The 72,089-nt window shown below is 42.6% G+C and overlaps 1 protein-coding gene, 1 long non-coding RNA gene and 2 pseudogenes across 2 annotated transcripts; 3 read left to right on the top strand and 1 right to left on the bottom strand.

The window, feature by feature from the left end:
- The first annotated feature begins 1,509 nt into the window (after positions 1-1,509).
- LOC143442546 (uncharacterized) lies at positions 1,510-2,642 on the top strand. Its single transcript, XR_013110795.1, has 3 exons — positions 1,510-1,607; positions 2,323-2,374; positions 2,463-2,642. It is a non-coding gene; the product is annotated as an uncharacterized LOC143442546 (long non-coding RNA).
- A 684-nt stretch (positions 2,643-3,326) lies between these two features.
- Positions 3,327-5,891, bottom strand: LOC117710376 (DNA repair and recombination protein RAD54B pseudogene; annotated as a pseudogene).
- Positions 5,892-30,158: 24,267 nt separating this feature from the next.
- On the top strand, positions 30,159-38,349 carry LOC117710375 (glucokinase regulatory protein-like; annotated as a pseudogene).
- A 16,924-nt stretch (positions 38,350-55,273) lies between these two features.
- On the top strand, positions 55,274-67,441 carry LOC143442879 (uncharacterized). Its single transcript, XM_076937333.1, has 6 exons — positions 55,274-55,400; positions 64,263-64,308; positions 64,903-64,954; positions 65,529-65,624; positions 66,669-66,706; positions 67,299-67,441. The coding sequence occupies exons 1-6, from the start codon at positions 55,281-55,283 to the stop codon at positions 67,325-67,327; spliced, it is 381 nt and encodes a 126-aa protein (XP_076793448.1). The 5' UTR covers positions 55,274-55,280; the 3' UTR covers positions 67,328-67,441.
- Positions 67,442-72,089: the final 4,648 nt, after the last annotated feature.

Here is a 72,089-nt window from a genome sequence, read left to right as displayed (position 1 = left end):
TGGGTCCTCTTAACCACTGAGCTGGTTCTCTGGACCTAGGACTTGAGTTTCTGTTCCCAGAGTCCATGTCAGAGCTGTGCTCAGAGTGAGAGCCTGCAAATCCGGCAGTGGAGGGAGGGGCAGGTAGACTCCTGGAGGAACCTGGAAAGTCAGCCTAGCTGAATCTATGAGTTCCAGCCTCTGTGAGAGGCACTGTTCCCAATAAGGTGGAGAGCAACTGAGGAGGACAGTTAGTGTGGACCACTGGCCTTCACAAGCACATGCACACATACAGATAGATTTGCACACACATGAACAAATATTCATTCATATTCACATGGTGGCTCACAACCATCTGTAATGGGATCTGATGCCTTCTTCTGGTGTATGTCTGAAGACAGCTACAGTGTACTCATATAAGTAAAATAAATAAATATAAAAAATTAAAAATTAAAAATAAATACATAAACATAATTTCAAAAACAAACAAACAAACAAAAAACCAAAACAAAGCCAGTCATGGTGGCAGACACTTTTAATCCCAGTTCTTGGGAGGTAGAGGTAGGAAGATCTCTGTAGGTTCAAGTCCAGCCTAGTCTATATAGCAAGTTAAAGAACAACCAGGGCCCCAGCAAGACCCTGTCTCAAGCAAAATATTTTTTAATTACAATAATACATTTAAAAGATCTATATATTTTAGGTTTATGACAAAGCTGGTGAGATGGCTCAGTGGATAAATGTGTTTGCCAAGCTAGATGACCCGAGCTCCACCCTCAGGAGATAACCAGCCCAAATCGTCCTGTGACAATGTTTCATGGCTTGCAGGTACCACACACATACATGGGTGCACACATACACACAAATGGATACATGTAATTAATTTTTAAAGTAACCTCTTACTTATGGGAGTTTTTTGTTGTTATGTGGTTTGTTTGTTTTTGAGCCATGATCTATCTTCATAACCCTGGCTGTCTTGGAACTCACAATGTAGACCAGGCTGGCCTCAAACTCATGGAGATCTTCCTGCCTCTGTCTCCCCAATGCTGTGCCCAATGCAATGCATGCACCACCATGACCTGGGTCCAAAACTGTGTTATCCATGTGGGAGTTGCTAGCACCACCATATGTGTGGGCTATACTGCCAACACTTAACCAACCTTGTGGGCACTTCACCATGAGCTAAACAGCCCACGTCAGCACCATTTATGCATCTGTTTAATAGAAGGAGTGAGGGTACTATGAACTCCAGCTGGTGTTTTGGGACTTCCTAGGGTTTTAAAAATATGATTTATTTACTTTTATTTTATGTGTATTAGTGTTTTACCTTCATGTATTTCCGTGTGAGGATGTTGGATCCTCTGAGACTGAAACTTCAGTCAGTTGTACGCTGCCATGTAGGTGCTGAGAATTGAACTCAGGTCCTCTGGAAGATCAGACAGTACTCTTGACTACTGAGCCATCTCTCCAGCCTGGGACTTCCTAGTTTTATGTGCCCATCTCCTGCCTCAGATTCTCTTTTTCTCTCTTTTAGGAACAGATCCCTTTTGCTGTGGTTGGGGCTGACCGAGAACACATAGTGAATGGGAGATGTGTCCTGGGCCGGAAGACCAAATGGGGCATCATCGAAGGCAAGTTTGGGAAGATAGCAGGCATGCAATGAGTAGGAGGTTGGAAATCAGGGCATACCCTACATTCGTGGCATCCTTCACATGCCTCCTCTGGCATCTGCCCAAACCTGGAAGGCAACCATGACTTGCCAAAACTTAACATAGCCCCACGAAGTGCCTGAAAATAGGATTTCCTTCTGCCTCAGCCTCTCAAGTGCCGAGTTTACAAACCTGGACCACCTCAGCCAGCTCCCTGATTTATTATTACCGTATTATCACCATTATTAAAAACATATGGAGCCAAGCATGGTAGCACATCCATACTCCTAGCGTAGGAGAGGTGGAGGCAGGAGAATCAGAAGTCCAAGGTCATCCTCAGCTACTGATCAAGTTTGAGGCCAACCTCAGCTTCATGAGACCTGGGCTCAAAAAAAAAAAAAAAAAGAAAAAGAAAAAGAGTCATGAATTTTGTCTCTGGTGTAACGGTCCTAGTGTTATCTGTAACGAAGGATAGATTCACTAGTTTAGCAACTAGTTGTAGGAACCTAGCCCCAAGGATACAATAATGAATGAATGAGTATGTCAATGAATGAATTAATGAGTGACTGAATGAACCAAGAAAGAGGAAGTGGGGGAAGACAGGAGACTCATGGCAATAGTGGGTCCCAGAAGGTACCATAGCGCAGCAGCTGTGTACTCTGAGAGTACAGAGCTGTGCTAGGTCCATGTCTTGCAGTGGAAAACATGGCGCACTGTGAGTTTCTTCTCCTGAGAGATCTGCTCATCCGGTGAGGTGTGGGGCCCCCTGTGATCGGGTGGCTGCAAAGGGGTCCTGGGACCACTGTGGCCCAGACTGACTTGCCTCCCCTCATTCAGCTCCCATCTCCAAGACCTGAAGGACATCACCCACAATGTACACTACGAGAACTACCGGGTCATCAGACTCAATGAGAGCCACCTGCTGCCCCAGGGGCCAGGCTGGGTGAACCTGGCTCCAGCCTCCCCTGGACAGCTGATGGCCCCTGGACCAGGAAAGGTCCGAAAGCGAGCGAACAAGGAGTCCAAGGACGATGCGTGCTGAGGGACCATGGCCCAAAGCCTGCTAGGCTCCTCCCTTCCTCAGCTGCCAGCCCCCAAAACACATCCTAGAGTGTCTGTGTGAACCTGGAGTTGCTTTGTACAAAGTGCTGTGCTTAGACAACTAAAGGGTTTGTAAACGAGTTTGCCGAGCCAGTCTGATACAAGAATATTGTTCTAGGGGCTGGGGATTTGGCTCAGTTGGTAGAACTCTTTGTCTAAGGTGCCCAAAGCCCCAAGTTTGATCTTCATCACCACATGAGGCCAGGTATAGAATGCACATCTGTAATCTAAGCATTCAAAAGGAAAGAACAGGAGGGTAAGAAAATTCAAGGTTTTCCTCAACTGCATAGCCAATCTGGGCTGTAGTACAGAGTTTATTGTTCTCTCTCTCTCTCTCTCTCTCTCTCTCTCTCTCTCTCTCTCTCTCTGTGTGTGTGTGTGTGTATGTGTGTGTATTCTTGGGCTGAGGAAGTAGTTCAATAGAACAGTACTTATCTTAGAATATGATATATATACATTTTTTGCAAACAAATCAGCTTTTATTGTATTTAAAAAGGCAAAGTTCACTATCATAATTTAAATAATTTTGTTCATTTTCAAAATTACATTTAATTCCTATATTAATTTTTAAGGGGAACATAGGAATTTTAGGAAGTAGTCCTTCATTAGATTGCAGGAGCTCGGTTGGTTATATTCTGGAAAAAGAACGACACATTTTCCCTTATTCTTTCAAGAAATGGGTCTGGAAGATTTAAATGGTCTCCAGAAAAATGTTTCCACTGCTTCAGCTGTGACATGGACAGAGGTCTCAAGGAGTTAGACTTCTGAGAGCCGAACTGACACTGTCTAGAGGCGACGGGGGCCTTCCGACACATCTTCAGTGTGATCTTCTCCCCCTGTGCACTCACAGTCAGGCAGGTCATGGGTAACACACTGTGAATTTTCATGTAATGTGAACAAGTTTTCAAGCTCTTCCACTGAAAACTGGATATGCTCAGAAGATCTGGTTAGGTCTACAACGGCCCCAGGAAGGCCTTGCTTACTGACCTGCCTTTGATACATCTTTTCCTCTATTGTCCCTGTAGTCAGGAGTCTGTAAATATGTACAGGATGTTTCTGACCATCTTTCCATACTCTAGACACAGCCTGGATGTCAGTAGCTGGGTTCCAATCCATATCATAGAGAACTAAGTGAGATCCTCCAATAAGATTAAGTCCCACACCACCAGCTTTTGAACTTAATAGAAAAACAAAATCAGTACAGTATTTACTATTGAAACTATCAACAATTTGCTTCCTTTGAGAGACTGGTGTTTGGCCATCAAGTCTCACACAAGCATATCCATGATGCTTGCAAACTTCTAAAATATTCAAGGTTTGTCTGTAGCTGGATACCAACATCACTTTTCAGTGGGACGAAGTTCAGGGAGCACTGGTAGGAGTCTTCCTAACGCCTGTAGTTTTCCTGACTTGTTCTCAGAGAACTGCAGAGGTTTGCAGCCAGCAGGGAACAGTCAGCAAGCCTTGACACAGATTCCTTTCTTCATTTTCATCACAACTTGAGCTAAACTCTTTACCCTTCACAGAGCTGAACAAGAGGCAAGGGTGACTGCACTGCTCTTTAGGGCTCCTCTGCAGACGAGGTGAGCGCTATTTTCCAGTAGTCCTTTCAGACAGAACCTGACAGACCGAGAACTCAGGAGCTTTCAGTAAAGTTCAATCTGCAATGCTCCTGGTTGGCAAAAGACTACGTTCTCTATCTTAGGGGGGAGATATTTATTGATGACTTCCTGAGTTCTTCTAAGGATAAAACGTCCACTGAAGCACGTGAGCTCAGTTGCTCTTCTCTCCCCTAACTTTCTTCCGCAGAAGAAGGAGGCTCTCTTGACATAATGATGGGTTCTTCATGTATTTTTCTATAAGAGGACAGAGACCCTAATATTCCTGGATTAATAAAATCAACTAATGCAAAAAAATTTTGCAAATCATTCTGAACTGGGGTATCAGTGAGAATTACTCCCTTCTCACAAGAGAGGCTAGAAAGGGCTGCCGTTGTCTTGATACTACTGTTCTTCAAACGGTACCCCTCATCACAGATCAGAAGGCCAAATGTTATGGTCTTAATTTGATCTAGGGAATGAAGTAACATTTCATAGCTGATGATAAGGACAGAATGAAATGTAGAGCTGACAAACCCCTCAACTTTATGGCCCTGATCAAAAGTGAATATCTTGATCCTTCCACTTCCCAGCCATTTTTGAAATTCTTTTCTCCAATTATTCACCAAGCTTCCAGGGTAACAATAAATGTCTTCTTTATTACTGGCTTGCCCCCATAGGGTTCCTGACACTGTAGGGTCCAGATGAGCGAAATACACTGCAACGGTTTTCCTAAACCCATTTTATCAGCAAGAAGAGCACCACATTGGCCAATTGCTCTCATTCTCATCATACACTCTAGAGGAAGATGATTCTGTCTTTCTGATGTGGTCGGAGGTGATGGACTAGAGGAGGGCCTATCACCACATCCACAATAGGAGAGCAGTTCCTATTAAACACCCACTGGTGACTCTTGTCTGGTCGCGGCATACCCAGGGCATTTGGTGTGTTCGGGTCATGGCACGGTTTGCAGTTTTGCCAGTCGTTCCATCTATTTCCCTTTGCTTGGCTTGATGGTCACACACTTTTGAAAGGGTTAGAAAAGCACTTCCCGGCAGCCTGAGCACTGGGGACAGCAGGACTTTCTACTTCCATACTGAAAACACTTGCCACTGTTGAAGTGCTCAGAAGAGACTGTGCCCAGGATTTCTATCTCTTTCCCATCAGTCATCAGTGTTTGGCCTTCTACATGTTCAAGCTCTTCGAATTTATATCCAATGCCCCTTCCAATATATTCTCCTTCCAAATCTTTCAATGTGAAGGACCTTCCTCTGACAATAAGAATAGCATCGCCTTCCCTTTTTTTGTTTTTCTTGGAAGCTTTACACCAAACAACACTGAAATATTTATGCAAGCTGCTAGCTTTCTTTTTGCGTGCCTTGGGCTCTATGATTTCTTTAGAGGCCGAATGAACTGGAGGAAGTGGATCTACTCTAGTCCCGTCACCCATTTCCCTAGGGCTTCCCTCAGCTGGGCAAGGATTTGAACTGCCTGCATCCGGATCATTTTGTGACTGCTCAGCACCTTGCAACAGTTTTGTATCTGGACTCATCTTTGTAATCTCGATACTCACACGTTTATTCCTTCTTCCTGGAGGTATGGATCTTGTTTTTTAAAAGGGATTTCCCTGTACCTGTGCTGCAGATCGTCTCAGCTTCAGCAATACTAACCCGGCACACTGACCTAAACCACAGCAGGTTCAGACACCTGCTGCCGACCACCTCAAACTTCCTGCCTTCATACAGCCAAGCACCAGCTGAGCGCACCCTACATTTTTAATAAATTTATCTATTGTTGCTAGGAGGATGAGACATATGTCCTCCCACATATATTCTAAATATGTATTTAAATTTTTTATATTTAACTTTTAATTAAAATTAGATTTTATTAATTTAATTACATTTAATTAAAATATTCAAGTATATTTTTAAATTTTATATGTATTATATATAATATCCTTTTTTTTTTCATGACTGTTTCTCTGTGTAGCCCTGACTACCGTGGAACTTCCTTTTTAGACCAGGCTGGCCTGGAACTCACAGAGATCCACCTGCTTCTTCCTCCTGAGTGCTAGGATTAAAGGTGTATGCCACCATGCCCAGCATTTACTATATTTGAATGACTTGTCCTCCTGCCAGTCTCCCTGTTGCTGAGATTTCAGGCCCATGTCTCTACACCTGCTTCTCTTTGAACAATAAGAAGCCAAAGATCCAAGGTAGGAAGAAGAGTTGCCCCTTCATCCTGCACCTCCTTCTCTCCCCACCCCAACCCTCCTAGTTTCTCAGACTGAAGCCTATCTGCCAATCAGGCTCTTTCTGCTGTCAAGAGCTCTCATTCTCACTCCTGGCCCAGGGTAAATCACAAAACTTATTGCTGCCCTGCCCAAACATCGCTGGCCGGCTGACCTTAGATGCCCCCTGGATCTGAACCACCAGTGTGGCTGGTGGGAAATCCCCAGGAGACCGGACACTTTTTCCTCCTTGGCCTTAGTCTCCAAAGCTGCACAAAGTGAGCCCTAAAGCATGCCTGCCACAGTCTGTAGACGTGAACAGAGTGTGGAGCTGAGGGGGAGAGCCTACACTCTCACAGAACTCTCTGGAACTCTAATGGATGGGCTGTGAGAGGTAGGGGGCTCAGTAGGACAGGTATTTGTTGAACAAGCATGAGGATTTGAGGTTGGATCCCCAGCACCCATGTAAAAACATCTGCTACCCCAGCATTGGGACAGTGGTGCAGGGACAGCTAGGTCCATGGGGCTCACTGCCAGCCACTCTAGCCCAATCAGTGAGCTCCAGGTTCAGTGAGACCCTGTCTTAAAAAACAAGGTGGAAAGTGACTAAGGAAGACACGTGACATGTACATCTGACCTCCACACACACATGCAGGCACACACACACACACACACACACACACACACACACACACACAGAGCAAACAAGCACAAAACAGATGTGCACAGACCTCTGCCTGCAGCTCATGGCAGAGCACTTGTCTAACATGCACAAAGCCATGAGTTTGATCTGTAGCACTGAAGGCAAAAAGGCAGAGAAACGTGCTGAGGTACATAGATCCCCACAGTAGGGCTACTCCTAGAACCCAAGAACATGAGATGACACTCTACATCTACAGGGAGTCAGGGAGTACCCAGTGGCCATAGTTTGCAGTAGTATTATCCCAGCTACAAAAGCCACACCTCCAACGAGCACTTGTTATTCTTATAGAGGACCCAGGTTTGTTTCCCAGCACCCACTTATTGGTTAAAAACTGTGTGTAACTCCAGTTCCAGGGGATCTGATGCTCACTTCTGTCTTCTGTCTTCTCAGGGCCCTGTACATATGTGCATATACATACATGCAAGCAAACATTCACATACATCAAATAAAAATGAATCTTTTAAAAGTAATATCTTCCATGAAGCCCTCTGTGCTGTTTTATGTTAACTTGACACAAACTAAAGTCATCTGAGCAGACAGAACATTAATTTAAAAAATGTCTCCATAAGACTGGACTGTAGGCAGGTTTGTAGGACTCTATAGACCAGGCTGACCTCAAATTCCAAGATATCCACCTGCCTTTGCCTTCAGAGTGCTAGGATTAAAGTCATGGGCCACCACCCCAGTAGAAAATTTCCTTGATTGGTGATTGTTGGGGAGGGCACAGTCCATTGTAGGTGGGGTCATTCCTGCACTGATGTCCTGGGTGCTGTGAGAAAGCAGAGTGAGCAAGCTAGAAGGACAAGCCAGAAAGCAGCACCCTCCATAGCCTCTGCATCAGCTCCTGCCTCCAGGTTCCTGCACTGCTTGAGTTTCTGCTTTGACTTCCTTCAATGGACTGTAATTCAGGATGTGTAAGCCAAATAATTCTTGTAGGGATAATCTCCTGTGCACTGTGTAAAAGCATTCTCCTGTTAATAAAGATCTGAATGGCCAATAGTGAAGCAGGAGAGAATGGGCAGGACATCAGGCAGAGAGAGAAGGAGAGGAGGAGGAAAGGGAGGTGTCTGTGGTGCACACATTCGTGTGAGAACAACAAACATATAAATAAGTCTAAAGGGGTTAAGTGAGTACTCCCAGCAACTCTAATCCTGGTTAAGAGACAGACCCATTTGCTTTCATACTGTTTAACAGTTTTCTCGAGGTACACGCTCACACATACCGCTTTTACTGTAATTCCTAGAAGAGCTTATGAATGCATTCATCTTGTGGGGGAAACAATAACATGTTCCCAATTATTTTTCACAGAAGGTAATTCTTAAGTCTGCACTTCAGATCAGCTCTTCATTTAAGTGCAAACCCATTCATTTTGTTGGTAATGTTACATTTCGTTTCAAAAATTCCCAGTTTAGGCCGGGCAGTGGTGGCGCACACCTTTAATCCCAGCACTTGGGAGGCAGAGGCGGGCTGATTTCTGAGTTTGAGGCCAGCCTGGTCTACAGAGTGAGTTTCAGGACAGCCAGTGATACACAGAGAAACCCTGTCTCAAAAAAAAAAATTTCCCAGTTTGGTTTATGAATCCAAAATCCAACTGTTGCCAAAGACAGAAACCTGTTGACACCCTGTTTCCCCCCTTAACTCTTACCTCCTCTCATCACATGCATCTGTGACATAGTTATAATTACATGCCATGTTTCACATACAGTTACAATCACACACCATATTTCATTTTCTTCCTTGGGTTTGAGTAAAATGGTCTTGGTACCAGTTTTCACACTTCTTTCACTCCATCTCTTCACAAAGGTGACCTTTCCCCTCCAGGATCATTACAATCGCAGCACCTTAGCATGCCCTAATGGACCTTGCTCCTGCTACCTCCTCTTAACGACGCCCCATAATACCCTCTACCTCCTATCATCCCCCATGCCAATGATACAGAACTAGTTATTATAAGCTTCTTTTATCAGTTCAAATGCTGTTCTCTTGGGACAGGAGGTTGGGACTCCTCACTAGCTAACTGCATTATTCTCTGACCTTTAAGCCTCTGTCTATGAATAGACTGTTCTGGTAATACTGAAATCGTCACTCCACTTCCCAAAAGTGGTATTAAATTCCATTATAAAAATATTTACTAGCAGTGCACAGATTAAAAACACAGCACATGCCTGTGATCTCGGCACTGGAAGGCTGAGGGCAGAGACTGCAAAAGTTAAAGGCCAGCCTGGGCTACATAGTAAGCTCCTGGTCAGCCTGGCTGACATAATGAAACCCTGTCTCAAACAAAAACAGGAGCATGTGGTGACACAGGCCTGTGATACCAGCACTCAGGAGACAGATGCATGAGGATTACAAGTTACAGGCCAACCTAAGTGTCACGGGGAATTTCCAGATAGTGAGCCCCTACCTCAAAAAAATAGTTTTTTTTTCTGTTACACTGGATTGTATTGCCACAATTACCCACCTCATCGCTTGAACCCACAACTCTGTTTTCATGCCTGGGTGCCCAACCTACTACACAGCTGGTACAGAACAGACATTTCTTAAGTGTTATCTAAGTGAATGATCTCACCAGGTAGGTCCAAGTTAATAAAATCTTTTCTTTTGTATTAGCCATGGACAAACTTAGCACATTCATTACACAAAATAATAAATCAGTGCTGCAACCCAGTAGCTTGGAAATTTAAAGATTGCTTATAGCTATTTTTATTTTCCTCAAGTCCATCAAATTAATTATGAGCACACACGTGATGTGGGGGCAGAGGACATGCAGGAATACCACTAACTGAAACACACTCCATTTTTATTAGACTGCATTTTAATTGCAAGCTAGGTTTTCTTTCCCCCACACTAGGCTGATATCTGCACTGCCCAATTCAGTAGCCACTAAACCTACAGACGGCTATTGAAGTTTTAGTCCATGAAAACGAAATAAAATTTGGAATTCAATTGCACTAGCCACATCTCAAGTGCCCCAAAGTCACACCTGTCTGGTGGCTATGATGCTCCACAGTGCAGACACAAAACATCTTTAGCAGCACTACAAAAATGTCCTCAGAAAACCTCACTTCTTAGCTCCCACCATCCTGGTGCTCCTCTGCTGTTTAAGGGACGTGGGTCCCGGGGTCTAGCAAATCACAAGCATACGAGTGAGTGCTAGGGAGCTTTGAACCTCATCCACAGAGAGATGAATCCCCCTTGTACCTAGATGCGAAGCTGTCCCAGGCAGGTACTTCAAATGGACCGAAAGGGACATGTTTTAGGAAATGTGTGCCATCCTATTTTTCTACAATGTAAATCGGGTTGACAATACCAAAGCTTTCATCTTTGCCCATTCTCAAAACTCTATCTTAGATGAAGGCTTGAAAGAAAAGATGGAAATATATATATATATATATATATATATATATATATATATATATATATATATTATATATTATATATTATATATTATATATTATATATTATATATTACATATTATATATTATATAGAAATGGGAGGCACTGGGGATGCTGAAGAAATATAAAAAATAATCTGTTGAGGAACTGAGATGGGGATATGAGGAATAGGCAATAAAAACAAAAATGGGGGGGTAAGGGCAAGTGAATCTGATATAAAAGTGTGTGGCATAGGTGATGGGCTCTGAGAAAAACCCAACTCTGAGTACAAGACAAAAGCAAAGGACCACGTGTTCTCGCCTGACAGTTCTATCTGTAAAGTATAATGGTCACACCAAGAACCTCAGGGCGGTGACTGCACAGAGTCTGGAAGACATCACTCCCCCTCCACACCTACCAATTTCACCCAAGGGCTCTGGCCAGACCAAAGCCACTTCTGCTCTCCTCGCCTCTCCCGGATGTGGTCTTGTGGGCTGTTCGACTAGTTCTGTTCTGAACATCTACTTCTGCCTAGTGACTTGGCTTCCGAGGGGGCTGTGGTGGGAAAGGAGTCAGGTGAAGACTCATCTTCAGCCTCCATTCAGACCCCACCCCCATCTCAACTGGGGAATAGGGAGACCTTCAGGGCCAGAGGGTTGGAGCAAATGGGTGGAGTCTGAAGATTTAAGGGCTCCTGGTGAAGCAGCGTCCCACCCATCCCACAAGTGGTCTTACAGAGGCAAATGGAGTTCAAATCGCCCCTTTATTGATCTAATTACAGACACATTCTCTTCCTCTTCCCTGGCAGATAGCTCTTTCATTGCTGAGGGTGCAGGCAGTGGCTAAGCAGAAATACACTTAATAGGGGCAGATCCACCCGGACGGACTCTGTAGACTGTAGCTCATATAGGAACTGTGTCCTCCTCTCCAAAAGTCTATAAGGGCTTCTCCCTGAGCGCCTGTGAGGGCTCATCCCTGAGCGCCTGTGAGGACCCCTCACTGAGGGACTGGGAGCTCTTCTCCTTGAGGGACTGGGAAGGGTCCTCCTTGAGGGACTGTGGCCTCTCTCCTTAAAGAGACTTCCTTGACTCCTCTCAGAGAGGGTTCTGTCAGAGGAACTGCTATGCCTTCTCCAAGGACTATGATGTCTACTCTCAGAGAGACCTCTCTGATAACTTCTCTGAGGAAGCCTGCGATGGGTCCTTTCAAATGGCTTATTACATAGGGTTCTCTCCCTGAAGAAGCCTTGTTCTTCTTTTGATATGGGTTTCTTTCCAAAGTGACTCCCTAGGATTCCTTTCAAGAGTGGGTTAGATACAATCTTCTCTTCGGCCTGAAATTTGGCTCCTACTTTAGAAGAGTTTTTAGACTCTAGATTGAATATTTCACCACTACAGCCTTTCTTTGCTCTACTGTAGACATTTTGAACTCTGTTCAAAGGTTTTGGGACTGATGTAGCTTGGTTAAAGACATCTCTTCCACAAACCAGGATCTTCTGCAATTGCAAGGGTTTGAGTAGGAAAGGGCTCACTTGTTTGGGCTGTTGAGCTTGTCTACAGTGCTCACTTGCTCCTTGCAACTTGTCCTTTTGCTTAGGGGTTGAGAATGTCGACCTGTGCCTGACAACAGGTGCTCTGGCTTCTTTGCTCTCTCCCATTATTGAATCCTTGGCTCTTTGTTTGGGGTGTAAGTTATTGCTTGACCACAAATTGTCTGGCCTCATGTTGTAAGAAAGTTTCTGTTTGGTGAAAGTCACCATTCTATGTGTTGCTAGAAATGCCTGCCTTAGGCCGTGAGAAAGCAGTTGGATGAATTTGGGCTGGGAGGATTTCTTAGGTCTCTTGGAAGGAACAGTGCTTGCTTGGGTGGTTTGAATTCTGCTTCTCAGTGTTCTAGGACGACTGAGTTTGTAGAGCCTTGTGGTTTCTTTTTTAGGTCCCTTGGTAGTTGTCTTCACTGGATATGTTAGGTGATAGGTTTTTCTGGGGCTTGATTTAACCCATTTTTCATCCTGATAGTCACTCTCTGATACGGAGTGAACCTGACAGAACACATAGTCTTTGACTGTTGTTTCTTCTGTCACACCAGAGTGGCTATCCCATTGCTTTTGTTGAGTGTGAACATGTACAGAAGCAGGAGACAGGGAAGATCTGGACTGGAAACTTCTAGAACTAGAACTCTTGGAAGCTGGCGGAGAGTATCTAGCTGTCCTTCGAGCACTCTTCCGTGGATCTGCTCTGTTTTGTGCAGAACAGTTTGAGACTTGAGGTCTTTTTTTAGTTTCTAATCACTTGATCTCTCGGCTTTGGACTAACCCCTACAAAGTTTATCATTTCATCCAGCGATTTTATACTTTGAGACTCTAAGCCAGGGGTCAAGTCAAAGGACTTAATGTTTTGTAACTGTGGCCCTGAACTGTACTTTACAGACCGTTTGAATCTTGATCACTTAGTGTTGGAGTCAGATCAACAAATTCTGGTACTTGAAGATCTAGCTTCAAGGGCATCTGTAATGATTCTAGGACTTTATCTAATGAGTCTATGACCTTATCTGTTGGTTTAAAGCTCAACTCCATAGATTTCTCCATCATTTCTGTGCTTTTCTGTCCCAATCCCTTTGTCCTTTCTAAAGATTCCACATCTTGATAAATTGGTGGTGAAGTAATGTTCATCGATTTAGGGACTTGAAACCTAGGCTTCATGATCATTTCTGCTAAGTCCACCACCTGTCGCTCTGGTATATATGTGGCTTTAGTCGATTTTGTGACTGGATCAATTGTCTGTGCCATTAGGTTCCCAGATTTCATATTTTGAAGAATTGACTTTGGTGGTAACTCCACAGATTTTCCAGGTTCTGGCAGAGACACTGATGACAATTTCACATGTTTTACACCTTGCCACTTTGGCTCTGAAGTAAATGCCAAAGATTTTGTATTTTGCTGCTGTGATTTCAGTGACAAATTTGAGAATTTGACACTAGTCAGTTCTGGTCCTGTTAAGAGCTTCTTGGTGGACTGTGGTCCTGATGCCATCATTGTTTTCTCCTCTGAAGGAAACAATTGGCAATTCAGACTTTGCTGTTCGGATCCTATCCTCAGCTGCTGAGGATTTGTATCTTGGAAACATGGCTTTGGTGGGAGGGAAGACATAGGATGCTGTGAACTATGGCATGACGTCAATTCTGAAGAACTGATTCTTTGAGATTGTGACCCTAATTTCAACTGCACAGCTTGAACTGCTTGAAAACAAGGTTCTGGCGAAAACACCTTACTTCTCAGGTCATTCAGACCACAGCCAGGCATCAGTTCTACATCAGTTGCAGAGAACATAGTCTGTGTAGTCTTCTCTGGAAACTCTCTATCTTCAAGAGGCAATTCTGGTAAAACCACAGAATTCAAACTATTTGACTGAGGCCTCAACGTAAATATAGGTGGTGCACTTTGCTGCCATGACCCAAGCCAGTTCTTCAAAGATGGGGCCTTTTCAGACTTTGCCCCTATCATTAAGTTAGATGAGTTCACACCTTGAGAAGATGATTCAGAGTTTAACAGAACAGAATTCATACCATTCATACCTTGATGTTGTGGACCAGGGTTGTATTCCATAGGTGCTATACCCAAATTGTTTGACTCTGGATTTAATTCAGACTTCAAATCTTTCAAGTGTTGTTCTTGAAGTTTTGGAGCTTGTAAATGTGGCCCAGGGTAGTAGCCAATAGAATTTTCAGACTGAGATTCTTGATTTAGAGTACATGCAGGAGAATTTATATCTTGCAAATGTATTCTGGTATTGCACCAAACAGGATTGACATGCAGAATTTGTGGTGGTGGAAATTTACAGAAGTTCATACCTTGAAAAAGTGGCCCAAGATTATACCTATTAGAACTTTCACACAGAGGATTTTGCCCTGGAGTGTATACAAAAGAATTCACACCTTGCAAATGTGATTCGGGATTGCACTCAGTAGAATTTACACATGGAAGACTTGGCTCTGGGGAGCGTGCAGAAGAATTTGCACACTGAGGACTTGGCTCTGGGGTGCATTCCGTAGAATTTATGTCTTGCAAATGTGACTTAGGGTTGCTCCCAGTCAAATCTAGACATTGCAATTTTGATCCTGAAAAGCATGAAGAAGGATTCTTTCCAGGCAAATGTATTTCAGTATTGCACTCAGAGATTATACACCGAGCGTTTGGATCTGGAAGGCATGCAGAGGAATTTGTATCTTGCAAATATGGCCCAGATATATACCCACTGGAATTTACATATTGAGAATTTACATTGGGAGTACATGCAGAATTCACATCTTCCACATGTGACCCAGGGCAGAGCACCTTAGATGTTACACCCTGAAGGTCTGGATCAGGGTGCAACTTAGATGATTCTACATCTTGTATCCTGGTGTTGGGTGCCATAACATTTTTACTGTGACTCCAGGCACAGGATTTCCTACATTGCAGTCTAGGTTCATGACTGAATTTTGGAGATGACTCTTCCAGCAGCTTGACCTCTGTGGTCACTGCAGGAGGTTTTATCTCTTGTAACTGTGGTCCAGGGATGAACCCTAAATACTGTTTACCTGCTGCCAGGCCCAACTCAGAGGACTTCACATCTTGAAACTGCTGCTTTGAGTTGAATTCCATCGATTTCAGGTCTTGAAGTGTTGTGCACAAGTCTGATGACTTGATATATTGCAAATGTGGCCCATGATTGAACTCTGTTGATTTCATACTTTGAGGCTGTTGCTTTTGACTTAATTTGTGAGGTTTCACATCTTGCTTCTGATTTCTGGCTTTGAGTCCAAAAGGTACCACATTATAAATTGGTGAGGCCAACACTGAGAATCCCACAACCTGTAAGTCTGCATCATAATTGACCTCCTTATCCTTTGTTGTTTGTGGATATGTGAACTCGGATTTCACCTCTTCCAACTTTAATCCAGGGTTGAAAGCCTCAGGCTCCATACCTTGAAGGTGTAATTCTGTTTTTAACTTAGATAGCTTCCTTTTCTGTAACTCAGAGGGTATCTTGAACTGCAAAGGTTTCCCATCAAGTGCCTTTGAGAAAATCCATTTAAAAGAGTCTACATCTTGCCCAAGTGGCTGATACACAAGGGCCATGGGTTTTTCTTTTTGAACCGTGTCTCCTGAAATCCCTTCTGAAGACTTTACACCCTGTAAGTGTGGGCCAGAATTGATCTCTGGAGGTCTTCCATCTTGAAGCTCTGTCCCCAGAATTGACATATATTTTTTATCTTGCAACTGAGGGCCTGAGCTTACCTTTACAGATTTTCCATGTTGGGGCTTTGTCTCTGCTATTGACTCCACGGTCATCCTTTGTAACTTTGGGCCCTGATTAAGCTCTATAGATTCCATATCTTGGAGCTTTTCTCCTTGAAACAACTCACAAGGCTTTTTATTTTGCATCTGTGGTTCAGAATTGAAGTCCACTACTGTTACACCTTGAGAGTTTATCTGTGTGATCACCTCAGAAGGTTTCATACTTGTCAAGTGTTGTTCCATAGAGTCTACATCTTGAAGTTTCCTGCCCATGATCAGCTGGGGATATTTCAAATCTTGCAAGTTAAGGTCTGAATCCATCCCTATAGACAGTGTGTCTAAAAACAACTTTTTTGGGGTGAACTCAGGTTCCTCACCTTGTAATTTTGGACTAGGTTTGATTTCTACTGATTCCATACCATGAACATTCTTCTCTGTAATGACTTCAGATGGCACACGTTCTAATTGTGGTCTAGGACTGAAGCCCATAGATTTGACATTTTGGACTTTTACACCCAGGATCGTCCTCAAAGATTTCAGATCTTGTGACTGTGGGCCTGATTCACAGTTTTCCATCTCCATTTCTTGAGGCTTTGTCTTCAGAACTGAATCCAATTTTATAACTTGGGACGGTGGTCCAGGTTTAGAGTCTAGCTTGACCCTTCGGATATTGGCCCCCATGTTTAAATTACTAAATGTTTTTCTTTTCAACTGTAAGCTGGGACTTAACTTAAATTTCATATTCTGGGACTTTGCTTCGGGTGTCAAGTCAGAACATTTTGCACTTTGTCCCTGGGGCTCAGACTTCATCTCAGATTTCGTACCTTGAGGTTTTGTCTGAAGTGCCAACTCAGAGGATTTTTCAGTTTTCAACCCTGTATTTTTATTGTTTTCTGACTGTGACCCTTGGCCTAATAACCCAGATTTCACTTCTGAAGATTGTGACTCTTGTTTAAAAACTGAAGATGTCAAATCTTGAGGCTGTTGTATTCCTGGGGATGACTTTAATGGTTTCCCTTCTTGTGATTGTGTCCCAGGGGTCAGTTCTAGAGAGCTCCTGTCTTCTATATGGAACCCGGGTTTGAATGTCATTGGTTTTATATTACTGATCATTGATCTCAAGGTTGGGTCAAATGTTTTCATACTTCTAAATGGCAGCTCTGATTTACTGCCAATAGTTTTGAACCCATGAAACAAGCATTGCTGGACTGACCTGGAAAGTTCTTTATCTTCTGTAGTCAAGTTAAAAGTTTTTGGTTCCTGCAACCCTATTGCTAATGGAGAGGTCTTTACGCCCTGTAATTTTGGCTCAAGATGCAATGCCACAGATTTTTCTTCTTGAATTTTTGACCTGCCAGTCAGTTCAGATGACCTCACACCTCTCCATAGCATAGGAGGCTTCAGTTCTGTAGGTCTGGTATCTTGAGACTGTGACCTTGAGTTTAACCCTATACCTTTCTCAGTTTTAAACTGAGATATTGGTATCCATTGAATAGATTTTGTGCTTTCAGTTTGGGGTTCTGTATTCAGTGCCTCAGTTTCCATACCTTGAAGCTGTGGGTCCAATGTTGAGTCCAAGGCTTTCTTTTGGTGCATCTGGGACTCTGGAGTCAACTGGCAAGGTTTCAGACTTGGCACCTGTACTTCATGTTGGAACTCTTCAGCTTTTACACTTTGAACAACTGGCTCAGGAGCCAATTCACATGAGGTTGCATTTTTGAATGGTAACTGAGTGTTGATCTCTATGGGTTTCATATCTGCAAGTTTGGGTTCTTGATCTGACTCCATGGGCAATGTATTTTCTGATTCAAGCTATTTTTTCTGTTGGTCAAAAATCCCACCTTTTCACTCTAGTGACTTAACAGTTATCTGGTCATCCTGTGTAGACTTAAGAGTTAAGTCCCTGGATGCCATCCCTTGAGACCCTTGTTGTGTTGAGGTGAAATCTACAAATTTTACTCCTCAGATCCCTTGTGTTTTGGCTACAGTTGGAGGTTTTAGACTTTGCTGTTTCCAACATGGCGAGATCACAGGTTTCCTGTCTTGCGTTTGTGGCTGTGAAGTCAGTCCCTTGGGTTTTATACTTTGCAGTTGAGGTCCTTGAAACACCTCCATAGACTTTTCTTGAAACAACATCCTTGGTATAAAAGTCACAGGACTCTCCCCTTGCTTCTTTGGTTCAGGTTTCAAGTCCATGGCATTTACATCTTGAACATGGGTACCATGGGCCAACCCCTTAATTTTCACATCTTGAATTCTTGGACCTGGAATCAACTTGACAGACTTCATATCTCCTCTCAGGGAACTACTTGGGGATACCACGGTAGATTTTATCCTCTTGAGACATTCTTCTACAGTTAAGGTCACAGATTTCCTATCTTCTACTTTTGGCTTTGAAAGTAGTAACTGTGTTTTAAACCCGTCAAGCTGGTGCCTAGAGGCAGCTCAAGTTTCCTGTCTCCTGCTTGCATCCCTGGGGTTGACAGCATCGATCTGACATGCTCTAGCTCTGACTTTGATTTTAACTTTGTCTATTTTCCTCCTCCCAAAATTGCCCCTGGTGTTAATTCCACAGATGTCAGAGCTTCTTGCTTTGAGACTGTGCTCTTCTCCACAGGTTTCATATGTCCCGAAAGCTGTCCTTCGATCAATTCAGAACATGCTATGCCTTGGGTCTGTGGTCTTCTGATCAACTCAGAACGATCTATATTTGCTAAGTGCCTCCCAGGAGCCAACTTCATTGTTTCCACCATTGGTGCCTGTGGCTCAGCTCCTACTTTATAAGACATTTTGTCTCAAAGCTTGGTACTTGATTCCCTGTGACATATTTTACATCTTGAAACGGGGACTCTTGTACTATCAATTCTGGCTTTATCCCTTGTGTCTCTGGCTGTGTGGTCAACTCAAAAATGGGACAGGTTTCTGAGTCTGTAATTGTGGTGTGGTGGTTAATTCCTCAGACTGCATGCTTTGCTGATGTTGTTCTGGGGTCAAATCTGTAGATACCACCATTGGGGTCAGCAGTCCATCTCTTTTTATTTTTATAAGTTGATGTTGTTGGCTCATCCCTATAGGTACTGTCCCTTGATCTAGTGCCCCTGTGGCTGTTGTCATAGATTCTGTTATTTGATGATGTGATGGTGTCATCTCTGTAGGATTCTTTTGTGGCCAGGTATCAGATGTCAACCCCATAGGTTCTGTCATTTTGTGACTTTGTCTTGGGCTCACCTCTGAACACTCTAAGTCTTGGTGCCGTGGGGTGAACTCCAAAGGGTCCATGACCTGATGAGGCAGTTTTGGAGTCAATGACACATACTCTGTGCCTTGACGTGGTGTCATCCCAATGGAGTCTCTGACTTGAACCTTGGACACAGAAGGCAACTCTAGAGATTCTTTGGTTTGAGCCACTGACTGTGCAGTCAAACCAGCTAGTAGTGGTGTGATCACTCCCATGGGTGACTCCTGTACCACTGAGTTTATCTTTAGAGCACTCATGGATTTCTTTGAATATTCTGGAATCATCCTTGATGAATCCAGGACTTTAGGTGGTGGCCATAGACGTTGAAGTGGCCTAGGAGTAAACCTGATCTGTTTTGTGGCTTGATTCTGTGACCCTGAGTCCATGACTTTATGCTGAGGCTGCGGAATCCTTTCCCTAGCTTTGAAGACTGTATGATGTGGCTCTGGACTTGTCTTTGTTGGTTCTACAGCTTGATCCTTATGCAATGTATCTACCTGCTCTGCATGACTTGGCATTGTGGCTTTGGGGCTAGTCTTGCTGATTCTATGACACTTTCATTAATCAGCCTCCTAGAATCCATGTTGTGAAACAATACTACAGGACTTACTTTTGAGTTACCTGGCATTGGATTTGGTCTTGAGTCCCTCATTTGATGCTCAGGACTTGCTGCTTTTAGTGATGCAATTACTGGATTTGATGACTTGGGAGGTATACTCACTGTTTCAGCTTGGTAGGGTGGCTGTGATAAGTTAGTCTTATCTTTTATTTTCCATGCAGAGTCTGCTACCTCTGACTGTGAATCTTGGATCATGCCCATTGCATCCATAACCTGATGCAATGCCATCGGAGTGACCTTTATGCTGTCTTTGGCTGAACATGGTACCTTGGGTGTCAGCTCAGAGAAGATTGAAATATAAGACAGGATTGAGCTGTTGTTGGAGGACTCAGAGCATATACTGTAGTCAGTAGAAGGTTTCCCATTTTCACAGTAAATGGGACAATCTCCTCAGCCACAGTGTCAGAGATGGAGGAAGAAGACATATCATGGGATTCTGATAAATTCAATTCTGTAAGTGTTGAGCTGAAAAACAAAGAGAATTTTTTTGTTTGTTTGTTTTCTTTGTAATCAGTAGTGGGAAAATTAGGACAGAAAAAAAAAGAAGTGGTCATTTCAAGTATAAAATATTTTTGGTCTGAGGGAGGTGAGGGTAGAAAAGAGGTTGCGTTCACAAGCATCAGTTATTTCTGTAAAGAATCCCTCTACCAGAAGTGAGGGAGATGAATCAGTGACGTGCATGCCATACAAATAAAGAAGCTGCAACCTATCCCTAGAGCACACACGATAATAAAAGCACATGGTGCCCAGTGTCTGAGAAGCAGAGACAAGCACATCCTTGGAGCTCACTGGACAATCAAGGCTAATGTGAGTCTGACTGAGAGACTTTATTTCACAAAGAAGGTGAGCAGATCCAAGGAATGACACCTAAGTTTTACACACACAGACACACACACACACACACACACACACACACACACACACACACACACATTAAACTTGCCATTAAGCTGGATGACTTGAGTTCAGTTCAGTCCCTAAGATCTGCATGTTAGAAAAGAACTAGTAACACTGACTTGCTCTTTGACCTTCACATACATATGGCACACAATTGCACACATGTACCAAAAAAAGAAAAAAAAAAAAGAAAAGAAAAAAGAAAACAAAAATTTAAAAACAAATAAGTGAGGGTTCCCAATGGAGAAGTTAGAGGACTGAAGGAGCTGAAAGAGTTGGAGGCCCCAAGAGGAGAGCAACAGTGCCAACCAACCAGAGCTCCCCAGGGTCTAAACCACCAGTCTGGGAACACATAGGGAACACATAGGGAGGGACCCATGACTCCAGCTGTATACCTAGGGGAGGATGGCCTTGATTGGCATGGGTGGGAGAGGAGATTTTTGGTCTCAGGAAGGCTGAACACCTAGTGGGGAGGAATTTGAGGGTAGGGAGGTGGGAGTGGGGGGTAGGTGGGGGCACACACCCTTGTGGAGGCAGGAGGAGGGGGGATGGGATAGGGTGTTCCTTGGTGGTGGGAGGAATGGGGTAAGGGGATAAAATCTGAAATGTAAATATAATAGCCAATAAAAAAAGAAAAAGATTTTTACAGAACAAAAAAGGAAAAAGTAAGTTTATTTTTAATTTAAAAGAAAAAAAACCCAACCTCACTGCTTTGGGGTTTAGAGAGATGGGTCAGTAGTTAAAAGCAGTGATTGCTCTTCCAGAAGATACAGGTTTGATTCTCAGCACCCACATGGTGGTTCACAAACATCAGGAACTCCAGTACCAGAGGATTGCATACCCTATTCTGGCCTCTGTGGGCACCAGGCATGCATGTGGTGCAGAGACATACATGCATGCAAAATACTCATACACATAAAATACAAATAAGTCTCAAAAAATAGTTCTTTACGACACAATATTTTCCTTTCCCCCCCCCTTTACTCTTCTTCCTTCCTTCCTTCCTTTCATTTATTTTAAATATTTCTCTACCCCCTACCCAGAAACTCTTTTTCTTTACCTTGCATTTTCCATATGTTGGATGATCCGTTCAAGGCTCTTGTCTATTGACCATAATATATAGCCCTGGTTCCGGCCCATAGGAAGTCCTGAAATACTGGACACAGTAGGGTAGGTCAGTGGAACTGAAGTGATGACAAAGTATCAGAAAGCTAACCAGTAAGAATAGAAAGTTAATTTAGGAACAAGACAATTGCTACCATAGTAAAGGAAGTAAAAGTACCAGGTATTTTACACTTTGGGCACTTACAATGAAGGTGATGTCTTAGTTAGGGTTTTTATTGTTTTTATTGTTGTGATGAAACACCATGACCATAAAATGCTTGGGGTTAAAGAGTTTGTTTCATCTTTCAATTTTCAATTTCATACTCCGTTGAGGAGGGAAGTCAGGGTAGGAACTCAGGGCAGGCATCATGAGGCTGGAGCTGACACAGAGGCTCTGCTTACTGGCTTGCTTTCATGTCTTTCTCACTCTGCCTTCTTATATCACCTGTGTCCACCAGCCTGGGGTGGCACCACCCACAGTGAGCTGGGCATTCCCACATCAATCATCGGTTAAGGCAATGCACCACAGGCTTGCCCACAGGGCAATCTGGAAGGAGTAATCTTCCAAAATGATGGTAGCTTGTACCAAGTTGACGTGAAACAGTCAGTAGGACAGTCTGAAGACAGACTCTTACCTTGTCAGATCACTTACTATAAAATTCTTTCTGGAGTCTTCCAATTGTGAAACTGGTAACAGGAGTTAAGAAACTATTTAGTATAGTAACTACTGATATCATCTATCAGAACCCCTTCATTTAACAGTCATGCCTGTCATGAAGCTAATTAATGGCCTGGCACAGCTATCAACGTTTTAAAAGTCCATAAGCTCTGCTGTCTTCATCATGGAACAGAAGTACCCCCATTAGAAGCATGGGGATGGGAACATAGCAGTGGGAGACACAGAGATCTGATACATCTTTTTCTTTAAAGATGTCTACCCTGAATCCATAGTAGAAGAATAAAGGTAACAGACCTCCCTTGTCAAACTCCTGGTAGTTATTCTTTGTCCATTCTCCTGACCCACTGAGTTTCTTTCCCATACTTTGGGCTTTCCATGAAAACATACAGGACACAGAAGCATGGGGAAAGGGACCATGGAGGAGTTATGGGGCTGTTTGCATGACTTTGGAAGTGAAGATGTTAGAAAGATGGCTCTACTCTAGTCACACCCTCTTTTTCAACTTTCTTCCACATGCTGTGTCTTAAAGCAGAAACACAGCTGATCTGACATCAGTCTTGAGCTAACAATAAGGGATAGTCATTCTGACCTGTGAGTTTCTTGATCTGTTGACAAATATGTTGCGATGAAGCCTAGAGAAAAACACACAAAAAAAGAAACAAGAAAATTAGATTTATGTTATAGATTGGAGATTTTACTGACAATACATCTCATCTTACCCATGGGATATTGATATGTTTTATATCAGGTATTAACTCAGCTGTCTTCTACAATCATATCATTAGTTACTAATTTATTTGTGAATAATTTATTAAATATAATAAAGAAGCAGTGAGATGTAGGCAAAGGTGCTTGACACCAGGCCTGAGGACCTGGGTTCCATCTCTGGAGCTCACCTAGTAAAAGAAGTGAAAGGGTTTCCACAAGTTCTCCCATTTACCTCCACATGCACACTATGGCATTTGTGCATGCATGCACACACTCATACACGTTATTAAAGTGTTTTTTAAATCTAAGTTCTAGATTATTATATGGCATACTGAGACTAAAGATAAATATGAACCCTGTACTCTAGAGACATGCATTAGTAAGGAAAGCAGCCACCTAAACAGCTAAGATACCATGTGGGAAGCAGCAAAACTGCTCAGTGGGTAAAGGTGACAGTTACCAAGCCTTGGCATCCTACATTCAACTCCTATGACCTTCAAGGGTAAATGGAAAGAACTGACTCTTGCAGGTTGTTTTCTACTTCTCTATGTCCCATGACATGTGCACACCTGTACACACACACACACACACACACACACACACACACACACAATTTTCTAAATGTGGTAAATGTAATAGAAATGCATCAGAGAACACAGAAGACCTTGATTAATTTCCTTAAACAGAATGGAAGAATTACTCCATAAATTTCCATTTGTGCTAGAGCTCAGACAATCAGCTGATTTCTGGACAAAAAAAACCCATTATAAGCAAGTAAGACATCACTGAAAATGGCATATTGTAATTTTTGTGGTGGGGCATTCACCATAGAAGACTGGATAGACATGGCTTTAAGCCAACAGAAGTCTTTATTAGCCACTTGGCAACTACAATGAATGTTCGGGATCCCAGTGTAGCCCCAAGCCTTCTTCAGGGTGACCTTTTAAGCACAAAACCCATGTTCTGGGTTGACATACTTCAGTTAGCAGGAACAATTAGCCAGAAACAGAAACCAAAACGTGAGGCTAGTATGTTTTGAGACTCCAAGAACTATGGACTTTGATGGCTTAGGCCTTTGTTTTAGTTTTGGCAGGTAGTACTGTCTAGGTGCTGAGTTTTACAACCTGAATGGCACTTGCATCATGGAGTGAGTTGTGCTAAGGTCTGGATCCCTGCTACAATTTTCAGATGCACTTTTGCTGAGCTGTGGGAGATGGGGCTGAGAAGGTGAGAACCAGTGGATGCTTGGTGTTAGGAGTTCAATTCTATCCTGTAAGGTCTTCCCAGAAAGTGGTAAACTCCTGGAACTTTGCAGCGATGCCCTCAGTCAGTTTAAGGGTATTATTAATGACATTTGTCACCATTAAAATAAAAAAAATAGGTACTCCTTCCTTTTGCATCAGGGCATCAATATCTAAAGAGCCTGGATGACAATTCTGGAGCATTTGGTGAGTAAGTCCATGGTTTAGTGACCCAGTGAACCACAGAGCTATAAATACATCTAGTGGTGATTTGATAGTTTTTAACTTACTTTATGCTTGCTTAATCATGCATTATTTAATAATATATGTTCATGACAGAACCATTAAGATACAAAGCAAAAGAAAACTGGTGTTGAAATCTCAGTTAATATGTCTACCAACGATCCTTCTGCATATGTATCTTCACATGATCTACAAATATCACAGACATAAGTAATCTGGAAACACCTGCACGGTGAAATACATACAGATACTGGATAGAACGCAGCATGTTTTTAAAATGTAGAGTTTATCCTCTGTGAAAAGTCAGGTTACAATAAAAGCTAAGTTGAACAGTTTTCAAAATGGAACCCCAGAAGCTAGTGATGGAGCCTCTTCTCTTCCAATGTTGCTGCTTAGGGAGCTTGGTCACCTCCACCCTGTACTGTGGATGTATGAGACAAAAACAGGCCAGACAACTAGAGACTTGGGACACATATCTATAAGTATTCGGCTCTTGGCTTTTTTAAAAAAAGATTTATTAATTTATTTTATGTATATGAGAAAACTGTAGCTGTTGTGAGATGTGGAACAGTTGGAGGACAAACGGGAGGCGTATAAAGTCTGGATTGTAAAAGAAGACTAAACAATGAATTAAAAAACAAAACAAAATTATTTTAAAAGGAAAGGAAAACAGAAAAAAATTTATCTATTTATTTTATGTACATGAATACACTATACCTGTTTACAGACACACCAGAAAATGGCATCAGATCTCATTATAGATGGTTGTGAGCCATCATGTGGTTGCTGGGAATTAAACTCAGGACCTCTGGAAGAGCAGTCAGTGTTCTTAACCTCTGAGCCATCTCTCTAGCCCTTCAGCTCCTGTTTTATGGACATTTTATCAGATGTGTAGATTCTTTTCTTTTATCTTCTGTTGGTCATATGGATCCTGTTCCCCAGCACTGCACAGCCAGAACTGTTTGCCCATACAAATCCCCACTTTCCCCTGCTTTCTTTAGAACATGGATTCAAAGGCTCCTGAGCCTATGTTTTTTGAGTTGTTATGTATAGGATCTTAAAGAAGTTTTTTTAATTCTACTGGTTCTGGTTGAATTAATTAGAAAGAAAGAGAGAAAGAGAGAGAGAGAGAGAGAGAGAGAGAGAGAGAGAGAGAGAGAGAGAGAGAGAGAGAGTCCAAGAGAGAGAGAGAGAGAGACTCCAAGAGAGAGAGAGAGAGAGACTCCCTGTAAGAAAAACACTGAAAAGCAACAGTAAAAACTCAGAGGCTACTTTGAAACTCACTTCACTGTCAGACTGTTTAAAAAAAAAATAGGTTGGTAACAGTGTTGGCACAAAGAAATGTCCCATAAAAAGACCTCATTAAAAAAAATCAAGATTCATACAGTGCCACATGCTCAGAGGACACATTGACGCTGTGAGGAGATGCAGATACAGAGATAAAATTGGTCTTTTTACACTCAACATCAGAGTCAAGGAGAGCAGTCATTCCTGATGCTGGAGATAAATACAGTTTCAAAGATCACATGCACCACAAGAGAGTCCTTCTACATCAGTGGTTCTGAACCTGTGGGTCATGACTCTTTTGGGGGTTGAAGGACCATTTAAAGCGGTCACCTAAGACCATCAGAAAACAGTTTATTTACATTCTGATTCATAACAGTAGCAAAATTACAGTTATTAAGTAGCAATGAAAATAATTTTATGGTTGGGGGTCACCACAGTGTGTAAAAAACTGTATTAAAGGGTCACAGCACTAGGAAGGTTGAGAACTACTGTTCTTCATGAATCAAATGTGTATTGTATGCCTCAGTATGTACACAGAGTCTACAGGTTTATCTTTAATGTCTCTAAAACTGCAACCTTATAGTCAAGATTGTCCCAACAGAATATCTGCCCGGTGACAGCCCTTCAACCAATATACTGATGCAAACTCGTGCTTCAGAATTATTCAAATAGCCCACATAAATTTCTCATTCTTCTTTTAAATATATACTCTTTTTAAGTTTTCATTTTATTTTTATTTTATATGCATGGCTGTTTTGCTTGCATGTATGCCTGTGTGAAAAAGTTGAATTTCTGGAACTAGAGTTACAGACAATTGTGAGACAGGTCTGAAGAATGGTGTGTAGATGAGAGAGGTAAAATAGAGCCAAGAAACAGGAGATACAGTAATGAAAGCTCCAGAAGGGAAGGGGAGTGAGCAACCATGCCTGCAAGACCTTACCCAGTCTAGAAAGAGCAGAGTTAATCTCTCTTAAAGGTTATACTTCCCAACACTGCTTCCCTGGCAAATGTGTTTCTATAAGCGTTTTGGGTAAGACCCAACTCACAGGAAGTACAAGAGGAAGCAGAATATGTCAAATCACATGAAGGGGGCATTATAATTTTTCCTAATTAAAATTGTATGCATGTATACAATAAAATATAATAATACTCTCCTCCCCTTCCAGCTTTTCCCACACCCCCCACAAATGTCCACCTTCCAATCTCATGTTTTATTTGTTTTTTTGGTAATCCACTAAGTCCAACTAGAGCTGGCCATATATATCCATGGCTACCCAGCATGGGTACTTGATCAACAAAATGTTGGCTGCAAAACCCAGAGCAATGATCCTTTTCTGCAATACATAAATGGAACAAATAGAAGGGGAAAAAAGAGAATCTGTAGACTAGAGGAGAGTCAAGAAACATGGTGTTCAATCTCAACGTGTGATCTTGAGTGCAACTAAATAATAATTCATGTCACTGAATGACTATTGAAATTTAAACACTGTGTATTTGAGGCATTAAGGAACTGTTCAAATTTTGTTGTTAAATTTTAGGTGTAATAATGATATTATGATTAATACATTTTTCTTTTACTTTTTTTCCATTGCAGAGTGGAGGCAGGATCTCAAACTGTATGTACTAAAATATTTGTCATGAAATTCTCTGTGGTTTGCTTCAAGATAATGCAATAAGGGTTGAAACAGAGTGACAGGTCAGTGAGGAGTCATCAGACCAACTTTTCTTCCCTAATATTGAGAATAGGTCATAGGGCCTTGCACATGCTAGGCGCATTACCAATTCTGTGTACCTTTGATTTGTCTGAAATTATCTTTAATAAAAATCAAGGAAAAATGGACCAGAGCTCAGTGGTAGAGTGCTTTGCCTAGCATGAGCAATGACCTGAATTGATTCCCCACTAAGACACACACACACACACACACACACACACACACACACACACACACACACAGCTATAGCTTTAAAACTCTCTGTATTTAAAACTACATATTGGGGCCAGCTAGATGCTTCAATGGACATTGATGTTAAGCCTCACCACCTGAGTGCTATCCCTGGGCTCTACACTAATGCACTGCAAACACACTGCAATTCTCTCTACCTCCGACCCTCTCTCTCTCTCTCTCTCTCTCTCTCTCTCTCTCTCTCTCTCTTCTCCCTTCCACTATTCCTCCCTCCCACACTCTTTCCCTGCCTTCCACTCCCTTTTCTGCATCTTTCTCTCATTGTCATACACAAATAAAATATATTAAAAACTCTGTATACTGAAAGCCAAATGTTACTGAGTGAAATTAAGAAAATGCAAATAGAGCTAGAGAGATGGCTCTGTGGTTATGAGCACATTTTGCTGTTGCAGAAGTCTTGAGTTCAGTCCCCAGCATCCATGTCAGGCAGCTCCCAATCACCGATCACTTGTGACTTCACATCCAAGGGTTTGACAACCTCTTCTGGATTCTGAGTGTGTGTGTGTGTGTGTGTGTGTGTGTGTGTGTGTGTGTGTGTAAGTGTGTATGGTGTACATGATATTTATATTTCAGATGAAAGGTAATTGATATGCTAAGAAATGAGTCTTCAATTCATGGATATATTTGTTTTAATTATTTTGATTTTCCTCAGGATATATTAATTTTATTTATTTGTGTGTGAGTGTCTGCGTGTGGTGTGTGTCAGGTTTGTATTTGTGTCTAAGCAGCTCACTCATCTTACCCTTCCACTCTACTAGAGAGACTAAATAGCCATCTAGAATTTGGGGAGGACTTCAATTCCTACCTCACATCATCCACAGAAAGTAATTTGATATGAATCTTAGATGTAAACAGGAAAGAAAAGGATTTCTACATGCTATGTAATATCTAAACCTAACAGAGAACTCCTGCTTGTAATATCCAATGAGGTCTTTCAAATATAACGTAAAGTAGTAACAACCCAACCGTTAAGAATATACTAAGAGGATCAAGTGATGTAACTCAGCAGGTAAAGACACTGGCTGGGCAAGCCTGCTGACATGAGTTCAGAACCCACACATAGAGATAAGAGAAGAGAAGCGCTTCCACAAAATTGTCCCCTGACCTCTACATGTGAACGATGCCAAATGCATCCATACATTCACACACGCATGCACATACACACGCATGCAGATGCACACACAAAAGTGCACAGATGACTAGAATAGGCAGTTTACACAAGAATTTCCAAGTGGATAGTAAATGTGAGAAGTTGTTCAGCGTTTCTAGTCATGGGGGAATGCACAGGAACCACAACACAATATCATACACTCACTGGAACGACTAAAATAAAAAAGGTGGGCGTGTCAAGTCTGGGCAAGATGGTGGCACTTTGGGGGAGGCAGACACTCATGGTCTACTCACAGGAGAGGAAATGCAGAAAAGAGGCATGACCTACTAACATTAGCTATGTGCACCATGTCTGCAAATGATTCCTCTTTGTCAGAAGTAAAAATTCCCACCCACAAAGTTGTCACTTGCAATTAACATTCCAAGACCTTTTTTTCTTGTCATATGAGTATAAATCTTCCTTTACAAAAGGAACTCACTTAGTCTTTTGCCTCCCATGCGATCAACAAGATCCATGCCTCTCCTAACTCATATCACATTCTTTCTACAAAGGTTCTATGCGTGTCAGTCTGAATGTCTCACTTCAGCTCCAGCTCCTGGAAGCACTTCTTCAATATCTCAAACATTCTTCCTCAGTGTGTTGATAATAGGATCCTAAAGCTACTACTAGCACCACCTCAACCTCCTCCTGCCCTCCTCTATTTCTCCTCTTCCTACTTCTTCCTTTCCTGTTCTTTTTTCTACTTTCTCTTCCTGTTCTCTTCTTGGCTTTTTGAGACAGCAATCCTTGCTATCTGGACCTCACTATGTAGATCAGGATTACTTTGAACTCAGAGATCCTCCTGCCTCTGCCTCCCAAGTGCTGATATCAAAGATGTGCCCCACTATGCCCAGCCTAAAGCTTCTTGACATGAATTAAGAGGAAAACATTTATGGGTATTGTCTCAAGTCCATCTACCCTCTGCTTGTTCCCTCAGATGGCCCAGAGGCTAAGCATTTATACAAACCTATAGGGGTTCAGCACAGAGAGAAGTGGGTTTTAAAAGAGAGTGGCTATCACATACCTCTGTCTTTACTGCCACCTGTGTGTGGCTCCAATACCTAGAAAACAACACCCAGATGCCACAAACCAAAAAACTAAGTACAATAAGGCTGACATGGTCCAGCAGTGGGATAGCCGGCCCCCCACTGGCTCCGTCACTCAAGCCTCTCAACTGAAGAGTCTCTGTCTTCAGAATATGTATCTCCATATGACATCACAATCAGTACTTCAAGGTAAGGCCAGTCATTGTGCACTCAGCTCAAGTCCTCTGCAAGAGCAGCCAGTGCTCTAACCAGTGAGCCATCTCCCCAGCCCCACTCTTCACAGTGTATATAAATAACTTCAGTATACTTGTCAAAACCATGAGACTAAATTGGGAGGTGGAGGCTTCAGAATCAAAGGGCATCCTTGGCTACATTGCAATTTCAAAGCCAGTTTGAACAGCTGTGTAAACCCTCTCTCAATAAAATGAAAACATTAGTACATTTACACTTAACTCCAGCCTTCACTAGTATCTCATATTTTCCCACCAGTGTTCAGGATTCAATGTAGAGCACAACCCAGAGTCCTCTGAGTCATAAGCAAGTGTTCTATCAGTACACCAAAAAAAAAAAAAAAAAAATGAAATCCCTATATTTGCGCCTCTGTGATGTTCTCTTTATGTTTAGACTGAGGTTCTATGTTTGGGGCTGGTAGGAATGGAGAAGACACAGCAGTGGCCCGCTCATCTTATTCCAGCACATCAAGAGGGACATGCTATCAATTTGTGACACTAGTGTCAAGCCCTTTGTAGAGCGTGCATGCTGCATCTCTCTATCTGACGTTACTATTTCCCTGTGTTCATACTTTGCTTCCACAAGTGTCCTATAAATCTAACTCCTATTGGAGGTGTGGGCCTAGCATGATTAAGCCCCGTCTCCTGGAGAAGTCATATAACACATACCTCTTGACATTCCTGAGTAAGAAAGATTTGCCAGCCCTGTCTCCACTTTCTATTTGTTTATTTATATTTATTGGTGTGGATGCATGTATACTTCTTCTGTACTTTGTGTTACACCTCAATGCTATCCTCCATTTTTTTGCTTTATTTTTTCCAGCTTTATCTGTGTGAAGCTCTTCTTGCTGCTTGGTCTTTATACCTCATTATTGTAGGTATAAATGTTTTGCAGCCTATTTTTCCCTTTCCTTCTTCCTCTTGCTCTGGCCCCTGCTTGCTCTGGCCCAAAGGTTTGTTTGTTTGTTTATTTATTTATTTATTACTTATTATATGTAAGTACACTGTAGCTGTCTTCAGACACCCCATAAGAGGGCATCAGATCTCATTATAGATGGTTGTGAACTACCATGTGGTTGCAGGGATTTGAACTCAGGACTTCTCGAAGAGCAGTCAGTGCTCTTAACTGCTTTTGCAGCCTATTTTAATAAATGTTTAACCTCTCCTCTTGCCGACTACACACCAGAGGTAATGGAAGAGAAAAGTTACTAGGATATGGGGGATGTGGATCTGTTTAGCAATAGTTCTTTGGGAGTGAGCTCAATCTTCTTGGGCAGCAGTTCAGGCCTGTAACAAACACCAAATAGAAACCCGCAGCTGCAGCCCAGACTTCTTGGCAGGCAGACACCACACATGAACCAGCAGCTGTAGTTCAGTCCTGAAGAAACTGCTAAGGGCTGGAGAGTGGCTTGGTGCCTCAGTTTTTAAGGGCACTAACTGCTCTTCCAGAGGTCCTGAGTTTAATTCCTAGCAACCACATGGTGGCTCACAACCATCTGTAATGAGGTCTGATGTCCTCTTCTGGTATGTAGGCATACATGCAGGCAGAATACTGGGTACATAATAAAATTTAATAAGTAAATAAATCTAGAAGGAGAAGAAGAAGAGGAGGAGGAGGAAGAGGAGGAGGAGAAGGAGGAGGGAGAGGAGGAGGAGGAGGAAGAAGAAGAGGAGGAGGAGGAAGAGGAGGAGAAAGAAGAAAAGAGAGAGAGAAACTGCAAGGCTGGCTAACTGGCCCAATGCAGGTCTGCAGAAGCAGTAAGAAGCCACAGGAAGTTCTGGTGAGTTTCTCTCAATGGTGGCATCACCACAAGCTGAGCTCGACAATATTATGTATGAAAAACCAATACATGCCTGTCCTCAGGGAAGAATAGTGAGGCTGAGCAATCAAAACAACGCTCAGTGCTCCTCGGAATGTCAGTGGGGTCACATTTATATTCCTTCATCATGGGTCCTTCATGTGTCTGCTTCAAGAAAACATTCTGTCACCTGTCTACTTTAGCAAGACATCCTTTCACCTGTGTGCCCCAAGAGAACATCATTTGACATAACTGACTTTCCAAAGAAACCAGAATTTTCCACTTCACATCACTGTGGAGTCTGGCCACCCTATAAACAGAGCTCGTCTTCTATGTCTCTCATTGTGTAGCCTTCAGAATTCTGTAGCTGAACAGAGACCCAATGCTTCTCTGTCCCACAAGGGGAGTGTTTTATAATAGATTCTATATGCAAAGTTTGTTCTTGAAACACTAAAATTTAATCCATGTGTACAAACCCTGCCTTGAGTTTAGATGGTACACTGGGCATTTTGCTGTCTGTGTTGGTTGAGTTCATGTATGAAGCCAGATTGGTACTTTCACCCCTTATCTGGTTTAAACTGCCTTCTTTGGCCTTACAGACTCTTTAACACATATATTCAAGACCCATGCTAGGTGACCTAAGCTGTGAAAAAGAGCCGCTGGCTGACCTGACAGCATGGTCGTGACTTCGAATGTGCTCCTGTCCAACTGACTCCTACCCTAAGTCCTCTCAGTTTTGATCCTGCAACTGGGTATCCCAGAGATCATTTCCTTTTACCTTCTTTGGTCATAGAGTCTCTGGTCAACCAGACCCTCCTGCCCCCACCCCCAGTTTCAGCAAAACCATGGCTTATTCTCCAGCAGTTTTTGGCCCCTCAGATGTTTAGGTGTGAAATAGGTAAAAGTTATCTGTCTCAGGCTTTATATAAGACTATTTCTATAAAATATCCTATAAAAACTATTCAAGAAGGGGTTGGCATGTGCCTGTAGTCTATGAGCTGTGGAACCAGAGGCAGGAGGATTCCTGGGCTTGCTGCCCAGTCAGTCCAGGTTTAAGGGGTGGCTTTGTCTCAAAAACTAAGGTGGAGAGCAACTGGAGAATATAACTGGGTTTGGCTTCTGACTTCCACACACAAGTGCATGTGGAGCTGCATATATATATATACACATACACACAATGCACACACACATGCAAATAAAATAAAAAATGAAATAAATAGTTCAAAAGGGATGCAGTCCTGTCAGAGGTGGGATGATAAGGACAGTTGGGGATGATGTGTGAGTGGCTAGCTCAGTCTTTGAAGTCTTGCCACACTGAGCAATTCACAAACTCACCTACATCAGAAGATCCTCAGTTTTTGGGATTCCACAATTTGTAGCTATGTGTGTAAGCTTGTACTGGCTCTCTTGTCTCATTAACGCATTGCTTTATATGATGAATTTATTGTAGATTATTCACCAACTGACACTGCAGTTAATAGTATAAAGCTAATACCTCATTAGGGACCAACATGCTTCCCTCAGGTAGTAAGGAGCCATTCTTTGGGGAGAGTTTCAGGTGTATTTCCAAGAATGAGAAGCGGGTTTTAAAAGACTCTAAGATGGACTATAAGATGGTAGGGTTTTGCTTCATATTTTTGAGACAGGGTTTTTCTGTGTAGCCCTGCTGTCCTGAAACTCACTCTGTAGACCAGGTTGGTTTCAAACTCAGAGATCTCTCTGCCTCTGCCTCCCAATTCATGCAATGCTAGAATAGTTTTGATGTTTGGCTTCCAGCTAGAACATTAAGCTCGGATGCTAGCTTAGATGTGGGCTTTCTCTTCTGAAGGTATTATTAACCCCATGCTTGGAGTTTGGGGACACACCACCCCATATGCTCCAAAGCATATTTTTCTGGGATATAGTTGACCTCTAATCCTACTCTCTCACTGATCCTAACTACTAGCTGAGGCCTTTTCTTCACATTCTGACAGATAATCCTTTTACTCTGTCTTTGTCTAGACCTCAGAAATGACCCCACTGAAGACTGGAGATCAACATTCTGGCAAGTGGCAGAGCAGATGCGGAAGATGCAGGAGAAACAGGAAGTTTTCATCCTCAATCCTGCCATGGGGTAGGGCCAGACTCCTTTCTCTACACAACTCTGGAAGCATATGGGAACTGCTTGTCACATCCTGGGAACCTTTGATCTCAAGCCTCTGCTTATCTTACTTAAATCCCCAAGGCATTTTCAGTGAAGTCCTGTTTTCTCTTTTACTTTCTCACCTTGGGATGCTTTTCTTTGATCTTTACTTCAACCCTGTTTCTCACATCAGCAACTAGGAAGCACTTGTGTGATCTCAAACTGTCTTGTTTAGAGCAGCTCTTTGGCCTTCTATGCATGGACAGCCTTGACTAACCATGGCTAGGTCAGTCTCTTTTACAGATTCAAACACTGACTAGGGTTTTAAGAACAGTGATAGAGGCTCACTCCTGTGCCTTTTGATATCCTCTCCACACCACTACAGACCTTCTTAGCCTGGGAATTCCTGTTCTTTTATTCTCCTCTGGGTCCTCTGCACACATCTCACTAGAACCATCTATCCCTACTTCTTCCCTACCCAAAACTTTTGCCTTCGGCCTACCATTGTCACCTTCCTCTTGATCTTCATGTGAGAGAGGAAGGGAAACTCTGTAGTATATATATAGCTTGTTTTTGTTTCCTGTCTCCTTCCTCCTCACTCTATTGGTTGGCTTTCAGGTTTGCATGTTTGTTTCTTCAAAAGTTTATTTAAAAATTATTTTTAGGTGAGTATGTGTACGTGTTGCATGTGAGTTCACATGTCCATAGAGGCTAGAAGGGGGTGCAGATCCTGTGCCAGAGCAGTAAAGCACTGCTAACCACTGAGCCATCTCTCCAGGCCTCAGTCTTCTGTTTTTAATCACTGGTCATGCTATTCTCTTTGCTGGAATCTTTGTTTGACATGCTGTGCTATAAATCTGCACCATTTCGTGTCTGCTTCAAGTGTCTGTATAAAGCATGATAACTACCATAAAACATGGCAGAGAAGGTTCTTAGAAAGAAGAGGATTCTCTGAAAACCCTTGACCCAACTGAGAAGAGACCTAGTCACTGGCTTCCTCCTAGAGAGTCTTGAATGCACCATGGAGGTGGCCAGGGGTGGCCCTTTCTTTCTCTTCTCCTTTCAGTTAAGCACACTCTAGTAACATAGTCAAGGCCACCAGTAAAACACGTGTTCAGGGATCATTAACCACAGTGAACATCTAGTGGGGCCCACCAAGTGCACCCATGCCTAGGAATCACCAATCACATTCCACACCCAAGGATCACCAATACCACTCCATGCTCAGGGGGTCATGAACTGGTGAACTGGTAGAGTCCTGGGTTGTCCTCTTTTTACCAATTCCTCCTAGTGTCTTGCCTCCTTAGCCGGAGGGGCTCAGCAGCTTGTCCTGAATGAAAGGTGGAAGTGCCAACAAGATTCTGCTGGAAACCTGCTACTAGCAGCCCATATGACCGTGTACCAGGGTGTTGTGTCCTCTCAAAGGTAAGGAGGAAACAGACAAGTGGAGGATCAGATCCAAGCAGAGGTAACATGTAGGAAGAGATGGCAGTCTCAGATTCCAGAGGCAAGCTTTCAAGAGTCCTTTGACTTGAGGATGGCCCAGGTCATGCAGGCTAGAACTCACCCTGCCGTGACTTCCTCCCCTGACTGGGGGTTCCAGCCTATCTTCTAGGATGCTCAGACCCAACATCTTTTTGCCTTTTCCCCCTCACTGAAGCCATTTTAACATAGAACCCTTTCAGCTCTTATGAAAGGCAGTCTGGGTATCTTTCTCCCTCTTTCTTCCCCCATTTCCCTCTAGGAGGAACTAGTAAAACTTTTTTTTTAAATAGGCATTGTGACTATTTTTAAAATAGAGACAAATTCCAATTGTGTCCTAGGATAGGAGTACTAGGTGGTTTTGGGGAAGCACCAGGCCCTCTCTGGGAGCAAATGAATTGTCTTCTAGATGCCTTCTGGAAACCTGAGGACATTTGAGCAGGCTCATCAGGTGACCTACAGTCAAAGCTCCAAAACTGTCACCCTGATGAAACAGGCTGGCATCAGGTATGTGGCTGTGTGTATGTAGGAGACATCGAGAGGTGTGTTAACATGGCAGGACTGAGATGGGCCACATGTTGGAAGGCCTTGGTTGTTTACTCCTGTGTTCCTCTGCCACCTCTTTTCATGGTGATCATGGACTGGCTTCTGGCTCATTCTCAGCCTGGAGAAGAAAGGCCGTGTGCACTTGGCAGACCCTCGGTATCATCGCCATTATGGACAGAGTAGGGTGCATCCACACGTTTGGTGCTGGTGAGTCCTGAGTCCTGATGTGCTCCTGATTCCAAGTACCCCAGCCAATTGATTCACTATTAAAACATTTTCCTGCAGACTCCTGAGTTCCCCAGTGTCTATCTTTCCCACATAAGTAGGTGCTTCCATTGAGCATTTCTTTCCTTTGAAGCATCAAATTCCATGTGGGTCCTTGATCTCTCGGTTCCCATTCCAGTGCTTATAATAGTCTCTCATAGATTATCACTCACCCCATATCCCATGTTCTGACATCATCACAGCCCTTGAAGTCTAGAGCCTTCCTTTCTTCTAAAGTCCACCATTCCTTTCTCTCTGATCTTAAATTTCCCAGATTTCCAAGATATCCGTGGCTTTCTTATCTGTGATGACAGTGACATGTTTAACTAGAAGGATGAGCTCACCAACCAGGTTGGAAGAGGATAGGACATGGTAAGTTGTAAAATTCACGAGTGTGCAGAGGGCAGTAGGGGAGTGGGGCCTGGAGGTGGGGGACCATGAGAGGATCCTCAGTCCCAGGAAGGGACTGGTCAGAGGACAAGGAGATCTGAAGCAGTGGAGTGTGGAAGGCTCTGGGTTTGCCTGGCTTTAGTCCACTAACCTGCTACATAGCCTTTGGCAAAATGCTACCATTTTGAATCCTAACTCTTTTCAACTGAAACCAAAAGGGCTGTATTAGATGTCCCCTAAGGTCCCCTTTAATCTTCAAGTCTCTACTCTTGAGTGTCCTGATAGAAGGAACTCTCTTGTTTTTAAATCTTTTTTTTTTCTTTTTTTGGTTTTTTGAGACAGGGTTTCTCTGTATAGCCCTGGCTGTCCTGGAACTCACTCTGTAGTCCAGGCTGGCCTTGAACTCAGAAATCTGCCTGCCTTCACCTCTCAAGTGCTGGGATTAAAGGTGTGCACCACCACTGCCCAGTGGGAAGGAACTCTCTTATTTTTTTCTGTCCCAGGGACCCCAGTTCACCTTCTCCCAGGATGACTTCCTGACTTCCATCCTGCCATCCCTCAAGGAAATTGACACCGTGGTCTTCATTTTTATGCTGGATGGTGATCAGGAGGATGGGAGTGGTGGGGTGGTTTAGAAGAGCTGCCATTTTTCTGAGTCTCAGGGTGCCTTGTCAGAGAAAGGTATCTTAGGGTATCCTATTGTCACGATAAGACACCATGACCAAAAGCAACTTGGGGAAGGAAGGGTTTATTTCATTTTACAGTGTATAAGTCTATCACAGAGGGAAGTTAGGGCAGGAACCGAAGCAGAAGCCATGGGCAAGTGCAACTTAACTGCTATTCCCCATGGCTTGCCCGGCTGCTTTCTTATGGCACTCAGGACCACCAGCCCAGGGGTGGCCCCGCCCACTGTGAACTGGGCCCATCAATCAATCAATCAATCAATCAATCAATCAATCAAGAAAATGCACCACAGGCTTGCCTACAGCTGGTCTAGTAGGGGCATTTTCGAACTAGAAGTTCCCTTTTGCCAAATGATTCTGGCTTGTGTCAAGTTGACATAAAACTATCCAGCACTGAGGGACCAAATGTTTGTCCTGTCAGAACCCTGGAGTGGCAGGAAGAACCATTTCATAGCCCAGCCTTTTAACTCCAATGTCTCCTATCCCATCCAGATAACCTCACAGACGTACAGGCCCTGGCCAAAAGGGTGAGGGAGAAGAGCCGGAACATCCAGGCCCTGGTGCACAGCACTGTGGGGCAGTCCTTGCCAGTGAGTGTCTGGCACTGGTGAGAAGACCTAGGCGTAGTGCAGCCAGCCAGGCCTTCTGGAACAAACTGCTCTGTTCATCTTTCTCCTCAGGCCTCTCTAAAGAAACTCTTTTCCTCACTTGTCAGCATCACATGGCCACTTGTTTTCTTCGATTAAGAAGGATTGAACAAGTCGATTGAAGGGAGCTACGTTCAGTAGGCGGGGATGAGAAGGCAATGTTTCCTAAGAAGTAGAGGAGTCCAAAGCCCCCAAAGCCATAGGGATGGGGAAAGCCTGAACATTTGTTTAGTCTTCCCCCTCCCCAAGCTGGGTAAATACTCCATTTATCAGGTCTCTAAAGAGAGTTGCCAAGGCAACAGGGTTTGATTCTTTCTAGGAATATACAGAAAGGGCAAGACAGGCCACCAATGGTTACACACTCAGTGTTTTTTGGGACAGGTTCATTGTTGACATTGAAGTCATTATCACCACACAAAAGCCTTTAAGGCACTTTCTTTTGTGTGGTACACTATGCTGAACATAACCCAGATATTACCCCGATGGAGTCCTCCCTCAATAGTGAAATTATAATCCGGGAGATGCACTGAGAGGAATCATAGAAATACTGAGCAGTTTGTATGCACTTTGCAGTTTGGCATGGAGTGCTCACCAGAAAATCTAGGTGTCAGTCAAGCTCGGGTGGCCCAAGAAAGAAAACAAATTTTTATCTCTGTACTTTACTGTTCTACACAGGACCTGCCTGCCCTCCACAGGGCAGAAGCAGGGCCCAGAACAGGTCTGGGGGAGGTGTGGTCTTTCATCATTATTCAAACTGCTTCCTTCTGGAAGCTTCTAGGCTTAATCAGATGAGGAGCCACCACACCGCCTTACAGAACCTGGAGCTCTTACAGAAATGTCTCTCCACAGTGGGAGCTCCACTCTCCTTTGTCTTTTGTTCTAATAGTGTTTCAGTGTTCTGTCTCTACTTGTTAACCTGCTTCCCACATTCATGGTCTCCTCCAACATCGTCTGTTTTTGGAGAAATCTGATTAACTTTACATTGTCTTGGCTCTCCATATTATATTCTTCTCCAAGCTAACACAATCATGGTCCCTAATACAAATACAGCCCTTTATACCCTGGTGAATATTACATATCATTTATCTCAGTTCTCACAGCAATCTCCTAAAGCATGTGTGTTCATTTTTGCCATCTCCCTGCCCCTTATTTCTGCTTTTAATGTAGTGACATTTTATTTAGATTTTTGTCTGTATCCCAATCTATTAGGTTTTTCCCCCCTTGATTTCTTTTAATCTTTTACTTGATGCTGGTTTTATCTGTCCACATGTGATTGTCTGAAAGAAGGTTTCTGCTGAAGTCTGGCTCCAGCAGGATTCAGGTCCCAAAGAAGAGGTGTGGAGTTGGTGAGGGAAAGAGACTGACATTACCTGGTGCGAATCAGGGTAGCTGGTGGTTATTGAACAACAGGACACACTGTTTTTAGTCTATGATTGCATAATAGCTCAGCCATTAGCGATCTTGGAAGCAGGCTTAATGATAACAAGAAATATATGAACTTTTCACAGATTGTTTTTAACCTATTTTAGCCTTATTTTTTTTTTTAACATCCAGAATGAATGAGGTCATCAACTTTACTGGTTCTTTAAGGTTCAGCAACCCTGCCACATGCCCTTCCCACCTCCTTCTGCAAGGTCTCAGCCTTTATGGTCTGGAAGTACCACATCTAGTCTTGTGAAACAAACCCATGAGACCAATTTTCATTCCTCCAGGGGCATGATGCAGTGTTTGTACCAGGAAGCACAAGCATTGAGCCATTTCCTAATTGTGTTCCTGTGTGCCTTGGTCTTACAATGTGGGCCTGTTCTCCTCCTAAGATCCCCAAAGGGAATGTCCTGACATCTTCCTCTGTCTCCATTGTGCCGTACCATCCTAATTCCTTCAATGTATGCTCCTGTATATGTCAGACAAGGATCAAGCCAGTGTAACTTTAGCAGAATCTGCTTCTTGTGAGGCGTATCAGGTCTTGCCACTCATCCTGTGAGCCTGGGCCCATTGCTTCTCTCCATCGTACGCTTTCATCCTTAGGACCAGGTGTATGTAAGAGTTTCTGGCACCAGCTTTCAGTTAACGACTCTACAGCTTCTCTATTCTTGGTGCAAACAGGGACACAAAGGGGGTTATTGTGCAGGAGTAGGCAGAGTTACCATGCTATGTGGGTTCACATGTGTGTGGCAGAGATTTGTTTCCAAAGATTTACTTTGTTTAGCAAGACTGCTATTGTATACATTCATATCCTTTACAAAGCCCATACAAAATGTCCCAAAGAAAAAAAGGCATAAGGAAACTCCCATAATGCATAGTGAGAATCATCAAAGACAAAAGTCAAAGGCTGCTGGAGAACGGTGATCTGTGACATCCACCTGCTGGAACCTGGTGAAGCAGCAGTGGTCACTGAGATTTCCATTGGACTTGGTGCTATTTTATCTTCTGCTGCTGTGAGAAAACCCTGACCATAACCAACTTGGAAAGGAAAGTTTATTCCATTTGACACTTTACAATCCATCATTTCAGAGAGTCAGGGCAGGAGCTCAAGCAGGAAGCAGGTGCAAAGGCAGGGACCATGGAGGGAAGCTGCTTCCTGTCTTATTCTCCATGGCTTGCTCAGTTTCCATTCTTTTTACAGTTTCTAATACATTCTCTCTCTCTCTCTCTCTCTCTCTCTCTCTCTCTCTCTCTCTCTCTCTCTCTGTGTGTCTTTGAAGGAATCTTTGAAGGAGTCAACTCTCTTTCTCCTTGTGGACCCAAGGGATTGACTTTAAGTTGTTAGTACCTCTATCCACTGAACGATCTCACCAGCCCTCAGCTTGCTTTCTTGTACAACCCACAATCACTTGCTAAGGGTTGGTACTACCCAGAGTGGGCTAGGCCCCACACATCAATCATCAACCAGGAAAATTTCCTACTGACCTGCCCACTGGCCAGTGTGATCAAGGCCATTCCTCACTTAAGGTTTCCTCTTCCCACGGGACTCTAGCTTGGGTCGAGTTTACAACACCCAGCTCAGACTTGTTGCTTTCATTGTAGAAATAATTTTGATACTGTAATGGTCTTCACCCTTCAAGTGAAACATTGTGCCCTATTCACCGGCCCTTCTCTGTCACATTTCCTTTATTCCCTTCTTTTCCCTAGAGCACGTGACAGATTAGTGAGGCTGTCTTATACTTTACACTATGCCAGGCAGAGAGGCACATCCTGTAATCTCAGCATCTGGGGGCAAAAGCAGAATCAGGCAGAGTTCAAGGCCATCTCTAGATACATAAAGAGTTTGAGGTTACTCTGGATTACAGGAGACCCTGTCCCCTAAAAAGAAACAAAAAACCCAAAACCAAAACTTCACACCAATTACTTAAGAATATGTCCCTCAAGGGCGAGGACATTTGCCTCTATAAGTATAATACAATTATCCACTCTGGGATGACAGTTAATCTGATACCATTTCCTAACTTCAGATTTCCTGAGTTATCCTTGGGGAAGCTGTTTTTATTTTCCAGATCTAGAGCCCAATCAAAGATAACCTACAGACTGTAGTCACTAGGTCTCTCCTGTCTTCCAGTCTTCAGTCTTTTTCTTTTTTCCTTGTCTCTCGTGACACTGAGGTTTTTAGAAGTCTAGGCAAATCTTTTTCTGGAATGTACCTCCCATTTCCAGAATGTATGAAGGTGCTGTGTTGTCTTTCCCTCATGTTCAGGTGTTTTCCTTTTGGAGGAGACTAGCATGTCACACCAGGAGTCACCTGGCATGTGTGTCTCATCCTTCGTGAGGCCATGGTGGCATTTAGCAATGGTGTTGTCTGCCGTCTCTCTGTGTCCTGTCACCCAGCCATCCTTACCCACTGTTTCTGCATGTGCTGCTGATTTCCACTTGACTCAGTTTTTCCCAAGGAGACTCTCAACCGATGATTTTTCTATTTCTAGCTCTCTTCCCCTTATACATTCATTAACTGGCATTCTTTTCTAAGGAGTTTCTGATTCACTCCCCACCCTAATGGTATTTGTTTAATGTCATTATGGACTCATGAATTTTTTGTTGTCGTTAAATATTTAGATTTTTTTATTTTCTGAGGCAGAGATTCTGTGTAGCCAAAGCTGGACTAGAACTATTATAAAGCCCAGACTGGCCTTGAACGCATAACCCTCCTACCTCAGCCTCCAAATTACTGGGATTGCAGACATCCACCACCGTGTATGGCTTAGATGTATTTTAATATATTTTTTAATTTTTATTTCATTTTATTTTACTTTTTATATGTATGCATGTGTGTGTCTGCTTACCCACTGTGAATACACACCATGTGTATGCAGTGCTGTGGACCAGAGGAGGGCATTGGATCTCCTGGAACTGATGTTACAGGTGATTGTGAACCTCCCAGTGTAGGTGCTGGGAATCTAGCTCAGATCTAGAGCCAGAGTGGCAAGAGCTCTTCACAACCAGCCATCTCTCCAGCCCCTCAATATCCACCCTTTATTCCCTGCCCCCTGCTACCAACTATTTTTTTTTTGAGACAAGGTTTCTCTGAGTCACCCTGGCTGCCCTTAAATTCACTTTGTAGACCAGGCTGGCCTCAAACTCACAGAGATCTGCCCACCCAAAGGCTGGAACAAAGGCATGTTCCAACATGCCCAGCTTCCCCTAATATGTGTTCTCTCTCTCTCTCTCTCTCTCTCTCTCTCTCTCTCTCTCTCTCTCTCTCTCTGTCTCTCTCTCTGTCTCTCTCTCTAGCTCCCATTTTTTTTAATTCTCTTATATATTACATTTCCACCTCAGTTTTCTCTCCCTCTTTTCTGCTCAGTCCCTCTCCCTTCCCCCAGAACCATTCCTCTTCTGTTTCCCTTAAGAAAAAAGGCAGGTGTCCCAGGGATATGAACCAAACACAGTGCATCAAGTTACAGTAAGACTAGACCCATCCCTCCTATTAAAAACAGACAAAGCAGCTCAGTAGGAGGAAAAGCCCTAGAGCAGGCTAGAGCCAGAGACAGCCCCGCCCCCACTGGATGGAGTTGAATATATTCTCTTAATACTTACTTTTCATTGAAGCCTCAGAACCAGAGCTTCTTCAAGTTGGCTTCCTCGAACCTGGTCATAGCCACACTTAAACATACTTCCAGTGTTTCTTTTTGAAAAAACAAAACAAACAAAGAAAAACCACTCCTTACTTCTGGGCAAAGTGTGGCAGACATTTTACAACTCATGTGCTTTGCATACCATCTTCTGAATATTACTCCACTGCAGTGCCCAGGTCTCTTCTTCGCTGTGGATGTACCTGTGTGATAGTTTACCTGGCCAATCTCTTAATTGGGACATGTGCTTATTTTCAACATTTTGCTATTGCCAATAATGATGCAATGTGTTGAAGAATGAAAAACTATAAAAGATCATTTTATAAAATATATACAGGCTTTTCTTTAGGCTTTTCTTTAAAGGACATGAACATTTTCTCTCTGAAACAAGCCAAGAATGTAGATCGGACGGTTCTAGAACCGGCTGACCACAAAGAAAGGATATAAGCCATCTGGGTGGTTCCGGGAAATAGTTAACCATAAAGTGAATGGTAGGGCAAGGCCACATTCTTAAAGGAAGTGGGTGTACAAGGTGTTTTCCATATGACCCTGACTAATATGGGTTGGGTCTCTCTGAAACTTTTCACTTTTTTTATGTTATGTTTCCTTGGTTACCCTTTCACCCCCTCCCCCGTTTGTGAGCTCCTATATAAGACCGCCCCTGACCACGTGGTCTTGTCAATTCCTCTGCCCCTGCATGGGTTATGGACTGACCAGCAGTCGACTGATTAAAGCCTATGCTGCCTCATGCTGCTTGCATCCAGTTTTGGTGTCTTGTGAGTTTTTGGGTGGTCATGCCATCCTGAGACTTGAGTGAGGGTCTCCCCTGAGTGAGGGTCTTCAGTGTATGCATGTGTCCAAGTGTTTCTTTGAGATAAATACCGGGAAATGTTAGATTGTTGTCAAAGGGAAATGCCAATGTCACTTTGTTACATGCTGTATATTTTTCTTTCCTAGGCTCTGTGCCGTTTTTCCTTTTCCATAGTGGCTGTTTAGAGAATGCTGGCTCCATGCAGCCTCCCAGAGACTTTTTTTTCATGATAAATTCAAAGAAATTCTTTATTTTTCAGTTTTTTTTTGCAGGAGCTAATTCACTTTAAAGGGTAGAAAAATTGCAACAGTGTACATATGCAGTCCAATTCAAACAAAACTTACTTAGATCAAGCATTTCATAAACATTAAGGGCCTAATGACAAATACGTCACTAGCCGACAAAGATATCTATTAAAGCCATTAAGACTGGCTGAAAATGGATAATTCTCACACTTTTACAATAACTCTAAAGTCCTAAAATGTTTAACTATATTAAACATAAGCCAGAGGTCTAAATTAATGATATGTTGATAGTGATGTGAGACTGCATCTATTGATTTTTCTCTATGTGTGTCTCTGTTACTATGTCAGAAAAGTAAATTTTTTTCCATTTTTTATGAGTTTATTTTTTTTACTTATGCACTTTCCATCCCCTCACTGCCTCCTCCTACTCACCCCCTCCTACAATCCTTTCCCTTCCTCTTCTCCCCTGATCAGGTGATCTCCCAGAGACTTTTGTCTAGCTTCTGGATTTTGTCACCTTGATCAACAAGAAAATTAATTCCTGTGTGATTTTCACATGTGTTACAGTATTTATTGACATTTTGAAGCAGTGGAATAGCACCCAGGCCTTCGCACACACTAGGCAAATGCTCTGCCACTGAGCCACATCCCAGCCTGTATCTCTGTTATGTGAGAAGCAGAGCCCTTGTGTTCCTCTCTGCTCCCTCTGCTCTCCCCCACCTCTTTCTCTTCTGCTTCCCCTCCTGCTTTACCTTTTCTTTCAGTTGTCCTGGAATCCCCTTTGTAAATCCATGAGTGTCAAATCCGTAATGATCCTTTCTGCCTCCAGAGTGCTGGGATTACAGATGTCAGCCACCACGCCCAGCTTTTGCTCTTTTTTCTAACAGACTTTTAAATCTTTTCTGACCCTTGACCTTGAGGTCTTCATAAAGCTGTTAGTGTTCTATTTCTCACAGACGTTGTAAATATATTCTTTTGGCTTTAATCTGCAAAAGAAGAGCCTGCTTTAATTTGTCTGAGGTTGAATCTGCTAGATTCTGTTATCATTTGGGTCTTGAAGCACAGAAAGCTCCCCACACCCATGCTGGTGTGGCACGTCTGTGTTTCTTTCTGCAATTCTTAGGAATTTTGTTTACTCTTGTGTATGCAGTAAGGCATGAATCCATTTATATTTTCCCAAGCAACTATCTAATTTACATATTTAATTTTCTTTTTTTTCAAGACAGGGTTTCTCTGTGTATCTCTGGCTGTCCTGGAACTCACTCTGTAGACCAGGCTGGCCTCGAACTCAGAAATCTGCCTGCCTCTGCCTCCCAAATGCTGGGATTAAAGGCATGCGCCACCACTGCCCGGCTTATTTAATTTTCTATTGCTACGACTAAGGCAACTTATAAAAGACAGCATTCAATGGGAGGCCTGTTTACAGTTTCAGAGGGTGAGTTCATGACCATCATAGTACGGACCGAGTCAACAGGCAGGCTGGCATGGTGTTGGACCAGTAGCTGAGAGATTACATGTTGAAACAACTATGAAACACAGAGAATTAATTGGGAATGGTGTGGGTTTTTGAAACCGCTAAGTCTACACCACTCCCAGTGACACATCTCTTCCAACAAAGCCACATCTCCTAATCCATCCCAAACAGTTCCATATTCAGATATATGAGCCTATGGGGGTTATTCTCTCCAAACAACCACAACAGTTGTCTCAGTCTCATTTTTAAGTCTAGCTTGAGTGATTTAGAATGTTACATGTGCCATATAACAATACAGTGAATTTGCATGTATTTTTGTAATGTGAGAAGCATTCTGGCTTGCTTTCTTTTTTTCCTTCCTTTCTTTCTTCCTTCCTTCCTTCCTTCCTTCCTTCCTTCCTTCCTTCCTTCCTTCCTTCCTTCCTTTTTTCCTCCCTCCCTCCCTCCCTCCCTCCCTCCCTTTCTTCCTTTCTTTGTTCCTTCCTTCCTTCCTTCTTTCCTTTCTTTCTTTTTTTTCAACACAAATTTGTAGCTTTGGCTGTCTTGGAATTTGCTCTGTAGACCAGGCTTGCCTTGAACTCAGAAGAAATCTGCCTACCTCTGCCTCCCAGATGCTGGGATTAAAGGTGTGTGCCACTGTAACCCAGCACATTCTGGATTTTCTATTTGGTTTCACTGGTCTGTCCTTTGATGTGCTAATGCCATGAGCTTAATTATAGAGAGTTTATGGCATGTTTAATATTTAGAAGGTCCAGTCCTCCATTAAATATTAAGGACTTTCCTAGCTACAATTGCAGATTTATTTTTCTATTTGAACTTTAATGTCAAAAATGTAAACTTTAACTTTGTCAGTAATACTTATGGGATAAATGGCTAATAATATACCTCAGATTTAATTGGCTTCTTTCCCACAGGCAGTGTGATAAATGGCATATAGCATCTGTCTCAATTAGGGTTTCTGTTGCTGTAATAAAAACACCATAACCATAGCAGCATCAGAGAGAAGCGTTTATCGAGTCTCACAACTCACAGGTCAAACTCCATCAGTGAGGAACACCAGAGCAGAAACTAAAGCAGAAGTCATAGAGAGTGCAGGTCACTGGCTTGCTCTCCATGGTCTGCAAAGTTTGCTTTCTTCTATGCCCTAGGACAACCTGCCCAGGGATGGCACTTGACACAGGAGGGACCTTTCATGTCAATCATTAATCAAGAGCAGGCCCCACAGACATGCCTACAGTTCCATCTGATGAAAACAGTCCCTCAACTGGCACTCCCTTTTCCTAGATGACACTATGTGCAGTTGACAGAGAACCAACCAATCTGATTGTTCTCTTACTCAGTGACTATGTCATGTACTTGTTAAATGCTTCAGTAAAGGGCCAATGAGATGGCTAGGTGGGTAAAAACACTTGCTGCATAAGCCTGGAAATCCGAGTTCAATCCCTGCCATCCATGTGATGATGATGATGATGGTGATGATGATAAACTTAGTATATCTAGGTATGTTGCTGCATACTTATAATTCCAGCACTTGGGAGGCTGAGACCAGATTGGGCCATACAGGAGACTCTGTCTCAAAAAAAACAACAAAGGGGCCGGGAGGTAAAATGGCTCAGTGAGTAAAGGTGCTTACCACCAAATCTGATGATCTGAGTTCAATCCTTAGTTCCTAAGTGATAGAAGGAGAGACTGAACTTCCATTGGTTGTCTTCTGACTTCCATGTGCACTCTGTGTCACATAGTCATGCACACAGATAAACACAATAAAAAGAAAATGTTTTAAAAATGAACAAAAAAGTTTCTAGCATACACTCATGCAAGGGTTTCTATGACAATTTCGTATCATCAGAAGGACTGAGACTCTGGAGTAGAGTTAGGTACCAACTCTGCCTTCAGGGAGACTAGTCGATAAATGCCTCCTCCCACATCATGGGATCTATGGACCCTCCAAGGGTCAAATGAAAATGTGGGGCTGGAGAGATGCCCTAGCAGTTATGAGCACTTCTTGCTCTTCCAGAAGACCCAGGTTCAACTGGTAGCACACACCAGGTAGATAACAACTCTCAGTAACCTCAATTCCAAATAATCTGATACCCTCTTCTGTCCTCCAAGTTCACAACATGCATTTGGTACACAGACGCATACACACATACACATTAAAAACACAATAACTCTTTTTACAAATAAATTAGATAAACATGAAAATGTCTAGGAGAAAGACCAAACCCACGATTGCCTAATTAAAGCAAGTTTTATTAAATACTGGCCAGGAAGATGGACACTAGCTCCATCCATACCCAGGGTTCCCAGAGATGGTGTTGAATTTTGCTACACAGGTGCTTATAAAGGCAAAACCCACAGGGCTGTGTACATTCTGCCTTCAGCCAATCAGGGGCAAGCACTCATTCTGATTCATGACTACATACCTGCCACCTATGTGTAATCAAGCACATCCTACTCAGTTGGGGCAAGCACCCTTGTTTACTAAAGTGAAAATAGGTAGCTTGTTATCTTACAAAACAGCCCCAGCATTTCAGGAAATTATCTGTTCTGGGCAACTAGGGCTTATGGGTAAGTTTAGCCCTCACAAGAATAGAATAAAAAGTTAAAAAGATTGTTAAAGCTCATTTGTGTCATCAAACAAATGATCTGCCTTTTGGTGTCTGATTTCCTACCACAGGCGGCTCTCACCCTGTTTCTTTCTCAGCCTCTAACTTCCAGTGTTCCAGTGTTCCACTTCCAGAGTGTTTGCATTTTAGAACTTCCTGCCTGAGGTGGTGAGTTAAGCACCAAGTGGGTGTTGAATACAGTGAGTACTGGGGCCCATGTGCTGCTGGGAAAGATCCTACAGAACCACATGCTGGACCTCCACATCACCAACTCCAAACTCTTCTGGAGGGCACTGGCCACGTTGCAGGTCAGAGCGTGATGGGAGGCAACCAAACCTAGATGGCCACAGAAAGTACTTTTGCAAAGTTGGGAAGGGGTGTATGGCCAAGGTTTATTTCTTTCACAGACATATCTTTCTTGCGCATTTACATGCGTTTTTACACACAGGTACATTGAGGGAATCCTTGCAGGTGTCATATAGGAACACAAACCACGGGAATAGATAAGAATGAAAACCAGTATAGACTGGCATTGTCAACCTGGATCAGACTTCAGGGAGTCTAATGCAAGTGGTTCATTGTGGGCATATTTAAAACACCTTACATTTCCAGAAAAGGTTTCCAGGCAACAGTCAGCCCAATTCTAGGTGCACAATAAAGCTTAAGGTGTGACTACATAGAAACTCCTTTACAAAGTACACATGACCATGAGGGTGGGTTCTATAGCTAGAAGGCTTAGAATCTAGTGTGGTCTCTGACTGAGCATAGAGGTCAGCAGGCCATAAAGTACAGGTGACATCCCCCTTAAGGATGGTAATGGTCTAGGGAGGAAAGAGTCTGTGATAAACATTCTGGGGAATTTGGGTGAGGTCTGTCTCTATAGCAAAAGGTGAGGGAGGTCTGCCTCCACAGAGGAGCAAAAGGTCACCAGGTTGATCACAAAATCCACTTTCAGCTTTCTGGATTGAATGCAGGTACTTGATCTTTATCTCCTTCATTGAGGAGATAAAATCGCATGATTGACATTCCTGGTTCCCTAGGCTCACTGGGTGAGTACAAGGACCTCTGTGTCCCTGACTAGTACATGAGTGTGAAACTGTAACCTCCAGGTGATATTCTTTAAGTGTCAAGGATGCAACAGAAACCCAACTCTTGGCCAGGCAGTGGTGGTGCATGCCTATATTCTCCAGAGGAAGAAACAGAGGCAGGCTGATCTCTGAGTTCCAGGACAGTCAGGACTACAGAGAAAAGACCTGTCTCAAAACAACACAAAAAAACCACAAACAAATAAAGTAAAAAAGAAACCCAACTTGTATTTCTCTAAGCTAAAGTGTTAGTCTAACATCCTGGCAATTAGCAACCCCAGTGGGAAGGAGTCTCTCTGTCCCTGGTGACTTGGGCAGAGCCTGGCAGAGGGCTCCTATTGGCTTGTCTTGGGTTATGTGCACAACCTTGAACCAATCACTGTCCTCCAGGGGAAAGGATGCTCTGCCCACCTGCTTTGTGTCAAGCTGACTTTGGAGTGGGATGGGAGATGGGCTTGATTTTATCTTATGGCCCCCAGAACGGAGACTAACAATTATACAAAGGGAAAAGAAAGGGGCTAATGCCAAAGAGGGGTGAGGATGTCTACTGACCAGAGAGCATGGTGCATGGCTTTGAAGTTTGGTTGCTATCCTTGATCATTGACATATGGGGTTGTTGGGACCCAGTTGTAAATCTCACCAGTTTTCCATTCCTTATGGGCAGCTGATGGGTTACCACCAACTCCTTTAACCCAGTTTTTCTATACACTTCGTGATTATGGGACAAATTTTCCATAGTGTCTTCAGCCAGTCTTCAGGATTACAGCTCCCACTTTCTCAAGTCTTTCCCTTCTCCCAGGGCACTAGTCTCAGTTCTCCTAGGCATCTACCCTGATGCTAACCTCATTGCTTTGTCCACAGAGGTTCTCTGGACAATCCAAGGCTCACTATATCGAGAGCCTTCTTCAAGTGATCCATTTTCCTCAACCTCTGTCGGATGATGTCTGTACTGCCCCCATCTCCTGCCATGTCCAGGTTGCCCACGAGAAGGAAAAGGTACCCTTCCCCAGCTGGCTGTTTAACAAACACTTTGTGAGGATCTTAAGCATCTTTGGAACCTTGTGTGACACTGTGTTTACAAAGCTCCGAGATACCCTGCCACATGGAGTTCCCATTTGGAGGGGTGGATGGATGGGGTAGGAACGGGGTGAAGAGGTACGACTGTGACAGAAGCTACAGAGGCAAAAACGATACCAAGGGGTCTTCTGTTTGGCCTTGGAGTGGTGTCAAGAAAGAGCAAGAGAAGGGCTCTTTGCACAGGAGTTTTACATTTTCGGAGGTGGTTTTTCACTACTCTTGACCCCATCTTTTTCTAGTCCAGTTAACGACCTCCTATACTTGCTTCCAACCTAACCCTTGTACCCAATTCTTTAGCTCCCCCAGGGTTCTTCCTCAAATGGTCATACCTTTTCTTCAATTATCCCTGCTCTTTCCCTCAGGTGATCCCCACAGCCTTGCTGAGCCTCCTACTCTAGTGCTCCATCACTAAGGCTGAGGCACATCTAGCTGCAGCTCCTTCAGTCTGTGAGGTTGTTAGAAGAGTCCCCTCTGGGCCTGGTCAGAAGTGTAGCAGGAAACACTTGGAGACCCTACTGCCTGTGGTGCCCTGAATTGATGTTTCTGAGACCATGGAGGGTCAGAGTCCCCCTCCAGTCCCCAGGGGACTTGTGCCAGCAATACACGTTGTGGGGACAATCTCAGTTTTGGGTGAGTGCTGCACTCATTAACAACCCAGAATTGGGAAAGAGTCCTGTTTTCAGCTGAATCATTTCCATTTTTACTGGCATCTTCTGATCTCAGAAATAAAACTGTCTTGTTGTGGAACCTAACCTTGCAAAAAATCAGTAATCAGACTCACTACACACAAACAAGGGAAGCAGGGGCTTCAGGTATTCTTGGTTAGAGAGAAGTTGTGTTCCAGATGTCATTGGAGAGAGAAAGACAATGCTAATTAGACAAGATCCTTGGGGATTAGGATGAGTGCCACATCCACTCAGAGACCACTGAGCAGGGACATTGGCTACATCTTCTCCCTGTGTTTGCAAGAAAAAATATAAGGAATCCTACTCTGGGGGTGCCGGGCACCCTTTGGTGGTAGAACCCAACAAACACTAGAAAGTTGTCCGCACTGCTTTAGACTGAAGCTGTTTTGATAAATCAAAGGGACCTGGATTCATCCCAGGTCCAGTCTTCAGGTGCCTGCAGCCAAGGCTCTCACTGTTGAGATCTGGCTCCCCAACAGTGATCTCCTCAACAGATCACTGTTGAGATCTGGCAGAGAAATAGCCAATTAATAGATGCCTGCAGAAACTCCCCCATGCAGAGAGTTATGGAAACTTTTAGTGGCTAGAGTTATTTTGAGATATGGACGGGGAGGTCAAGAATCAACGAGAGTTGTGGAACAAAGGAGGTTAAAGTATGACAGATAAAATCCGAGAATGTCTTCAGGGTTACAATGGTTATGCAGAGTGAGTACCTGAGACTTAGGGCTTCGTCCTGGGACTCTGGGCTCTAGAAAGAGCTATGAAATTTCAGAAATGTGTTAGAATTTCAAGTCTGCACTCCCTTCACGTGGGAGGGCACAGCAGGCACGCTGTGGGGGCAGGATGTGTATTGGAGGTTACACAGCAAGATTGCTCTCCCTCTCAAAGAACTATTCAGAGACAAATGGGCTACAGCTTGCCTCTGAATAGACAGCACTATTTGGAGAAAGCAAACATCTGAGGGGATGAAAACTACTAAAGAATACACCATGGTGGTGCTGAAATGGGAGTGGGTGGGGGGGCGCGCCTGACCCAGAGACTCTAAGACCAAAGAAGGTAAAAGGAAATGATCTCTGGGATACCCAGTAGCAGGATCAAAACCGAGAGGACTTAGGGTAGTAGACAGTTGGTCACGAGCACATTCGAAGTCATGACCATGCTGTCAGGTCAGCCAGTGGCTCTTTTTCACAGCTTAGGTCACCTAGCATGGGTCTTGAATATATATGTTAAAGAGTCTGTAAGGCCAAAGAAGGCAGTTTAAACCAGGTAGACGAAGAAAGTACCAACCTGGCTTCATACATGGACTCAACCAACACAGACAGCAAAATGCCCAGTGTACCATCTAAACTAAGGCAGGGTTTGTACAAGTGGATTAAATCTTAGTGTTTCAGGAACAAACTTTGCATATGGCATCTATTATAAAACACTCCCCTCGTGGGACAAAGAAGAATTGGGTCTCTGTTCAGCTACAGAATTCTGAAGGCTACAGAATGAGAGACATAGAAGACGAGCTCTGTTTATAGGGTGGCCAGACTCCATAGTGATGTGAAGTGGAAAATTCTGGTTTCTTTTGAAAGTCAGTTATGTCAAATGATGTTCTCTTGGGGCAATCGTGTGAAAGGATGTCTTGCTAAAGTAGACAGGTGACAGAATGTTTTCTTGAAGCAGACACAGGAAATGACCTATGATGAAGGAATATAAATGTGATCCCACAGACAGTCGGAGAGGAGCACTGAGCATTGTTTTGATTCCTCGCTATTCTTCCCTAACAACATTCATATATTGATTTTTCATAGGTAGCATTGTTGAGCTCAGCTTGTGGTGATGTCACCATTGAGAGAAACCAGACGTTCCTGTGGCTTCTTGCTGCTTCTGCACCCTAACTTTGGGCCAGTTGGCCGGCCTTGCAGTTTCTGTCTCTCTTTTCTTCTTCTTCTTCTTCTTCTTCTTCTTCTTCTTCTTCTTCTTCTTCTTCTTCTTCTTCTTCTTCTTCTTCTTCTTCTTCTTCTTCTCCTTTTCTTTTCTTTTCTTTTCTTTTCTTTTCTTTTCTTTTCTTTTCTTCTTCTTCTTCTTCCCCTTCCCCTTCGCCATCCCCTCCCCCTCCCCATCCTCTTCCCCTTCCCCTTCCCCTTCCTTTTCCCCTTCCCCTTCCCCTTCTTCTTCCCCTCCTCCTCCCCCTCCGCTTCCCCCCTCCTCCTCCTCCTCCTTCTCCTTCTCCTGAAAGATTTGTTTACTTAGTAAATCTTATTATATACACGGTATTCTGCCTGCATGTATGCCTACATGACAGAAGAGGGCTTCAAGACCTCATTACAGATGGTTGTGAGCCACCATGTGGTTACTAGGAATTAAACTCAGAACTTCTGGAAGAGCAGTTAGTGCCCTTAACCACTGAGACACTAAGTCACTCTCCAGCCCTTAGCAGTTTCTTCAGGATTGAACTACAGCTGCTGGTTCATGAGTGGTGTCTGCCTGCCAAGAAGTCTGGGCTGCAGCTGCAGGTTGGTATTTGGTGTTTGCTATAGGACTGAACTGCTGCCAAAGAAGACTGAGCTCACTCCCAAAGAACTGTTGCTAAACAGATCCACATCCCCCACATCCTAGTAACATTTCTCTTCCACTACCTCTGGTGTGTGGTTGGCAAGAGGAGAGATTGAACATTCATTAAAATAAGCTGCAAAAGCGGTTAAGAGCACTGACTGTCCTTCAAGAGGTCCTGAGTTCAAATCCCAGCAACCACATGGTGGTTCACAACCATCTGTAATGAGATCTGATGCCCTCTTATGGGGTGTCTAAAGATAGCTGCAGTGTACTTACATATAATAAATAAATAAATAAATAAATAAATAAATAAATAAATAAATAGACCAACCTTTGGATCAGAGCCAGAGGGAGAAGGGAAGGGGAAAAATAGGGTGCAAAACATTTATACTTACAATAATGAGGTATAAAGACCAAGCAGGCAAGAAGAGCTTCACACAGATAAAGCTGGAAAAACCAAGCAAGTAAATGAAGGATAGCATTGAGGTGTAACACAAAGTACAAAAGAAGTATACACGCATTTACACCAATAAATATAAATAAACAAATAGAAAGTGGTGACAGGGGCGGCAAATCTTTCTTGCTCAAGAATTTCAAGAGGTATGTGTTATATGACTTCTCCAGGAGACGGGGCTTAATCATGCTAGGCCCACACCTCCAATAGGAGTTAGATTTATAAGACACTTGTGGAAGCAAAGTATGAACACAGGGAAATAGTAACGTCAGATAGAGAGATGCAGCATGCACGCTCTACAAAGGGCTTGACACTAGTGTCACAAATTGATAGCATGTCCCTCTTGATGTACTGGAATAAGATGAGCGGGCCACTGCTGTGTCTTTTCCATTCCTACCCCACCCCAAACATAGAACCTCAGTCTAAACATAAAGAGAACATCAGAGAGACTCAAATGTAGGGATTTCTTTTCTTTCTTTCTTTCTTTCTTTCTTTCTTTCTTTTTTTTTTTTTTTGTTATACTGATAGAACACTTGCTTACGACTCAGAGGATTCTGAGTTTAGTCTCCAGCAACATGATGCTCTACATTGGATCCTGAATACTGGTGGGAAAATATGAGATGCTAGTGAAGGCTGGAGTGAAGAGTAAATGTACTAATGTTTTCATTTTATTGAGAGAGGGTTTACACAGCTGTTCAAACTGGCTTTGAAATTGCAATGTAGCCAAGGATGCCCTTCAATTCTGGAGCCTCCACCTCCCATTTTAATCTCATGGTCTTGACAAGTATACTGAAGTTATTTATATACAATGTGAAGAGTGGGACTGGGGAGATGGTTCATTGGTTAGAGCACTGGCTGCTCTTGCAGAGGACTTGAGCTGAGTGCACAATGACTGGCCTTACCTTGAAGTACTGATTGTGATGTCATATGGAGATACATATTCTGGAGACAGAGACTCTTCAGTTGAGAGGCTTGAGTGATGGAGCCAATGTGGGAGCTGGCTATCCCACTGCTGGACCACCTCAGCCTTATTGTACTTATTTTTTTGTTTTATGACATCTCTGCGTTGTTTTCTAGGTATTGGAGCCACACACAGGTGGCAGCCAAGGTATGTGATAGCCACTCTCTCTCAACACCCACTTCTCTCTGTGCTGAACCCCTATAGGTTTGTATAAATGCTTAGTGTCTGGGCCATCTGAGGGAAGAAGCAGAGGGTAGATGGAGTTGAGACAATACCCATAAAAGTTTTTCTCTTAATTCATGTCAAGAAGCTTTAGGCTGGGCACAGTGGTGCACACCTTTGATCTCAGTACTTGGGAGGCAGAGGCAGGAGGATCTCTCTGAGTTCAAAGTAATCCTGGTCTACATAGTGAGTTCCAGATAGCAAGAATTGCTGTCTCAAAAAGCCAAGAAGAGAACAGGAAGAGAAAGTAGAAGAAAGAACAGGAAAGGGAGAAGGAGGAAAAGGAGAAGGAGGGGAGGGCAGGAGGAGGTTGTGGTGGTGCTAGTAGTAGCTTTAGGATCCTGTTATCAAGACACTGAGGAAGAATGTTTGAGATATTGAAGAAGTGCTCCCAGGAGCTTGAGCTGAAGTGACACATTCAGACTACCACACATATAACCTTTGCGGAAAGAATGTGATATGAGTTAGAGAGGCATGGATCTTGTTCATCACATGGGAGGCAAAAGACTAAGTGAGTTCATTTTGTAAAGGAAGATTTATACTCATATGACAAGAAAAAAAAAAGGTCTTGGGACGTTAATTGCAAGTGACAACTTTGTGGGTGGGAATTTTTACTTCTGACAAAGAGGAATCATTTGCAGACATGGTGCACATAGTTAACGTTAGTAGGTCATGCCTCTTTTCTGAGTTTCCTCTCCTGTGAGTAGACCATGAGTGTCTGCCTCCCCCCAAGTCCTGTCATCTTACCCAGACTTGACATGCCCACCTTTTTTATTTTAGTCGTTCCAGTGAGTGTATGATATTGTGTTGTGGTTCCTGTGCATTCCCCCATGACTAGAAACGCTGAACAACTTCTCACATTTACTATCCACTTGGAAATTTTTGTGTAAACTGCCTATTCTAGTCATCTGTGCACTTTTGTGTGTGCATCTGCATGCGTGTGTATGTGCATGCGTGTGTGAATGTATGGATGCATTTGGCATCGTTCACATGTAGAGGTCAGGGGCCGATTTTGTGGAAGCGCTTCTCTTCTTTTATCTCTATGTGGGTTCTGAACTCATGTGAGCAGGCTTGCCCAGCCAGTGTCTTTACCTGCTGAGTTACATCACTTGATCCTCTTAGTATATTCTTAAAAGTTGGATGGTTACTACTTTAGGTTATATTTGAAAGGCATCATTGAATATTACAAGCAGGAGTTCTCTGTTAGGTTTAGATATTACATAGCATGTAGAAATCCTTTTCTTTCCTGTTTACATCTAAGATTCATATCAAATTACTTTCTGTGGATGATGTGAGGTAGGAATTGAAGTCCTCCCCAAATTCTAGATGGCTATTTAGTCTCTCTAGTAGAGTGGAAGGGTAAGATGAGTGAGCTGCTTAGACACAAATACAAACCTGACACACACCACATGCAGACACTCACACACAAATAAATAAAATTAATATATCCTGAGGGAAATCAAAATAATTAAAACAAAGATATCCATGAATTGAAGATTCATTTCTTAGCATATGAATTATCTTTCATCTGAAGTATAAATGTCATGTACACCATACACACTTACACACACACACACACACACACACACACACACACACACACACCCTCAGAATCCAGAAGAGGTTGTCAAATTCTTGGATGTGAAGTCACAAGTGATTGGTGATTGGGAGATGCCCGACATGGATGCTGGAGACTGAACTCAAGACTTCTGCAACAGCAAAATGTGCTCATAACCACCAAGCTATCTCTCTAGCTCTATTTGCATTTTCTTAATTTCACTCAGTAACATTTGGCTTTCAATATACAGAGTTTTTAATACATTTTATTTGTGTATGACTATGAGAGTAAGATTCAGAGAAGGGAGTGGAAGGCAGGAAAAGAGTGTGAGAGGGAGGAAGGAGGGAGGGAAGGAGAGATAGATAGATGGATGGAGGGTGACAGAATTGCAGTGTGTTTGCAGTGGGTTAGTGTACAGCCCAAGGATAGCACTCAGGTGGTGAGGCTTAACATCAATGTCCATCGAACCATCTAGCTGGCCCCAATATGTAGTTTTAAATACAGAGAGTTTTAAAGCTATAGCTCTGTGTGTGTGTGTGTGTGTGTGTGTGTGTGTGTTAGTGGGGGATCAAATTCAAATCATTGCTCACGCTAGACAAAGCACTCTACCACTGAGCTCTGGTCCATTTTTCCTTGATTTTTATTAAAGATAATTTCAGGCAAATCAAAGGTACACAGAATTGGTAATGCGCCTAGCATGTGCAAGGCCCTATGACCTATTCTCAATATTAGGGAGAATAGTTGGTCTGATGACTCCTCACTGACCTGTCACTCTGTTTCAACCCTTACTACATTATTTTGAAGCAAACCACAGATAATTTCATGACAAATATTTTAGTACATACAGTTTGAGATCCTGCCTCCACACTGCAATGGAAAAAAAGTAAAAGAAAAATGTATTAATCATAATATCATTATTACACCTAAAATTTAATGACGAAATTTGAACAGTTCCTTAATGCCTCAAATATACAGGGTTTAAATTTCAATAGTCATTCAGTGACATGAATTATTATTTAGTTGGACTCAAGATCACATGTTGAGATTGAACACCATGTTTCTTGACTCTCCTCTAGTCTACAGATTCTCTTTTGTCCCCTTCTATTTGCTCCATTTATGTATTGCAGAAAAAGGTCATTGTTCTAGGTTTTGCAGCCAACATTTTGTTGATCAAGTACCCATGCTGGGCAGCCGTGTGTGTGTGTGTGTGTGTGTGTGTGTGTGTGTGTATGAAACGACCCATCTTTTCTTGTTATTATTTGCTGTCATCCTAGTTATTTTTCTGTTGCTGTGACAGAACACCCTCACAAAAGTGACTTCGTTGGGCAAGGGTTCATTTCAGCTCACAGTCATTCAAAGTTATGGTCCATCAATCCACCATGGCAGGGGAAGAAGCCACAGCCATAGGAGCTTAGGGTAGCGATTCACCTTGCATCCCTTGCATCCTTTGGGCCCATTGCATCCTTAGTAAAGGAGCAGAGAGCAGACTCCAAACTGCTGTTCTTTCCCCACGGACAAGGTCTGGGATCCCAGTCATAGAATTGTGCCACACAGAGGCACCCCGGGACAGTTTCCAGACAGTTCCCTATAGGCACTCTTAGAGGCGCATCTCTAGATGATTCGAGATTTTGTCAAGCTGACGTTTGTCATCACAGCGATGGGATTTTCTTGTTGCTATGTGGAGCTCTCTTCAATTAAGCTGTCATATTGTCATATGTAAGTGAACTTGTTTCAGAGCTGGGTGTTTTGTTTTGTTTGGAGACAGGCTCTCTCTTTGTAGCCCTGGGTGTCCTGGAACTCATTGTTTAGACCAGGCTGGCCTTCAGTTCACAGAAATCCTCTACCTCCTGATGTTTCTGAGCCTTTAAAAAAAAATGTTACTCCCACCCGCCTGTTCCTGTTATTAACTATGGTTTTGTAGCTGTTTTAGTTTTTAGTCCTGCAAGTCTCTCCCTCTCTTCTTATTCTCCGATAAGAAGACCTCAAAGTAGAATTTAACTTGGAGACGAATGACATTATTGATATTAAAATCATCCCAGCCAAAAGCCTGAAATATCTGTCCAATTACACAGATCATCATGTATCTCCTGTATTAAATGTTTATGGTTTTATATATGAAGGCCTTCTGTATTATTTATTAATTCAATACTGTTATATTTTGTAATTTTTATTAATATAAAGAATATATTATATTACTTTAAATGTTATAGAGTTTTTACCTGAAGTAAAATGGCTGTGTGTGTGTGTGTGTGTGTGTTTTGTTTTAGTTTTTTGAGATAGGATCCTGCTTTATGGCCCCGGCTAGGCTGGTGCTCACTATGTAGATTATCACAAACAAATGTCAATCCTCCTCCTCAGCCCACGTGTTGGTATTACAGGCATGTACCACTAGATTCAGCAGCTATTCATATTTATAAGTTATTTTGGATTCATAAATTTGGTGAAGTATACTATATGCACTGTATATAGCTTGGTTTGGTAGTGTTTGCCTGGAATCTCAGCACTAGGGAGGCAGAGGCTGGAAGATCAGGAGTTCAAGGTCATGTTCAGCTAAATAAGAAGATCAAACCAGCCCAAGCTATAGGAATCCTTATTTTAATATAACAACAAAGGCTGGGCAGAGTGGCCCATGCCAGTAGCTTGTGCTGGAAGGCAGAGGCAAGAGGATCAGGAATTTAGGGTCATCTTCAGCTGCTTAGTAAACTCAAGGCCAACCTGGGCTACATGAGTCCTTGTCTCAAAAACACAAAACAAACAATATGTATGTGTGCATATATTAGATTTGTTGGGAATGTCTATTACTATCACCTTCATAGTTATTGGTTTAATCACGTAAGGTCTGTCTTTGTAAATTCTGGTCACTTATGTTGCATTGAGGAGCAGGCAGCTTTCAGCACGTAAGGGACACTTCAGTGGAAACATGCTCTGAGCTCATTCTTCCTCACCTGGAAAGCAGGCATTTTCTGGCCACTATTGGCCTAAATAACCATCAGAGAAAGGAGAGGAGAGGAGAGGAGAGGAGAGGAGAGGAGAGGAGAGGAGAGGAGAGGAGAGGAGAGGAGAGGAGAGGAGAGGAGAGGAGAGGAGAGGAGAGGAGAGGAGAGGAGAGGAGAGGAGAGGAGAGGAGAGGAGAGGAGAGGAGAGGAGAGGAGAGGAGAGGAGAGGAGAGGAGAGGAGAGGAAAGGAGAGAGAGAGAGAGAGAGAGAGAGAGAGAGAGAGAGAGAGAGAGAGAGAGAGAGACCTAAAAGAATAGTGTCTATTTGGGAGAAGCAGAGCACTGTAGGGAAATATGTATAATATAGGAAATCATGGCTGGATTCAAAGAAGCCAAGACAGAAGAGAGCTCTTAAAGGTAAAGAATGAGAAATTGCCACTGGAGAGATGGCTCAGAGGTTAAGAGTACTGGCTGTTCTTTTAAAGGATCTGAGTTCAATTCCCAGCACTGACACGACAGCTCACAACTGTCTGTAACTCCAGTTCCAAGAAATTCAACTCCTTCACACAGGCATACATGCAAGCCAAACACCCATGCATATAAAATAAAAATAAAATGAAAACTTAAAAAGGATATATATTTAAAAGAAAAATGAGAAATTTATGTGGGCTATTTGAATAAATCTGAAGCACGAGTTTGCATCAGTATATTGGTTGAAGAGCTGTCACTAGGCAGATATTCTGTTGGGACAATCTTGACTATAAGGTTGCAGTTTTAGAGACATTAAAGATAAACCTGTAGACTCTGTGTACATACTGAGGCATACAACACACATTCGATTCATGAAGAACAGTAGTTCTCAACCTTCCTAGTGCTGTGACCCTTTAATACAGTTTCTTACACTCTGTGGTGACCCCCAACCATAAAATTATTTTCATTGCTACTTAATAACTGTAATTTTGCTACTGTTATGAATCAGAATGTAAATAAACTGTTTTCTGATGGTCTTCGGTGACCCCTCTCTAATGGTCCTTCAACCCCCAAAAGAGTCATGACCCACAGGTTCAGAACCACTGATGTAGAAGGACTCTCTTGTGGTGCATGTGATCTTTGAAACTGTATTTATCTCTAGCATCAGGAATGACTGCTCTCCTTGACTCTGATGTTGAGTGTAAAAAGACCAATTTTATCTCTGTATCTGCATCTCCTCACAGCATCAATGTGTCCTCTGAGCATGTGGCACTCTAAGATTTTTGTTGTTTTTGTTTTTTGGTTTTTTGTTTGTTTGTTTGTTTGTTTTGAGACAGGGTTTCTCTGTGTAGTCCAGGCTGTCCTGGAACTCACTCTGTAGACCAGGTTGGCCTGAAACTCAGAAATCCTCCTGCCTCTGCCTCCCAAGTGCTGGGATTAAAGGCCTGCACCACCACAGCATCTTTTTTTTTTTTTTTTTTTTTTTTTAATGAGGTCTTTTTATGGTACATTTCTTTGTGGCAACATTTTTACCAACCCATTTTTTTTAACAGTCTGACAGTGAAGTGAGTTTCAAAGTAGCATCTGAGTATTCACTGTTGCTTTTCAGTGTTTTTTTGTTGGGAGTCTCTCTCTCCTTTCTCTCTCTCTCTCTCTCTCTCTCTCTCTCTCTCTCTCTCTCTCATTAGCTCAACCAGAACCTTTAAAATTAAAAGAACTTCTTTGAGATCCTATACGTAATAACTCAAGAAACATAGGTTCAGGAGCCTTTGAATCCCTGTTCTAAAGAAAGCAGGGGAAAGTGGGGATTTGTGTGGGCAAACAGTTCTGGCTGTGCAGTGCTGGGGAACAGGATCCATGAGAGCAATGGAAGACAAAAGAAAAGAATCTACACATCTAAGAAAATGTCCATAAAACAGGAGCTGAAGGGCTAGAGAGATGGCTCAGAGGTTAAGAACACTGACTGCTCTTCCAGGGTTCCTGAGTTTAATTCCCAGCAACCACATGATGTCTCACAACCATCTATAATGAGATATGATGCTATTTTCTCGTGTGTCTGAAAACAGCTATAGTGTATTCATGTACATAAAATAAACAAATCAATTTTTTTCTGTTTTTCTCTCCTTTTAAAATAATTTTCTTTGTTTTTTAATTCATTGTTTAATCATTTTTTACAATCCAGACTTTATACCCGTCCTGTTTGTCCTCCAACTGTTCCACATCTCACAACAATACAGTTTTCTCATATACATAAAATAAATTAATAAATCTTTTTAAAATAAGCCAAGAGCCGAATACTTATAGATATGTGTCCCAAGTCTCTAGTCGTCTGGCCGTTTTTGTCTCACACATCCACAGTACAGGGTGGAGGTGACCAAGCTCCCTAAGCAGCAACATTGGAAGAGAAGAGGCTCCATCAGCTCTTCATTGGAAGAGCTTCTGGGGCTCCATTTTGAAAAGTGTTCAACTTAGCTTTTATTGTAACCTTACTTTTCACAGAGGATAAACTCTACATTTTAAAAGCATGCTGCGTTCTATCCAGTATCTGTAGGTATTTCACCATGCAGGCATTTCCAGATTACTTAGGTCTGTGATATTTGTAGATCATGTGGAGATACATATGCAGAAGGATCATTGTTATACATATTAACTGAGATTTCAACACCAGTTTTCTTTTGCTTTGTATCTTAATGGTTCCATCATGGAACATATATTATTAAATAATGCACGATGAAGCAAGCATAAAATAAGTTAAAAACTATCAAAACTACTGCTAGATGTATTTATAGCTCTGTGGTAAACTGGGTCACTAAACCATAGACTTACTCACCAAATGCTCCAGAATTGTCATCTAGGCTCTTTAGATATTGATGCCCTGATGCAAAAGGAAGGAGTACCTATTTATTTTAATGGTGACAAATATCAATAATAATACCCTTAAACTGACTGAGGGCATTGCTGCAAAGTCCCAGGAGTTTACAACTTTCTAGGAAGACCTTCCAGGACAGAATTGAACTCCTAACACCAAGCATCCACTGGTTCTCACCTTCTCAGCCCCATCTCCCACAGCTCAGCAAAAGTGCATCTGAAAATTGTAGCAGGGATCCAGACCTTAGCACAACTCACTCCATGATGCAAGTGCCATTCAGGTTGTAAAACTCAACACCTAGACAGTACTACCTGCCAAAACTAAAACAAAGGCCTAACCCATCAAAGTCCATAGTTCTTGGAGTCTCAAAACGTACTAGCCTAACTTTTTGGCTTCTGTTTCTGGCTAATTGTTCCTGTTAACTGAAGTATGTCAACCCAGAACATGGGTTTTGTGCTTAAAAGGTCACCCTGAAGGCGGCTTGGGGCTACACTGGGATCCCAAACATTCATTGTAGTTGCCAAGTGGCTAATAAAGACTTCTGTTGGCTTAAAGCCATGTCTATCCAGTCTTCTATGGTGAATGCCCCACCACAAAAATTACAATATGCCATTTTCAGTGATGTCTTACTTGCTTATAATGGATTTTTTTTTTTTTTGCCCAGAAATCAGCTGATTGTCTGAGCTCTAGCACAAATGGAAATTTATGGAGTAATTCTTCCATTCTGTTTAAGGAAATTAATCAAGGTCTTCTGTGTTCTCTGATGCATTTCTACTACATTTTAAAAAATTGTGTGTGTGTGTGTGTGTGTGTGTGTGTACAGGTGTGCACATGTCATGGGACATAGAGAAGTAAAAAAACAACCTGCAAGAGTCATTTCTTTCCATTTACCCTTGAAGGTCATAGGAGTTGAATGTAGGATGCCAAGGCTTGGTAACTGTCACCTTTACCCACTGAGCAGTTTTGCTGCTTCCCACATGGTATCTTAGCTGTTTAGGAGGCTGCTTTCCTTACTAATGCATGTCTCTAGAGTACAGGGTTCATATTTATCTTTAGTCTCAGTATGCCTTATAATAATCTAGAACTTAGATTTAAAAAACACTTTAATAACATGTATGAGTGTGTGCATGCATGCACAAATGCCATAGTGTGCATGTGGAGGTAAATCGGAAAACTTGTGGAAACTGCTTCACTCTTTTTACTAGGTGAGCTCCAGAGATGGAACCCAGGTCCAAAGGTCAAGCACCTTTGCCTATAGAGCCATCTCACTGCTTCTTTATTATATTTAATGTTATTCACAAATAAATTAGTAACTAATGATATAATTGTAGAAGACAGCTGAGTTAATACCTGATATAAAATATATCAATATCCCATGGGTAAGATAAGATGTATTGTCAGTAAAATCTCCAATCTATAACATAAATCTAACTTTCTTATTTCTTTTTTATCTAGACTTCAACACATCAGAACATTCGTAAACAAATCAAGAAGCTTACAGGTCAGAATGACTCTATCCTTTACTGTTAGCTCAAGGCTTATGTCAGATCAGCTGTGTTTCTGCTTTAAGACTCTGTTCTTTGACAGCATGTGGAAGAAAGTTGAGAAAGAAGGTGTGGCTAGAGTAGAGCCATCTTTCTAACATCTTCACTTCCAAAGTCATGCAAACAGCCCCATAACTCCTCCATGGTCCCTTTTCCCATGCTTCTGTGTCCTGTATGTTTTCATGGAAAGCCCAAAGTACGGGAAAGAAACTTGGTGAGTCAGGAGAATGGACAAAGAATAACTACCAGGAGTTTGACAAGGGAGGTCTGTTACCTTTATTCTTCTACTATGGATTCAGGGTAGACATCTTTAAAGAAAAAGATGTATCAGATCTCTGTGTCTCCCACTGCTACGTTCCCATCCCCATGCTTCTAATGGGGGCACTTCTGGTCCATGATGAAGACAGCAGAGCTTATGGGCTTTTAAAACGTTGATAGCTGTGCCATGCCATTAATTAGCTTCATGACAGGCATGACTGTTAAATGAAGGGGTTCTGATAGATGATACCAGTAGTTACTATACTAAATAGTTTCTTAACTCCTATTACCAGTTTCCCAATTGGAAGACTCCAGGAACAATTTTATAGAAAGTGATCCGACAAGGTAAGAGTCTGTCTTCAGACTGTCCTACTGCATGTTTCATGTCAACTTGTTACAAGCTAGCATCATTTTGGAAGATTACTCCTTCCAGATTGCCCTGTGGGCAAGCCTGTGGTGCATTGCCTTAACTGATGATTGATGTAGGAATGCCCAGCTCACTGTGGGTGATGCCACCCCAGGCTGGTGGTCACAGGTGATAGACGAAGGCAGAGTGAGAAAGACATGAAAGCAAGCCAGTAAGCAGAGCCTCTGTGTCAGCTCCAGCCTCATGATGCCTGCCCTGAGTTCCTACCCCGACTTCCCTCCGCAACAGAGTATGGAATTGAAAATTGAAAGATGAAACAAACTCTTTAACCCCAAGCATTTTATGGTCATGGTGTTTTATCAGAACAATAAAAACCCTAACTAAGACATCACCTTAATTGTAAGTGCCCAAAGTGTAAAATACCTGGTACTTTTACTTCCTTTACTATGGTAGCAATTGTCTCGTTTCTAAATTAACTTTCTATTCTTACTGGTTAGCTTTCTGGTACTTTGCTATCAATTCAGTTCCACTGACCTACCCTGCTGTGTCCAGTATTTCAGGACTTCCTATGGGCCAGAACCAGGGCTATATATTATGGTCAATAGACAAGAGCCTTGATCGGATCATCCAACATCTGGAAAATGCAAGGTCAGGAAAAAGAGTTTCTGGGTAGAGGGTAGAGAAATATTTAAAATAAAGGAAAAGAAGGAAGGAAGAAGAGTGAAGCGGGGGAGGGAAAGGAAAAAATTGAGTCGTAAAGAACATTTTTTGAGATTTATTTGTATTTTATGTGTATGAGTGTTTTGCATGCATGTATGTCTGTGCGCCACATGCATGCCTGGTGTCCACAGAGGCCAGAATAGGGTATGCAATCCTCTGGTACTGGAGTTCCTGATGTTTGTGAACCACCATGTGGGTGCTGAGAATCAAACCTGTATCTTCTGGAAGAGCAGTTACTGCATTTAACTACTGACCCAGCTCTCTAACCCCCAAAGCAGTGAGGTTGAGTTATTTTTTTTTTTTTTGTTTCTCTGCTTCTTTGTTTTACTTAAAAATACACTTATTTGTTTTTAACTTTTCTTTTCTTTACTTTCTTTTTTTTTGTTGCATGTGTGCACATGTGTGCCATATGTATGTAGAGGTCAAAGGGCAAGCTACGGGTACCAGTTCTTTTCTAATATGCAGATCTTAGGGACTGAACTGAACTCAAGTCATCCAGCTTAATGGCAAGTTTAATGGGACTGTGTGTGTGTGTGTGTGTGTGTGTGTGTGTGTGTGTGTAAAACTTGGGTGTCATTTCTTGGATCTGCTCACCTTCTTTGTGAAATAAAGTCTCTCAGTCAAACTTGCTAATTAGCCTTGATTGTCCAGTGAGCTCCAAGGATGTGTTTGTCTCTGCTTCTCTGACACTGGGCACCATGTACTTTTATTATCGTGTGTGCTCTGGGGATAGGTTACAGCTTCTTTATTTGTATAGCATGCACGTCACTGATTCATCTCCCTCACTTCTGGTAGAGGGATACTTTACAGAAATAACTGATGCTTGTGAATGCAACCCCTTTTCTACCCTCACCTCCCTTAGACCAAAAATATTTTGTACTTGAAATGACCACTTCTTTTTTTTTATCCTAATTTTCCCACTACTGGTTCCAAAGAAAACAAACAAACAAACAAATTCTCTTTGTTTTTCAGCTCAACACTCATGGAATTGAATTTATCTAAATCCCATGGTATGTCTACTTCCTCCATCTCTGACACTGTGGCTCAGGAGATTGACCCACCTCACTGTTACTATGACAATGGGAAATGTTCTACTGACTACAGTATATCCTCTAAATCATCCAACAACAGCTCAATGCTGTCTTATCCTTCAATCTTTTCTGATCTGACACCCAAGGTACCATGTTCAGCCACAGACAGCATAAAGATCCTCTGGGTGCAAGGGCTAAGGGGAAGTAAAGAGGAATTGACACCCGTCCCTGTGCAATGGAGTATAGCTCCCAGGAGTGCAAGGGCTGTCAACCTACTATACAGGTACCACAGCTATTTAGGCAAGGGCTGGCTGGACTTAGACCTCTCACCAACCCAGTGCAATGGGCTGAACCCTTGGGGTGCATTGACTGAGGGTCTCAGTTATCGGCTACTTTCTTAGCCTAGATAGTCAAATTTCAGGGAGAGATCTTTGCTCCAAGACTGCGAGTGCTTGGGCGCTAATGCAGCCTTGCCACATTTTTGCTGGGCTCTGAGCTTACAGACCAACCATACATGAACACTAATCCACAACATAGGGCTGTACCAAACAGGCCTATTTCCGCTCTTTAGAAAGAAAGAAAAAAAGGCAGAAGAAATAAAATCGCCACGGGAAACAGGGTCCATCCGCACTCCATCAAGGCTCGAAATCCGGATTTGCAATTGCTGCTGTACCTGGTCCAGCTTCCCATTCCACTTCCCTTTTAAATAAGCAGAAAGATTATGGCTTTAAATAAATGTATCATTCACAAATCTCAGAGGTGTAATATCTGGATGTGGGGTTGCTGACACGCAGCTCATTTGAACCACATCTGTGAGCTACTCCACATGGGCTTGGAGCCAATCAACTCTCTGATTGATCAAAGTCTCTTTTAAGTCTCCATAATGATGTACTGGGATGGGCACAAAGGTAGGCACATGCACAACCAAGGCTAGGTCTAGTGATCCATTCCAGCATTGTGCTAAAAAGCATGTAACATTCTTACAATCTAAGATATCAGAATTATTCTGAAAGTTGGATAACATAAAGAAAAATGGAGGGTCTACACACACCGACACCAGTTGTGTAGATGCATTCTTAAAACACCTTATTAATTTTAATGTTATTCAAATGGCTAGAGATATTAAATCTTGTAGCCAAAACATTTTATATTTCAAGAAACATATCATTTAACAAAACAAAGGCAGATATACCCTTTTTAAACATTTTAAACAGTGGCTACAACACATAATTTAATTGTGTTGAAGCAGGATAAACTCAAGAAAATACACATATGATTTAATTTAGGACTTACATCCCTTTGAAAACATTAGACAGAGGTTTAAACCCTCCTATGGTAAGCTTAAGATGAGGTTTTAGCCAAATAATATCTCTTAACAACTTTTAAAAATCACTAAGAGCAAATCAAGATTAAAAGTAAACCATTTTCTTTTTGCATGTACACTCACAAGCCAGAAGATGGCGTTAGATCCCCACCACAAATGGTTGTGAGCTACCATGTGGTTGCTGGGAGTTCAGCCTTTATTTTTTAAAAATCTAGCCTTTAATGGCTGAGCCATTTTTCTAGCCCCAACCTGTCTCAAATATTGAAAGACACTGTCTTTGAATCTTTTTTTGGAGTAACAAGTACTCTAAAATATTTTTAAAGCTCATTATATTGAAGCAATAGCTTGCAGAAAAAAACTTCTTTAAAGAAATCCACTAATAAAGTATCACACAATGAATAATACACACCAAAAGATTTAACCGCTTAATTTTTGTATCAAAGCAACAACAATATTTGTATATATAAAATGTAAAACAACCATTTTCTGAAGCAATTATTTCTAACAAATATCGCTTCATGAGCTCTTAAACATTATGAATAAATTTACTACCTGTAAATCTTTCACCTTTATCAGAAATGTAAAGGGAAGGTACAAAACATCTTTTATATCTATAATAATTCTATAAGCATTTATTGAAATGGCAGCTGGAGAAGGCAAGTTAGGCTGTATAAATCTTAAATTTGAACTTTATTTTGGATTAATTTAATAACCAATCTTTTTTGTCTAATGAATATATCGGATAAAAGCCAATCTTATTCTCTAATAATTGTTACACACATTAAAGAAATCCAAAGCATCTCATTTTTAACAACTTTGAATATAAAGGAATTAAAATAATTTGAACCATATTTTATAAGCACATTTCTAGGACTTGGTCGGTGAAGACCCAGGACAAAAGGAACTCTTGGCTCCTGAGCTGCAGAGCTCAGTCTGTATTCTTAATTCAAATGTAAATGTTCTTAATCTCCCGCCTGTTTTCTGAGGCCTGAACTGCAGCATTTTTTTAACTTAAATTTAAACTTTAAACTTTAAAAGACACGTGTTGTATCTTTTCTCTATAAACATAGGCAAATCAAAAAACCAATCTTTAACGATTTAAGCAATCTATTTTCTCTCAAATTAACACCAAGTGGATTACCTATATGTTATAAAGTTTGCTGCCACAAAACAAAGTGTAAAGTTTAATGGAAAACTTGTAGCATTTATGACCCAGGCTTTTGGCGGATGCGCCTGAGGCCAGGGCAACCAAGTAACTCTCAATAGCTTTGAACTAGGCAGTACTTCAGCATTTGAATATACTGGCAAGAGAACAGTTCAAGATCTGACTATGGCCCACAGTGGTATACTTATCACCAAATGGAACTTCAGTATCAGGAGACTCAGAGCTGTAATCTTGCAACCTAGCTTCATTCTTCACAATCTGCACCAGCAGTGTAGGGACCCAAATTGAATTGTTTTCACCTGTGGAATAAGCACAAACAGCTCCCCTCCCTGAGCCACAGCAGGCCCTTAGCCAACCTTGTAGCCTCCTGTTCTCACGAGGAACAATGGCTGCATGGCATTCAGCTGTGGCATTTTCAAAAATCATCTGTTCTATCACTGGCATTGCTTGCTCTAAGCTCACGGAGCACTCCCCGTGTGCCCACCGTGCTTTCCAGGACAGACTATCTCCCTCTTCTATATGCCTTTTGTGCCACGCTCCCTTGTTCTGTCTCTGCCTTGTTGCAAGCCGCCACAGGTAGCAGAGTGCAGATGCTTCCCCAAAGATTTTGTCATAAAGGAGGATCTTTTTTTCCTTTTTTTCATCACTAAGAGGGCTGATTAATGAACGTGTCATACAATCACCAGGACTAGCCCCAAAGCCACAATACCAAGTCATGGAATCAGAGCAGGTAGATACATTGCATAAGGATCAAGCTGTAGAACCAGCAAAGATGAGTCCAGAGCCACATCACACAGTCTTCAAAGCTAGGGAAAGGATTCTGCAGTCTCAGCATAAAGTCATGGACTCAGGGTCACAGAATCAAGCCACAAAACAGATCAGGTTTACTCCTAGGCCACTTCAACGTCTATGGCCACCACCTAAAGTCCTGGATTCATCAAGGATGATTCCAGAATATTCAAAGAAATCCATGAGTGCTCTAAAGATAAACTCAGTGGTACAGGAGTCACCCATGGGAGTGATCACACCAGTACTAGCTGGTTTGACTGCACAGTCAGTGGCTCAAACCAAAGAATCTCTAGAGTTGCCTTCTGTGCCCAAGGTTCAAGTCAGAGACTCCATTGTAATGACACCATGTCAAGGCACAGAGTATGTGTCATTGACTCCAAAACTGCCTCATCAGGTCATGGACCCTTTGGAGTTCACCCCATGGCACCAAGATTTAGAGTGTTCAGAGGTGAGCCCAAGACAAAGTCACAAAATGACAGAACCTATGGGATTGACCTCTGATACCTGGCCACAAAACAATCCTACAGAGATGACACCATCACATCATCAAATAACAGAATCTATGACAACAGCCCTAGGGGCACTAGATCAAGGGACAGTTCTTATAGGGGTGAGCCAGACACATCAACTTACAAAATCTGAAGTAGTGCCAGCTACTTCTGTTTGGAATGAGAGACTAGGACCCTTCGTTTGGGCTCCCCTCCACCTCTCTCCTTTAGTCAGAGGAGAGCTGGAAGGACATATGTCTCAGAAGGTCGCCACTCTGCAGAAACAAATGGTACCTCTGCCTGTGAAGAAATCATGGGAAATACTCAATCATCTGATGGATGCACAAGGAGTTCCTGAACAAGAGATCCCCAAGACTCATTTACCTACACCCATCCCTCAGAGCACTAAGCCAAGTACCAACAGATCTTCAGATGTTCCATCGATTCACCTCCATGTGAACATTGTAGTGAATTCGGAAATAAACAGGATAGAAGCAGGAATGTCACAGCCACTTACCTCCAACAAGCAGTCAGAATCTGAACAGGACCACCAAATCATTAGATACAATCCTTTAACTATATCAGTGGACACGCCACCTTCCAGAAAGGTAGAAGTCAATGCAATCCGGGAAGAAACCACTTTAAGGAAAAAAGATCCAAAGCCCATGTTAGAGCTGAATATAGAACAGAAGGTCATAGGTCTTCCAGAAGAAAGGATGCAGTCAAATAAGGCACAAGGAACTAATGTGGAGCTGACACCTAAGGTACCATGTTCAGCCACAGACAGCATAAAGGTCACTCCGATGGCATTGTGTCAAGTTATGGATGCAATGGGCATGATCCCAGATTCACAGTCAGATGTAGGAGACTCTGTATGGAAAATAAAAGATAAGACTAACTTATCACAGCCACCCTACCAAGCTGAAACAGTGAGTATACCTCCCAAGTCATCAAATCCAGTAATTGCATCACTAAAAGCAGCAAGTCCTGAGCATCAAATGAGGGACTCAAGACCAAATCCAATGCCAGGTAACTCAAAAGTAAGTCCTGTAGCATTGTTTCACAACATGGATTCTAGGGGGCTGATTAATGAAAGTGTCATACAATCAGCAGGACTAGCCCCAAAGCCACAATACCAAGTCATGGAATCAGAGCAGGTAGATACATTGCATAAGGATCAAGCTGTAGAACCAGCAAAGATGAGTCCAGAGCCACATCATACAGTCTTCAAAGCTAGAAAAAGGATTCTACAGTCTCAGCATAAAGTCATGGACTCAGGGTCACAGAATCAAGCCACAAAACAGATCAGGTTTACTCCTAGGCCACTTCAACGTCAATGGCCACCACCTAAAGTCCTGGATTCATCAAGGATGATTCCAGAATATTCGAAGAAATCCATGAGTGCTCTAAAGATAAACTCAGTGGTACAGGAGTCACCCATGGGAGTGATCACACCAGTACTAGCTGGTTTGACTGCACAGTCAGTGGCTCAAACCAAAGAATCTCTAGAGTTGCCTTCTGTGCCCAAGGTTCAAGTCAGAGACTCCATCGGGATGATACCATGTCAAGGCACAGAGTATGTGTCATTGACTCCAA

The sequence above is a fragment of the Arvicanthis niloticus genome, chromosome 6 (assembly GCF_011762505.2).
Source record: "Arvicanthis niloticus isolate mArvNil1 chromosome 6, mArvNil1.pat.X, whole genome shotgun sequence".
In the NCBI taxonomy this organism is placed as follows: Eukaryota; Metazoa; Chordata; class Mammalia; order Rodentia; family Muridae; genus Arvicanthis; species Arvicanthis niloticus.
The sequence above is the reverse complement of the archived record's forward strand: the minus strand, read 5'-3'. Positions and strand labels throughout refer to the sequence as shown.

What these genes read in the sequence shown, in the direction of transcription:
- LOC143442879 (XM_076937333.1), top strand. Translation starts at nt 55,281, where the DNA reads ATGTGGGAGCTGGCTATCCCACTGCTGGACCACCTCAGCCTTATTGTA. An exon ending in ACAAATCAAGAAGCTTACAG is followed by an intron (nt 64,309 to 64,902) that starts GTCAGAATGACT and finishes TCCTATTACCAG; the next exon opens with TTTCCCAATTGGAAGACTCC. An exon ending in GAATTTATCTAAATCCCATG is followed by an intron (nt 66,707 to 67,298) that starts GTATGTCTACTT and finishes TCCGCTCTTTAG; the next exon opens with AAAGAAAGAAAAAAAGGCAG.